We start from the raw sequence: 71,853 nt of genomic DNA, 5'->3' as shown, positions 1-71,853 counted from the left end.
TGCAAACAACATCAATAATAAAAATTCACGATTTTACTTTGCTAACATTTAAACACATGATATATTTAATACAAGAAATAAGCAACTATATTATTTTTATTATTCAAGATAATCAATTTATAAATACAAATATGAAATGCAAACATTTTTAAATAAAGTGATTTTTACAAAAGTACATGGTGTTATTTATTTATTAAAAAAGCATTACGAGGTGTTTGAAGGATATGTTTATTCTTTATAACACAATTATAGGGTGATATAAAATAACTGCAACAAAGAAAACGCCATAATTTTTACATTTTTTTTAAATTTTATTTAATGAAAGCAAGAAATGTCGGAAATAGCATCGAATTTTAGAATAAGTTTAGGTTTGTACGAATTGGTCACCTTTGGCACGAATTATGGCCTTCAAACTGCCAATGAAACCGTCACGCGCTGCCCGAATGTTGCTCTGCTTTATTTTGGTCCATTCCCGGCGAAGCACTTGCTGGAGGTAATTGACAGTTTGGTATTTTTTCAAAATATTCCAGACACAATAATGGAATACTGGAAATGATGAGAGATACCTCATTTTGTAACCATTCTTGGGTGGCGCGAGCTGAGTGCGATGGTGCTGAGTCCTGTTGGAATGTCCAAGATCTGCGGCAAAAATGTTTGCGTGCCCAAGGCTTTAATACACCCCAGAATATTTTCGCGATAATATTCGTCATTTATTCTGATGCCACGATCAATTAGTATGAGCGGAGAGCGACCATCGGCTGGTATGGCGGCCCACACCATCGCCATGGTCGGCGCTTGAGTTCTGGTGGCCAACCGAAGGTGCACATTTTCAGCTAGCCTCTTTGGCAAGTAAACACGATCATCGGAGGAAACCAAATTCGGCAGTTCACCACTTTCGGCCAAGCGATGCAACTCTTTAGCTCTTTTGAGTCTATTTTCTTGTAGTTGCTGTGTAAGTTCCTACACTTTTTGGAATTTCAATGGCTTCACCCCGAGCTCATTGTTCAATATTTGCCGAACGGAATATTGCGATTTGTTCATCTCATGTGCCACTTTTCGGCCACTGCCACGCGGGTTTCGATTAAGTCGGTTCTTTACTTTTCGAACTTTATTATATTTAAAGATTTATTCACATTTAAATGCTGGATTGCTCTAACGATAGCCACTTGTGGTTTCCACCCAAATATAAAGAAATCACACTATTCCATCACGAACAATTTTTTTCTGGAAAATTCTCACCAAAATGCTTTTGTACGCGTGTATACAATATAATAAACTGTCACGGGAATAATTTTATTACTTTTTAAGGAATAATATCAAATAAATTAAAACAACTTGTTGCATATAATTTAGAATAATTCTAAGAGGAAGCGCGCCTAGTCTCAGGGCTGTATTTCTAAAAACTTACGAACTGTTCTACTTCCTTATTGAACTATGGTTGTTACATGAATGTGCATTCATTCTGCCGTTTTATTAATAAATAAATGAATTAAATGATAACTGACAGCGCGAAAAATTCATGAAATGGCTGGATTTTCTTTCAAAAATTACATGGCAAAACTGGCGAGTAGCTCCAATGCGCGCCCGCAATGTATTCGTCTTCCAATCATTGATTTTGAAAATATTTTGTTTTTATTTTTCAAAACAATAAATACATTCACAAAATTGGCAGAAGTCGGGCACACTTAAAAAAAATTGTAATCAGCTGGTAGCTCTAACTTATCTTTTTATTGTACCCTGGGTCTTGCCTTAATTATACCCTACAACACTATGTGTTGGGGGTATTATAAGTTTGATTGGGCCAGAATTTATGTAACACCTCGAAATATTGGTTTCCCATATAGGAAAGTATATATGGATCTTCCTAGCTCGCCGAGCTGAGTGTATGTCCGTCCGTCCGTCTGTCCGTCTATCCATGTTAATTTGTAATCACGCTACAGGTCGCAATTATGGCCCGATCTTAACGAAATTTTGCACGAAGGTGGGGTTAGGGTCAGAATAGAAGCCTATTTCTTTTGGAGATGATCGCCAAATGTTTAGGGGTTGAAATGGACCAAATACTGAAAAAATGTCGGATTTTGCAGTAGCTATACAGGTCGCAATTATAGACCAATCGACGCGGAATTTCGCATGTACCTAGAGTTTAGAGCGGGGAAGAAGCCTACTAAATTGGGTGGTCATCGGATAATATTTAGCGGGTAAAATAGACCATATATTTTGTGTTGAAAAAATTATATGTCGAGAACGGCTGAACTGATTTCGACAGTTCTCATTAATTCAGAATGGCCTCCTGGCAGGAAAGAAAAAACGTCTAAAAAAATCGCATAAAAATATCTCTCTAAAGATGAAAATATTGATTTTGTAACATTTTATCATATTTTTTTTCAATTTTGGCATATTTTCATTTTGAATTAAACATTTGGTAATATTTCTACAGCTAACAAAACTAAGTAGTTAGGATATCAGCATATCATATACAGATCGCATTTATGGCCCGATTCTTACGAAATTTTGCATGGGTATAAGATGAGGGTCAGAATAGAATCCTACTCTTTTTGGAGATAATCGCCATATATTTAGGGATTGAAATGGACCAAAAAGTGCAGAATTGTCAGAAGGTCGTAATTATCGTCCGATCCTCACGCACATTTGAATGGGGGTTACCGGACATTGCAAAAGCCAAGCAGTTTTGGATGGCCATCCAAAAATATTCAATCTTTGAATAGCTTGCCAACTTTTGTAGACAAATTACGAAAATGTCCATTACAGTGACTTTTTGGAGAATTCACAAATACAGGAAAGACGCACTTCTGACTATTTCGTTAACGCTGATTTCGTTGAAGAATATAGTCAAATGTCTATATCTCATATAGATGCGTTTCAGTCAAAAACCAATAATAAATGCTAATATTTTGCTACTTCTGAGAGATTATAGGTCTTTGGGAAATATTGGTTCCAGATCTAGGAAGACCATTTACGTACAACATATTCCAATAAATTGGAAATGAGCAAATTAGTTTAAGTTGCTATTATTCGAAAATTAGAGAACGAAACCTGATGGTTTTCTTTTAATATTTGTCACAATATCTTGTGGAATTCTTTCAAGTATCTCGCCTATATAAACAGTATCGTTTATTATAGTGTTGTAGGGTATTCAACGGTCGGCCCCGCTCGACTGTAGCCTTTGCTTACTTGTTTATTTTATGTTTAATCAAAGAAATTACAATCTAAATAACTCATCTTCTGAAAACAGTTTCGGGTTAAATAAAGCCATAGCCCAAGTGAATTTCACGAAATTTTAACGTTACGACGACCAATAATTGGACTATTTTCTTTATATTCACCACATCTGGTCGGAATGTAACACTGGCGAGTGTTGAAATTGCAACTCACCGATTGCAATGCAGCCCTGTGCTGTGTTGTTGTTTTTGTTTCAACATTCAATTTTCCAACGTCTATCGCATTTTCCATTTGTTTTTGGTAACAACATTATTATATATTTTTTAAAGAACATAGCTTTTCTTTATTGTGTGTGTGGATAGTGGTTGATGTGAAACAAATGAAAATTTATGCTAAAATATGTGTGTAATTAATATTTGTTTGTGTTAATGGTTTGAGAGAAGAAAACGCAGTAAATCGAAGAAAAAAAGTGCAACCCATCTTTTTCAAAGCAATCACAAAGTGCGCGCGGTTAAAAAATGGAGGACATTGAATCCCATGTGATGGGACTGGAAAGATTTGAAAGTAAATTGGAGAACTATTCAGACTCTGTATTGGACAAGGATGATATTGAAAATGTTTCCCATAATAATCATCATCCGAGTGATTATAAAACACCAAAGAAATCAACGTTTTTGATCGATGGTGAGAAGCTGCTGGACAAAATTAACATACTGACAACAAAGCCGGAAAATACATCGACCAGTGCAAAGGTAACGAAAAATCATTAGAAAATTGTTTTGGAAAAATCCTCCACGCGAAAAAATTGATATTTCCATAAAATGCGCGTTTGAATTGTATTTGAACTGCTGGGTTATGTTAATATTTTGTAATACAGTTGTGTTTGTTTGAGCAGCGACACACAAACATCTTGCTACCGGTCGGTCTGTCCTGTTATGTTTTGACGAACATTAGTTATATTGTTGTTGTTGCTCGCTGTTGTAATGTTATGATCAATGCTTAGCTGCAACAACAAGAGCAGCGTAATATATGGACGTTCCAGTAAGTGGTTGTTTTTGTTGTCTCCTAATAATCGCCGTGTGCCGTGTTATGGTTGTATCGTTGTTGTTATACCATCTTCCAATCCACACGAAAACAACCGTTCATTACAGGGTGACATTGTATAGATTTATTATAAATAAATTATAGATTTCGGTCATGTGCATAATGACAGAGAATTTTTCCAAGCATATATTGTACCCTCAGCCATGTAGCATCTAGGCCTAGACTCTAGGCCTCTTTAGACGAAATCTGGTTCAGAACATTTGGAGGCTATCTGTGTCCGCCGGTTCGACTGTCTGCCTGGCAGTTTTTTCTTGGAGAAATCACACTTCCCGAGTTTTTCGAATTTTTTTACCTTCCACCATTCTATAGAGGGTATATTGGCTTTGTCATTCCGTTTGTAACTCCTCGAAATATTCATAATAGACCCTACAAAGTATATATATTCCGGATGAGCGTAAAATTCTAAGACGATCTAGCGATGCCCGTCTGTCTGTTATAATCACGCTATCTTTCGATCGAATTGAGATAGAAGGCTAAAAATTTGCATACACGCATAGTTTACCAGTAGGCAGGTTAAGTTCGTAAATGGGCCATGTCGGTCCAAGTTTTCGTATAGTCCCCATATAACGGTACCCCCGATATTCGGTATTTTCATGATTTTAGCGAAATTATTTATCGGAATTATTTCAAATTTCGTATTGGAAAATTTTAATGGGTACTACAACCTACGCAAAAAATTTCGTATGCAGGTCCACGTCTTCGTATAGCCATATAACGGGAACCTCCCGACAGTCGATATTTTGTTGATTTCAGCAACATTATTTACGGGAATCGTTTCAAATTTCGCATTGGAAGATCTTAATGGGTACTACGACCTAGGGCAAAAAGTTTCGTATGCAGGTCCACGTCTTCGTATAGCCCCTATATCATATATACCTCCAATTGGTACTACAGCATGTGATAAAAAGGTTGACGTCTTCGCATAGTCCCCATACAATATAGGTATCGTTGCTTATGAAAATACCTATCCGAAAGTGATCACATGATAGGGTTATTTATAAGCGGTTTGAAAGTTATAGTCAAATTTTCGATTTTTATATGAAGATAGGCTTGAGTTGCGGAGCCGGTCTAGGAATCTGTCCATAGGCGAGTCTTTAGAAACACTTTGGGACACACCCAGAGAAGATTATGCCAAGCTACGACCGGAAGCTAGATGTTTTAAAAAGTATCAAATTTGGAAAGGCGTGGGTTGTGCGGGTGATTTGGTTGGTATTGCAGACACTGAAATATACCAGGTCTCAATGGAAATGTAGAGGCCAAAGAATAAAATAAAAAATCATCTTACTCAGGACTCGGAGGGCTATCTGTCCAAATGATCGGCGAGGGGCCCTAAACCCCACATGATTCGAAATTTCTGCCAAAGGTTGGTATTTTTTCTGTTTTGTTTTCTATGTAAACTTGATGCAGGTTAGAGCTGGCCCTAACCCTAATTTAGAAAAAACTCATAGGTTTTTTAAAGTTTTCTCAGGTGATAACTTTCTAGTTTTGTAAAAATTCTTAGATTTATGTGTATATTTTTTTCAGTAGAGATTTTAATCCTGGTAAAATTGTCAGGAAAAAAAGATTTTACACGAGCAAAGCAAAGCAAAGATTTCGTAAAACAGACGTGTAATCATACTTAGTTTACAACCTGGGGGTCAATTCTGGTTCTATGAAAACGTAAAATGAAAAGTTTTTTCACCGTTTCATACAAATACTGATTCGAGTTCTATGAAAACATAAAAACATATGTTTTAATGTTTTCATATGAAAGGAACGATAGAAAGTGAAACTAGTGTTTTCACATTTTCACAAAGTAAGCTATTCCGATTCTATGCAATCATGAAAATTGAATCAAAAAAGTTTTCAGTTGAAAAATATTTTTTCATACAAATTTTCTTTATGAAAATGGAAAAATCGGTCCGTGGTAAAAGAGCCTCAGAAGAACAAAAGGAATTTTTAATAAATTTCCTTGAGGAAAACGTCGATTTGGCGAATGACAAGTAAGACAATTTAAAATTTTACAAAAAAATCATGTTTCTTTACAAAATAAAAATATACGTATATTGAAGATTTTGTACTGTTGATGGTGCAAAATATAGAGAAGAAAAATGGAAGGAATTGGCGGAATGCTTGAATGCTATTGGAGGGACTATGAAGGATGGTGCCAAGTGGAGAAAATATTGGAGTGATTTGAGGTATGACTTATTTTAATTGTAGAATATTAAAAATAGTAGTAAGATTTTTTGGAAGAATGTTATAAGTATTATTATTTGTAGAGGAGCAAAATTGGGAGAATGGATCTAACGATCCGGAGAATGGAAATGGAATCGCTCGATATGCTTTTACGTATTTAAATACCAACCAATGTTTGTCATTGTACATGCGTTTATCTATGCAATTTTTTCCATTCGTATAGGCAACATACACGCTCCAAATACCTTTTGATGAAAAGAGACGAACAAAAAAGTGGAATTAATGGACCAAAAAAAATCAAGCAACTATCTGAAGTAGAACAGAGGATTATAAATATTACCAAAATAGAAGCGGTTGATGGGGATAAAACTCAGGAGATGGGGTTCCTATGTAGTCCCGGAGTACATGTGGAAAATAACTCATCAGATATTTGCTATCAGGAAGATATGGTGGAGATACTTGATGACCAAATTGTAGAGTTGGATGAAGATCTTGAAACTGGAGAAAATTCCACATTTACAATTAAATTGGGAGGAAAAAGACCAAGGAAAGAAAAACGGAAGGTTGCTTTATATCCTGATGAATCACAATTTGAAATATTGTTTAAAATAGAAGAAGAGAAAGTGGAAGCTATGAGAAAGTCTAATACTCTAAAGGAAAGGGAGATTGAAGCTATAAAGGAGCAAACAGAAGCGATTAAGGCTGATACACAAGCAAAAGTGGATTTTTTAAAAAAAATACAGGAAGTCATTCAAGTTCTACCTTGTAATAATAATGGCTACTGACATAATAATAAATAAATTCTAGCCATTACTAAAAATGATGTCGATTATTCTTAAACTGTTTTGGAAACGAGCTTGACACAAATCAGCAAGGTGTGGATAAAAGTTGGCTGTCCGTGGAAATCACCCTAGCGTCCAAACGAATTGAAGTAGATTGATACAATTTTATTCAAATGTGTGTTTGGTCTGCAGGACTTTTGATATTGAATATTTGTTATGTAGGCCCACGTATAGGTAAAGCCCACACTTCGTTATAGGTACAGACAGAATTTTAGATCCAAGTCTTCGTATAGTATTTTTAAGATTTTAAAAAATTTTGTAACGGATTTTTCCTTTTTATTTAGTTTTTTGTTTTTTTTTTTTTTTTTTTTTGAGAATTTTCCAAATGGTGGACGGTATTCAACTGCTTTTTCACTTGTTTTTTTAATGATTGTATTGATTTTTCAATCTATTCTTATCTATTGAGCAAATACGTTTTCAACTATCTCGGAACGTTGCCTTTTTGCAATACTTGATATATTTCGGCATGAAATATCCGCAGTTGCATTTGTTTGTTCCCCATTGTCATTCATTTCCTCTGATATTATTTCCGGATGCGGTATCTTTTTCCGAACTAAAAAATTATGCAGGACCAAACAGGCGTTTATTATCAGACCTGCTTTTGGTGGACTATAGTAAAGTGTCCTTTCTTTTGATAAGCATCGAAATCTTGATTTTAGTATACCAATACATCTTTCTACTAAAGCTCGTGTCGATTTGTGCGCGATGTTATAGCGCTCTTCGGATGTATTGCACGTTGAAAGTATAGGAGTCATCAACCACGGCTATTTGGTAAATTAAACGAAAACACTTTATTATCTCTACACATAATACGTTCGTATATTTTACCTGCAATGGGTAACCACTATCTCCTAAAAGCCAATAATTACGTTCTCCTCCAGTATATAAATCTTCCAGTCTTCTGCAAGCTTGGGAACTTCTCCAAACATAAGAATCATGTGCTGTACCACCAAATCGTGCGTTAGCTGCCAAAATAATATAATTTGAATCGCATATAATCATCACATTCTTTGAATGTCCTCCTTTTCGACAGTAATATATATGCTCAATTTCACGCCTTGGAGCAGATATTTTAATATGAGTGCCGTCAATTACTCCTATAATCCCTGGAAATTGATATTTCTCCATAAACTTTATTTTAAGTCCTGGGAAATCTTCTTGTTTGGGAAATATTATATAATTGTGTGAAATATTGTTCAAAGCTTTAGCAACCATAGTTACACATCTGCTTACGGATGTTTGAGATAAAGCGGATAAATTATCTTGTCCTACACTTCGTTGAAAGCTACCAGTAGCAAAAAAACGTAATGAACTTAGTACTATTAGATAGCATGGAATTGCATGGACTCTTCTTGATTTCGGCAAAAATGGCTTCAATTCTTCGATGAGTTCCAAACACAAATGCTTCGGCATCCTATATAACTCAAAAAAGCTCTCCTCTGTGGCTATTTCAAATGGATTGTGGTGATCCCGAAGACTGCGTCTAAGAATTCGAAGCGAGTTCCTAAACAATTTTATATTTATTTCATGTTAACTTTTTTAGATAATTGTACTAACCTTTGTTCTATTCTATGTCTTTGCGATATATAATATAATATAATGGAACTTGACATTTTTTATCGTATATTGTTTGATTTTACGACAATATTATTTTTTTTTTGTGAACATATGAACGTCAACTTTACAATTATTTCAATAACATAGTTACAAAAGTTTCATTGCGACACGGAATTGAAACATTGTTTTCACAAAATGAATCAGAATCGGAAAATATGTTTTTATGAAAACGAATTATGAAAAGTTGTTATGAAAACGAAATTCAAAATAATTTTTTCATTTCATATTTTCATAGAACCAGAATTGACCCCCTGATTTCAACTGACAACAGACTAATACCTTTGAGGCCAGAAAATATATGTTAACACATTGGATGGCACTATTTTGAAAATTTTGGCTTATAGGAAAGGTTTTATAGAGTTATTATAAAAAATTCGGGCCTATAACACTAGTTTTTCTACAAATGCCGAAGCGTTTAAAATAGCCCCATCATACGGTGAGTAAAATCAATAATCATGGCAAAATACCTTTGTGTGGAAAATTAAACCAGAATTGTTTTAAACAATATTTTTTTTCCTTTCAACAAATTTTAGTCTTATCCTCTATTTAGTCTACCTTAAGTTTCAGAGTACCCACGATTTATTAAATATCGGCAAATAAAGAACCTGCCATATGGAATTTTATAGGCATAAGAGAGACTACATACTTATAGGAAGAAGTTAGCAGGAGATGAAACTTGTAAACCTCTTGCAAGAAATTTAAGACGTTAGTAGGGTTTTTAATGGAGTTATAATAAGGGCTTTTGTAGATCATCTGTCATCTCTAATGAATTATCAAGTTTATAGTAGTTGTTCTCCGAAGATACCACCACATGAACTTCGCCAAAAAATTTCTTGGCCTTGTCTTCTTGCGAAATATATCTGATACGACGTTTAGATTTTGGATATTAGACACTTGGTTTTTCTTTAACGGACTTCTTGATTTCTAGTTACAAGAAGAAGTCTTGGCTTGACTAAGCAACTTAGTCTTAAAGAAACGACTTTTCGATCTCTTATATAAAACCTTTTTGACGTCACATATCTCGATATTTGAAGATCTACGGTTTTTGGTTTCTTCGACTTTTTCTTTATAAATATTTCCGAATTCTTTTTGATGGAAATGTTTGGTTCTTACTTCATGACTTTGGGCTTCGTATTCTGTCGAGATTTTTATTTTTGTCAACCGAAAAAAGCATTACCTTTATTTATCTCATATCATTTCCTTTATATGGCTAAATATAATTACCATTTTCTAATTTGCATGCCTTTTTCTTTACAGCTTCCAACAATTAAGGATTTCGTCATTATCAAACCCATCAGTCGGGGAGCTTTTGGCAAGGTATTCTTGGGCTATAAGAATAATGATCACAATAAATTGTATGCCATCAAAGTGATGCGTAAATCTGAAATGATTAACAAAAATATGGTTTCTCAAGTGATAACGGAACGAAATGCCTTGGCATTATCGCGCAGTCCGTTCTGTGTAAATTTATTCTATTCGTTACAATCGGTGTCCTATGTGTATTTAGTTATGGAATATATGGTGGGTGGGGATTTAAAATCATTGTTGACAATGTACGGTTATTTGGATGAAGCTGCTGCACGTTTCTATGTTGCCGAAGTGGCTCTGGCTTTGCAATATTTACACGAACATGGGATAATTCATCGAGATATAAAACCAGATAATATGTTAATTTCGGCAACGGGCCATGTAAAGCTAACAGATTTCGGTTTAAGTAAAATTGAAATGAGAAAAGGTGAAAGAGGTATGTTGGGAATGTGTTGACATTTGTAAAACTATTTTTGGGTACGGGAAAATAATTAATTTTCTATTTTAGATTTGGAAATTTCCGATCTTATTAACTGTTCGCCAAATTTAAATGCTCGAACACCTGGACAATTGCTTTCATTGACATCGCATTTATCCTTTGGATCTGAAAAGAAAATGGAATGTGGGACGGGAACTTCACATTTTATTAATACCATAAATAAACACAGTAAGTATTTTCTACATTTTTTTAATCTTGTATAAGTCAGTCAAAGTAAAAATATATCAATTCATTTTGGAACGAGCTAAGATTCTCTATAAAGATGCCGTATGTAACAAAAGCCCTAAACTTGATGATAACATTATCTGATACATATTTTGGAAACTATCTTAAAAATAGCTCAAGTTGTACTGTTTAGTATTTTCTAATATGAAAATTTTACCAAAAAAAAAAAAAGGATACATATTCCAGTATTTATCAATGGCTACTTCGGGGATATGCTGAATATAAGCGATGGACCCAATATACGTTAGGTTAAAGGATGCGCGGTTGTATAAACATTCGGTTTTATAAAGAAGATAGCAGAATAGAATAGAGAGAAGAGAAGGAAATGAATAGCGGGTAGTGAAGAAGTGATAATCTGAATAAAGAGTAGAGAAGTTAGTAGGTTTGCATCCACGGTGTATCAACGTGTCGTCCTTAGACATTTTAGTCTTCTGGCTAACTGAAGAATGACTGCTGGCTCGATGTCGGAGAGGGAGGACAAGTCTGGCAGAATTTGCTTACCCAGTAGCCTCTGTCTCACTCCTATAAGAGTTGGGCAGTGTCAGAGTAAGTGCTCCACCGTCTCAGTTTCTTCCTCGCCCTGACAAAGCCTGCAGTGTTCAGTGTCGTCACCTTCCATTTGGATGTCATGGCCTTTACGTTGCAGTGTCCTGTAATTAGGCCCACAACAAGCTTCAAGCCCAGCTTCGTCATGGATATGAGTATCCTTGATCTCCTTTCGGAGTTCACAGGCCAAATCTTTTTGGAGACATTACATCCCCTTCCAGTTAGCCAGTTCTGTTGAAATTTCCCAAGATAATGCTTATGCAGTACTTGGAAGATGTGACATAAGGGTGGCTTCACTGAGCTCTCTCTCTAGATCTACTGACTCAGATCCGCGTCTGGCCAATTCATCGGCCGATTCATTGCCAGATATGTCGCAGTGTTCAGGGACCCAACAGAGTTTGGCAAACGATTTAATCTTTTTCAGAGCATTCCTGTTCTGAGCATAGTCACCGGTCCGTCCAGTTCATTGATTCTATTTGCCAGCAGCTCTATGGCCTTCCGTAGGGGTTCGCGGCCGATTAAGCTTTTACAGTACCTCACTAACCGTTTGTAACCCCTCTATGCTTTAACCTCTTTCGATGAGGAGTCGTCGCGGTTAATAGGGACACTAGTGTCACCTCCCACGACGCCTTCCTTGACCCGGAGGTTGGTAGCATCGGTATGCTCCGATGAAACTCCTTCATCGAGGGTTGGCCTCACCTGAGCGGCAATTTGAGCAACCTTTTCAGCTTTCTGGACTGATTCATCTCTCTTAGATGAGGGTATGACGTGACGTCGAGCTCCTTATCAGAGATAGGTATTTAGTCCGAGTCTCTCCCCCCTGAAACCGCTGATCTGTCCGCGATTGCCTATTTAATTCGCAGCTGCCGAATATATCAATCGGGTGTCCCACTATCCACAACCTCTGTGCGCGTCCGGTAGCACTCAGCTATGCTTCCGCGAACGGCGGATTGACCCAATATAAGTCGAAACGTAAATAGTGAAGTGGTTGGAATACCCGAATCTACAACACCACGTCCAAAAAAAATTAACGCAATAGAAACACAATATAGTCAGAAATTGTCTTTGATGTAGTCCAACGAAGAAAATTTTACAATCGTCTTATGTTTTTGGAAACATAGGGTAAGTGTGCCTAAGTTCGGCATGTCCCAGTAGTCGGCACTTTTTATTTTTAAGCCCAAATAAATGAAACTATTATATTTAAATGTATTTTGTTTACTTCAAATTTATTGCCAGCTATCTTTGTGTACAATTTCGCTAAGAAAAGATGATTTATTCTAATAAAAATTAAATTTTTGTCTGTGAAGGTCCTCAACAATCCATATTCTTGAGAAAAGAATATTATATTTTAATGAATTAATTTATTATTATTATTAATTATTTTTACAAAAAATTTGGTTTGCCGACTGTTGGCAAGTGGTGCCGACTACTGGCAAAAAGCATTGTTTTAATAAAACTACAAATTTATGAAATTTAATAAAAAGATATTAAAACTTATTATTATATATTATTATTATTATTATTATTGCAAAAACTATACAAAATTTCGAATCTGAATAAATTAACTTTGTAATAATTGAAAAGTTCCACTCAGAATGGTGAGCGATTAAAAACGCGAAAATCCTAAAAGTGCCGACTACTGGTACCCTTACCCTATACAGTCCACTCTATGCATTTTTCTAATTTATGTGTTTTATAGTTCTATATTTAAATTCTTTTTTTTTATAATTTTTTATTTCTTTTCCTTTTTTCATGTAGATAATATTATGGAATCTTCGGACAGTGAAGCTGACACATCATTAAATGATGCCGAGAAAACAGACGATAGTAAAATATCTGGAGTATCACCTTTCTTTTCAGCCGAAGAGATAAATGTTTCGATAGCGGGAACGCATACATGTAACAATAATAATGTATGTAAATCCATTTTTTTATTGCGAATAATTAATTGAAAGCAAATATTGCTCTTTTATAATTTCAGTTAATGGATAGTAGCTCATCATATCACACCTGCATTTCTGTAGATATAACAAAAATATCACCGCCAATGGATAATCAAGTTTTTAGTAGTTGTAGTTCGATGATACCAACACAAAAACGTGTCGAATTTGTCGACAACAACAATGCAACAAAGGCATATTGCAATGTAAGTTTTGAGTAGTGGCTACACCCCAAACTATTTAATCAATAATTTGCTTTTCTTATACAATTTTCAAAGGGCTGCAAATATGAAATAACTAAAGCCTATGAAAAAGACAACATCTGTAATAAGAACTTAGCAAAAGTGGAAAACGCTGACGATACATCGTTCGAATTTTCTATGATGCGTCGACGTTCCATAGATGAGGTGCGTTGTTATTGCTATTTTGAGAAATGTTTCGTTCTTCCTTCTGTCAATATGTGCCTGTCATTTAAATATCTCCTTTGTGTGTTGCTCTAAACATATCATGTGAAGTTTCGGTGTTTGGGGATAAATTACTCTGGCATCATTTTTCTTAAATGTTTAATTTTCCACAGTATCTACTAAACGTCCCTAAACCTCTCTAAAGTTTATTGTTTCTTTATATAGAAAATTTTATATATTTTTATATGTATTTGTATTTCTTTACTTAATTTGAATATTACTTTTAGGTACATTCCATTTACTCAAATTGGTTGGTTCCTGTCGGTGTTTTATACATGTTTATGATAGACAATAGCCAATTAAATTGATTATTTCATAAGTTCGTAAATTGAATTTGAATTATTTGTGACCCTTCATTTTGAACAGTTTAAAATTTAAAATGTAGTGGTGCACTGTTGCTATATATGTTTTGGGCCTTCATTATACAAGCGCGATCAGATACAAGCCATTTTTTAGAACACATTGTCCAAAACAGGATACTATTTCGTTTAACAATTTGATACGTGCGTGTTACACTAAAATCATATTCTAAGTACTTGGGCTTGTAAAAATTTGAAAATTTAAATCGGAAGAGCTGTCCGTCGAAATGAACCTCCAGTGGTATCTTTTCCCAAATATTGGTTCTGGGACAGGGAAGCCCAATAGATATAATAGGTAGCTACAAATTAAGTGAAAGCCAATGGAGTCTCGTTTTAAATTTCCGAGTGCCTATGTTCCGTAGGGTGACGACTCAATGTTCTGGTGACCCTAAAATGGCAAACCTTGGTGGGGTGGGGTATTTGGCGACCCTGACTGTTAATCTGTAACACTGATAGGTAGTGTTACAGATTAACAGTCAGAGTACTTTCTGTGCTCGAATAAAGCTGGATGGAACACCATCAGACTTTCATATCACAATTAGCACAATTCGGTTAGAAACTACAGCTGACTCCTAATGACATTCGATTCGGGATCGGTCCATTCATCAAAACATAGAAACACAGTACGATGGACATGGTTTACGTACGATTGCGTTTCCAGATGAATCTCCTCACTCCTCCAAAATGATTTTTGAACTACTTATTTTTAAATTTTACATCAAAAAGTTAATTTTTTGCTAAAACAAACAAAATGGTGTCGACATCCATTGCCTTATACGTCGCTGTTCAAGTCATTTAAAGTCATGGGTGTTGTCGGCGGTAGACGTTAGGTATGCTAGTCTTCTAAAACTCGGCCAGTCAAGCGATTCTTGAATTTGCCTTAGACCTTACATCCAAATAGAAGTGAAACCTTCAAAGGTATTATAACTCAAGTCTCTGTGGTCGGTTGATATTTTTTATGGAATAAGTGTCGTTGACAGTCATTGGACGGACTTATATCACTGGGGTTTTGGGACCCCAAGTGTCTAAGCCTAAATTTGATTTTTTTACCCAAAACTATAATTAAACAATTAATAATGTTTAAATGTCGTATGAAACTAAATGTTTATCTTCAATACTAATATATTTTTTTTTACTTTAGCGTATTCGTTTGTCAAAACCTCAAGAAGATTCGGGAGTATCAAGTCGAAAAAGTGATTATTCCACTTCCAATGCCAATAGTGAAACCACGACATCTTCCATTGATAAAGCTGAAAATATGTGCAATTCTGGAGATGATTTTAGTTGCTCAGATTACTCTAAAAGGTAAGTTGAGTTTACAATTTTTAATTTGACAAAACATTAGATAATTTCCACGGGAATTATATAAAAATTTAACATGTAGATAAAAAAAGGCTTCAAATTCAAGATTAACGAATCGGAGAATTTATGACTGACACTTTTTTAAAGGTTTCAGAAACGGGTCGTCGGAAATAAGTATCGTTGCTACAACGCCAAAAGTTTTTAGGACAATATTTAATAGTAGTTACCAATAACACCCAATTCCAATTACTAAAAGTGATTTATTTGAAGTATTAAATAGTATATAAATACATAGAAATCGAGTCGTTAATATAAGAATTTTTTACCGATTTCTAAAGATATCTAATTATATTATCCTTCTAATACTAATACATTTTATTTTACTATTTTCTTCTTTTTTTCATTTCAACTAACCAACAATATTCATCACACTATCATTCTCTTTGCTGCTGTCATCCATCATCATCGCAAAAAATGAAATTATATGAACATAAAATACATCATCATATCTCTAACCAGCATTAATATAAATAATACCAATGAAATGAGCGGAATACGTATGCATTCGCCATTTCGAAATATATCAAGAAACTTCAAACGTCCGGAACTTCAAAGGTTAATACAAGCTAAACAAATAATTTCACACACACTTAACATCAAACCAATTTCGCTTCTATATATTTTTTATCTAACAGCTCATTTCGTGGCATGAAACGTAAAATCAATTTAATAAATCGTTCGGAAAATAATTCCAGTCTGGATATTGACGGTTGTATGGGATCGGCAAGTACGGGTTTGACGCAGGAAATTGATATCTTGGACATTGGTTCGAGTACACCAAAGAAGCGTAAAGCAAAATCACCCATTAGAGGTGTACTTAAAGTACGTTCTCTCTCGGATGATGAAATTCCCCAACCAATATCCGATAATGTGGCAAATGTTGTCTTTTCAACACCGGTGTCATCGCAAAAATTACCCCGGCGTGATGGCGGTCTATTGGGAAAATTAAAGGCAACACGTTTTGCTTTGCCACTCTCAATTGAAACGAAAAAAATAGAACAATTGTCAGAGAAAACATCGGGTGTGCAATATTTAAAGATGGCCCACGATGATCCAACAATGTCACCAATCAATCTCAATACGAACAATATACCGAAGACACCGAAAAATATCAATACACCGTTTAGAACACCAAAATCAGTGCGAAGATGTGGTCGGAATTCCAGTGAGCGAATATTGGGTACACCGGACTATTTGGCACCTGAGTTACTTTTAAAGTAGGAGGCTTCATTGATTTGCAAAATTTTACTTTAGTATTACATTTTTTATTATTGTAATTTTATATTTACAGACAAGGTCATGGTCCCGCTGTAGATTGGTGGGCATTAGGTGTTTGCTTTTATGAATTTCTAACTGGTATACCACCTTTCAATGATGAAACACCCCAAAAAGTATTTGACAACATTCTGAACAAAAGTGAGTATAATTTGGAATATTATAAAAAAAGAGTATCTGCCCGATTTTCAAACAAGGGTGTGGGAAGTAGATCAATAAAGCAGAACATCACAAGGTGTTTTCGTTCTCAGGCAACGAACTTCAGACTGCTATAATTTCTAAGCCACTCGTCCGACAGCTGTTAAAATTATTTCAGTGACAGCTCATTATATTGTTTACAAGCGTACAAAAGCATTTTGATGAGAATTTTCCAGAAAAAAAGTTATTCGTGATGGAATTTAAGCGTGATAATGTGATTTATTTATATTTGGCTGGAAAACCACAATTGGCTATCGTTAGAACACTCCAGCATTTAAATGTGAATAAATCATTTGTGTCTCGTACCATCGCTCTTTACCGTGATACTGGTAGCGTAGTCCGACGTCAAGGAAGTGGACGAAAGAAAACAGCAACATCAGCAAAAATGGTTCGAAAGTAAAGAAGCGACTTGATCGAAACCCGCGTCGCAGTGATCTAAAATGGCTCGTGAGCTGCACATATCGCAACATTACATTGAAATTCCAAAAAGTGCAAGAACTTGCACCGCAACAGAAATTAAATAGACTCAAAATAGCTAAAGAGTTGCTTCGCTTGGCCATTTGAGTTTTCGTTTATGTTGAATATCCAATTTTAACAATTAATTTTATCAATTTTGTTTCCTTTTCCCAGATATTGAATGGCCCGAAGGAGATGAAGCCCTCTCACCTGAAGCCATGGAGGCTGTTGATCTAATGCTTACCATGGATCCGTCGGAACGACCAGCCGCCAAGGAAGTTCAACAAATGGCTTTCTTCTCCTGTATCGATTGGGATAACATTGAAAACGAGGAAACACCTTTTGTGCCAAATCCAGAAAATCCCACTGACACCGGCTACTTTGAGGCTCGCAATAATTTACAACATTTAAAACTATCGAATTTTGCTCTGGAAGACTAAATGGTGCATCCGTGTTGTTCTATCCGATGATGATGATAAACGGTGCCCTTATTTATTGTTGTGATACGATTTATACAAATTTTGTAAACTCTGTTGTTATCTATTGTTTGTTTCGTAAACATTCAATTGAAGAAACCGCTGGAGCCAGGCTGCATCCTTAAAAAAACCTTTTAAAAAATTACTCTTAACATTACCCTCATAATAATCTGTCCCATATTCATTCTCTAGCTCATATGAAAGAAAACATTAATTTTATAGCCGCTTTTATTGTTTTTATATAATTTCTTATGATTATTATTATTTTTTGTTTTAGTGGTTATGCATGTTTTTATTTTTATGTTTTTTTATTAGTGTTTTTAGTTTAAGATCCTTCTATAGATTTATCTCAAGCATACATATATATTTTTTTCATTTAAAATTAGTACAGTCAGTTATGTATAACCATTTTTATTATTTAATTATTATTTTAAATCATTACACATTAATAGACATTTTTGAATGTTTAAAAGATATTCTTCCCTATTCTTCCTCTTCCTCTGCTTCACCTTTATACAGTAATAAAATGCCATTGTTTTAAGTATCATCTTTAATTTAGTTTTTAGTGAGATATAAACAAAAATTATAGTCATTTAAAAAATAAGGGAAAATTTTAAAATAACCTAAATAAATAAAAAATACAAAAAAACATTTTATATGAAATTAAAAATAAGTTATTTTGTTTCAAGTGATGAGTTTTCAAAATTTAAAAATACGATTGTAATCGTATTTGAATGTTTGTAATAATGCCATTTTATAGCAACCTCCAACACAATACAAAAGAAAACAATTCAATCCACATTTTCTGGTTTGTTAAGTTTTCAAATTTTTTGGCTTAATTTCAATATCAATATGAAACAAAATGCCGTTACAAGTGTGTGTACATGCATGTAAGAGGACAGTCCTTTGTTGGTCATCATCTTACATTTTGGCAAATACTTTCAAAAACACAGCAAACGATGCCAAAATATCAGTTCGCCAGGATACTAAATGTTAATGTGGGCTAGCAGTGTGGTTAAGCCTTCTAAAACTTTATATTTAAAATTTAATGTTCTTGCAATTGAATGACATTTAGATGAAAATTTTATGGTAGAGAGTTTGGAACAGACTTCGTGGAGGCGGAATGTCGCAAAAAGGTGACGTAAAAGAGAAGTTGGCTTTCTTTTGTCTCTCGGACAATGTATTGTGCCTAAATAATATTTGTAAAACCTTTGTATATTTTTTTGGAAATCTTAAAAATTTCTATCTAAAGACGACATTTCAAATATCTCCTATCTTAAGATATGTGAAAAGTATGTCTATGGAAGACTACAAAATACCTGTGAATGCCTTCTGTGCACCAAATGATTATTATCTGACAAAATATGATACATATCACGGAATTTTTTGTTGCTTCTTAGAAGTCGAAAACAGACAAGACATACTGTAGATACGAAAAATGAATTAACGATGTGTGAATTAAGATACTCTGGGGCCAAATCACCGCAGTTGAAATCGAGTACTTCAGCATCGTAATGTAGTTTACGCGGATCACCGCAGTCGTCAACGAATTGTTTTTACTCCAAGTTGTACACGATCGAAAACAAAGTATGTAGAGATTTTTGTGCGGAAAAAAGGCAAACAAAAAGAAACAAGAAGTTTGTGAAAGTGTAAATTTTATTCTATTTAAATAGAATCACTTACACCACTTCAGGCAATGCTAAAGGAATGAATTTGTCACGAATATTTTTCCTTATTAATGCCACTTTGTACTCATGCTCTGAGTTCGAGATGGGGAAAACAAAACAACACTTGCATTCATAATATATTTGTACACATGTATTTAAACACACAGAAACAAAATAAAATTTCAGAAATAATTATTTCTATACCCTCCACCATACTAAGGAGGGTATGTTGACTTTGGCATTCCGTTTGTAATTCCTCGAAATACTCATGCCAGAACCAACAAAGTATATACAGGGCAAGATGAAAAAACTGCAATCAACTTCAGCCACTCGTCCGACAGCTCTTAAAATTATTCCGGTGACAGCTCATTATATTGTTTACAAGCGTACAAAAGGATTTTGGTGAGAATTTTTCAAAAAAAAGTTATTCGTGATGGAATTCAAGCGTGATAGTGTGATTTATTTATATTTTGCTGGAAAACCACAAGTGATAATCGTTAGAGCACTCCAGCATTTAAATGTGAATATATCTTTTGTGTCACGTACCATCGCTCGTTACCGTGATACACTGGTAGCGTAGCCCGACGTCGAGGAAGTGGACGGAAGAAAACAGCAACATCAGCAGAAATGGTTCGAAAAGTAAAGAAGCGACTTCATCGAAGCCCGCGTCGCAGTGGCCGAAAAATGGGTCGTGAGCTGAACATATCGCAATATTCCACTCGGCAAATATTGAAAAATGAGCTCGGAGTAAAGCCATTGAAATTTCGAAAAGTGCAAGAACTTACACCCCAACAGAAAGAAAATTGACTCAAAATAGCTAAAGAGTTGCTTCGCTTGGCCAAAAGTGGTGAACTGCCGAATTTGGTTTTCTGTGATGAGAAAACATTCGTTGTCCAGCAGTTTGTAAACAAACAAAATGATCGTGTTTACCATCGATGCCAAAGAGGTCAATTGAAGATGTGAACTCAAACGTCGGCCGTGGTGATGGTGTGGGCCGTCATAGCAGTCGATGGTCGCTCTCCGCTCGTATTAATCGATCGAAGCATCAGAATAAATACCGAATATTATCGCGAAAATATTCTGGAGGGTGTACTAAAGCCTTGCCCACGCAAACATTTTGGTCGCGGACCTTGGACTTTCCAACAGGATTCAGCACCATCGCACTCAGCACGCGCCACCCAAGAATGGTTACAAAATGAGGTTCCTCGCTTCATGGGTCAAAATACCGCAGAGCAACATTCGGGCAGCGTGTGACGGTTTCATTGGCCGTTTGAAGGCCATAATTTGTGCCAAAGGTGACAAAACTTATTCTAAAATTTGATTCTATTTCCGAAATTTTTTGCTTTCATTCACTAAATTTTTAATAAAAAAGTAACAATTATGGTGTTTGAATTGGTTGCAGTTTTTTTGTCTCACCCTGTATATGCTTGATTAGCGTAAAATTCTAAGTCCATTTAGCGTTGTCCGTCTGTCTGTCCATCCGACCGTCTGTTGTAATCACGCTATCTTTCGAACGAATTGAAATAGAAGGCTAATATTTTGCACACATGTGTATTTAGCCAGTAGGCAGGTCAAGTTTGTAAATAGGTCATGTAGGTGCACGTTTTCATATAGCACCCATATAACTGTACCTCCCAATATTCGGTATTTTGATGACCTTAGCGACATTTTTTACCAGAATTATTTCAAATTTCGTATTTAAAGTTCGCAAATGTTCGCAAATTTTTGCGACGTTATTCCCCTGTATTGTTTCAAATTTCGTATTTGAAGTTCTTAATGGGTACTACAGCCTATGCAGGTCCTCGTCTTCGTATAGCCCCCATGTAACGGTTTTCATTTATACCGTATTTTCCGACGAAAGTCTCTCAACTTTCTTTCAAATGGTGGAGGCTATTAAAAAATCGGCCCTGCCGAACTCAGGTGCTTTTTTACCTATTTCTATTAAATACCCGCAAAGACTCTTCTATAATATTTCTGAATTTTTAGAGGAGCTGCAATCTTATTAAATATTTGACTTTCTATTTGTAGAGGAAACTGGATTTAATTTAGTCTTGATTAAAATAGTCTTGTATCACTTGTCGGCTCTAGGACTACTTCGTCAGCGAAAAATTTCAGATTTCCATCCCTATTCCAATACCCAACGGCACATTTTCCCCTTTGGTAGGAGTTCCCAAAAACCAGCTCCTTCTCTCAACTACAGACTACCAACAATGATATCCATATAAAATGTCGGAATTTCAGTCAATACCAATTTAGTAATATTTAAACGATCGCCATATCTCAATCTCTGATACCAACATTGACATCTATACCAATTTGGAGGATTTCAGCTTTTCTTCCTCAACCAATACTCAATTTAGTACCACTTAGTAGTTTTCGAACAATTATAGGACGCATTTCCAAAACCACCTCCATATCCCAATTCCAGATGCCAACAGAGACCTCAATATCAAATTTCGGGATTCCTGTTCTATCCCTTCACCCGATACCCAATTTAGTACCGTTTAGTACTTTTTGTAAAATTATAGTACACATTTCCAAAACCGCCTCCATATCTTAACCCCTGACACCATCCGTGACATACACATCATATTTCAGGATTTCAGCTATATTCCCAATACATTAGTACCATTTAGTGCTGTTCATACAATTATAGTACACACCTTCATATCCGATACCAGATACCAACAGATACCTCAATATTAAATTTGAGGATACCAGTCCTATCCCTTCATACAATTCCAAAATAAGTACTTAACTTTCAGAAAATCAAATTATGTACTATTTAGTACTTTTCCTACAAGTATAGCAGACATTTCTAAAACCACCTCCATATATTTAACTCAGATACCAACAGTGACACATATATCAAATTTTCGGATTCCAGCTCTATTCCTTCACCCAATACCCAATATAGTACCACTTAGTACTTTTGGAATAACTATAGTACGAATTTCCAATACCAACAGTGATATCTATATCAAATTTGAGGCTTCCAGTTCTGTCCTTTCACCCAATACCAAATTTCCTATATATACATACCATCAGTAATATAAATGTCAAATTTAAGAATGTTATCTCTATCTCTTCACCCAATGCCTAATATAGTACCATTCAGTACTTTTCATACAATTGTAATACATATTTTCAAAACCACCTCCATATGAAAAGGCTACACATGAACTGCGACCCCAATAACAAATTTCAGATTTAAACCCCTTTCTGTACACCCAATTGCCAAGTGTACGAAATATAGTTCTATTTAATACTTTTCGTACACTTATAGTACATATTTCCAAAATAAACTGTTCAGCATAAAGCAACCACCAGCTTTATCAGTTTACCCAAAAACCGAATCGTTCCAAATTAAGTACCATTTAGTACACATATCCAAAACCGCCTTTCATTCTAACTTTGATTCTCATACCAAATTTTATGTTTTTAGCTCTATCCGTACACATAGTCCCAAATGGTAACACTTTAGAAGTTTAGTACCATTTTGTAACTCTTTGAAACTTTAAAGTTCTAATATCCGAAAACCCTTTGGTACATCAATCCTGCACTCCATCAGGGACCACAATACCAAATTTCATATTTCAAACACTATTTCAGAATTACAACTCCATCGGTTGATCACAATTCCAATTTGTACCAAATTTAGTACATATAAGTTAAAAATTCCAAAACTACCTACATATTCCAATCCTACACTCCGACAATAATCTTATTTCCAATTTTCAAGATACCAGCTCTATTGGTTCTCCCAGAAAAAAAATTGTACCACATTTAGTACCATTTAGTACAAATCCTCATAGCTACCTAAATACAGTCCAATAACAATCTTATTTTCAAATTTCAGGATTCCAACGCTACAGGTTCACCCAAATTTTAAATTGTACCAAATTTAGTACACATAAGTACAAATTTCTACATAACTTAGTCCTGCAATGCAATAGTAATCTTATTTCCAAATTCAATGATTCCAACTCTATTGGTTCTTCCCAAATTTGAATTGTACAAAATTTAGTACACATAGGTACGAACTTCTAAAGCTACCTGAATTCCTCAGTTCTAGAATGCAATACTAATCTTAAGCTGGAAATACATAAAGAGCATATTTGGCTGGCTTAAGTCATCGGCTGGCTTCTTCGTAGATGAACAAAGGAGTTTTAGGTTGACTTAGTTCGATTTTGGCCCTAGGCTCCTTTGTTCATTTCCGAAGAAGCCAGCCGATGACTTAAGCCAGCCAAATATGCTCTTTATGTATTTCCAGCTTTATTTTTAAATTTCAGAAGTTCAGCTCTATCGGTTCACTCAAATTAAAATTGTACCAAATAAGGTACAATTTAGTACTTTTCGTGCACATAAGTACAAATTTCGATAGCTTCCACTTTCAAAACTATCTACATGGACTCTACTCCTCAACCTTGACTTCCAATGGTACCAAATGTAGTACATTTTAGTACTTTTCGTACATTTATAGTGCGAATTTTGAAAAACCCTTTGATACATCTGTCATACACTCCATCAGTGACCCTCATTCCAAATGTAAGGGTTCTAGCTCTACTGCTTCCTCAAATAAACAGGGTACTATATTTGGAACCTTTTAATACTTTTCGTACAATTATAGTACGAATTTCAAAAAACCCAGCCTTATCTGACACCTTCGAGCCATGAGTGACCCTCAACCAAAAATTTCAAGATTCTAGCTTTAGCCGTATCGTCTAGGCATTGATGAATCCTTTAGTCAGCCAGTCAATTAAATTACTCATTTATATATTTTGGATTAAATTAAAAGAACAATCAACCTTTTTACAACTCCTCCATCAGATGGCAAAGTAATTATAGAAATGGGTTTATAAACAACATTTTTATGACATTACAACAAAACAAATTTGGGGGCCGTTAATTAATTTCCCCTTTTAATGGTATTTTTGTATTTGAATTCCAGACTTACGCTAATACGAAAACATTTCACCCTTTAGGAAGTCGCACCATTTTGTCATCAATTCTTTTAACATGTTATTAACACTTTAGGCTAAGTATAAAACGGAAGTGTAACTGGAGGATGTGTGTGCGTGGGGAGTAGTGAATGTGCGGGGCCAGCACATCCGTCAACCATCAAATGAAACAACCAACTAAAGTTGTTAAGTTGTCATTTAACTGCACTTTGAGCGACACAATTACATGTCAACAACACGCGTAGGCTCTTCATCAACAAATCGTCATGTGTGTGTGTAAATATAAAAAACACATGTCTATGTGTGTGCATGAGAGTGGGAGATTACTATGAACCAACACAATGAAGGCCAGAACAAAGAGGCACCAGAAAACCAGAATTGCATGGACACTTTATCATATAAACATGCCACAACGAGTACAACCGGAAACAACAACATTCTGTTTGTAACGGGCAGGCTAACGCGGACGACGTGTTTGAAAAGCCGCACGCATACGTGTCTACGTCGCTCACACACAACTACACATAGTCATACTCCGACCACGCGGACAAGAAATATTAAGTAAACTTACGTTTCATATCCGTGCGTTTTTTATTTGCTTTTCGTGCAATCTTTACAACGCCTTTACTGCCAACATCAACCTCACTCGTAGGTTGCAGCATCCTTTGCTCAGGGGAGCCAATTTTGTGTGGACCTCCATGGCAGACGGTAGACCTGTAGACTGGTTGGTTGGCTGGTTGATATATTAAAAACTGTGAACAAAGTGAAAAGAAGTAACCCTGTTACTTTCATCATCATGGTGGATATTAAATCCACATCGAACGCCGTATGGTGGATAAAAAACCCGTCACAACAAAGGCGACACTCCGAGTCGTTGGGCAACAAATTCGCGAAGGATATGACAGATTTATTTCGCAATATATCTTTGCATGCTTACAATAAATTTGTCGATTCGGGATTACTTTCATGCGAGAAGTAAGTATGGGAAAATGTTTGTCTGATCCTGTTATGAATATGCATATGTATGTGTGAGTTAATGTATGCATATAGGATGGTATGGGGAGTTCCATGGTTAACCAGTAAGGAAAGGTCAAAAGTCGGGCGGGGTCGAATATATGATACCCTACACCACTATGTTAAATACATGTAGAGCTCACGCTACAAAAACGTTTATATTGGGAATTTATGTGAAGTAGATTATACCAACTATGAACCAAATAGCATTGTTGTATACTGCATGATATGACTTCGGTAAGAATTATGTACATTAAAAAATATTTATTGGAGCAATAGATATACCGCACCAAGTTTCACCAAATGGCAAAATTCGGTTGAATATAAAAAAAATTATTCAATTTGGACTGATACATATGGTCAGCAATAACCATAAAATCGGATGAAGATGTATATCGAAGCTATGTAAAAATCTGAATCGATCTCGACAAAATTTGGCAGAGGTATTTTCGAGCACTATCTGATGCCCGGTATCAAATATCATATTTGTGGAGGGCATATTACGCATGTGAGGGATTTAAAACCCCAAATCTGATGAAACATATATATGGGAGCTATAGCTATATCTGAACCACATTTTCTCCAAACTTGATGTTCTGGCTTCTAGACTGAATTCGGTCGGATGTGCCAAAATTCAGGTCATTTGGACTGATATTAACCATCTGGCGCACAATAAACGTGAAATAGCTCGAAGATATATACAGGGTGAGATAAAAAAACTGTCGTTGGGCAACTTCAGACTGCTGTCATTTATAAGCCACTCGTCCAACAACTGTTAAAATTATTCCAGTGATAGCTCTTTATATTGTTTACAAGCGTAGAAAAGTATTTTGGTGAGAATTTATCAGAAAAAAAGTTATTCGTGATGGAATTAAATCGTGATAATGTAATTTCTTTATATTTGGCTGGAAGACTAGCCCGACGTCGAGGAAGTGGACGGAAGACAGCAACATCAGCATAAATGGTTCGAAAAGTAAAGAAGCTAATTGAACGAAACCTCGCAGTGGCCGAAAAATGGCTCGTGAGCTGAACATATCGCAATATTCCATTCGGCAAATATTGAAAAATGAGCTCGGCTCGGCTTTACCCATTGATATTCCAAAAAGTGCAAGAACTTACACCACAACAGAAAGAAAATAGACTCAAAATAGCTAAAGAGTTGCTTCGCTTGGCTAAAAGTGGTGAGCTGCCGAATTTTGTTTTCTCCGATGAGAAAACATTCGTTGTCCTCAGTTTGTAAACAAACAAAGTGATCGTGTTTACCTGCCGAAGAAGAACAAGATGTATATTTAGAGGTTCCAATGAACCAAAAAAATTTAAATATTCCTGATTTTGCAGCATCTCTTCAGGTCGCAATTAAAACCAATCGGTACGAAACATTGCATAAAGTTAGAGTTCAGGATGAGGCCTTAACAGAGGCCCAGCAAACCCACAGCGATTTTGTTACGATACTTTCCTGTATTACTGTGTGCAGGTCACTTTTAAGGACCATAGTCTCACTTATCGTGGATTTTTGGGTCATCCTTCGTGGCCCTTGCTTAAAAATCGTGGTCTTTGTAAAACCATTTTTCAAATCGCGGTTTCAAGTTTTTTTTTTTCAATAACCACAAACATATTTTTTCTACAAGGACCTCATATGGTCTTTACAAAAAATCATTTTCTAGGTATTTATATCAAATATCGTGGATTTTATGAGAACATCTTATTCCCGAAACCGGTGGGTTTTCGCGGATTTTATAAGGACCTCACGTCTGCAATACTCAAAAATAGTGAATTGTAAAATACCATTTTTTAAGGACCTCATCTCCAAAAATGACCAAATCGTGGATTATACAAAAAAAAAAACTTTTTTCAAGATCATCATGGTCCTTGCTCCATTTTTCAATAGCCTCAATCGTGAGTTTTGTAAGACCATTTTCTTATGCACGAAATTTGCAGATTTTGTAAGACTTTCAAGGATTTTAAGTCTAAAACTCATTGGTTTTTCAAAAACATTTTTATACACTCCGCCATTCTATGGAGGGTATATTATCTTTGTCATTCCGTTTGTAACTCCTCGAAATATTTTTAATAGACCCTACAAAGTATATGTGCTCTGGATAAGCGTAAGCTCCAAGGCGATATAGCGAGGTCCGTCTGTCTGTTGTAATCACGCAATCTCTCGAACGAATTGAGACAGAAGGCATACATCCATAGTTTACCAGTAGACAGGTTAAGTTCGTAAATGGGCCAAGTTTTTCGTTTTCGTATAGCCCCCATATAACGATACCTCCTGATATTCAGTATTTTCATGATTTTAGCGACAGTATTTACCGGAATTATTTCAAATTTGGTATTTGAAGTTCGTAATGGGTGCTACAGCTTATGACAAACGTCTTCGTATAGCCCCCATATTACGGTAGCTCCCGATATTCGGTATTTTGATGATTTCAGCAACATTATTCACCGTAATCGTTTTAAATTTCCTATTGGGAGATCTTAACGGTTACTACAACCTATGAGAAACAATTTCGTACGCAGGTCGTGGACCTGCCCCCTATATAACGGTACCTACCGATATTCGGTATTTTTATGATTTTAGCGGCAGTATTTACCGGAATTATTTCAAATTTCGTATTTGTAGTTCGTAATGGGTGCTACAGCTTATGACAAACGTCTTCGTATAGCCCCCATATTACGGTAGCTCCCGATATTCGGTATTTTGATGATTTCAGCAACATTATTCACCGTAATCGTTTTAAATTTCCTATTGGGAGATCTTAACGGTTACTACAACCTATGAGAAACAATTTCGTACGCAGGTCGTGGACCTGCCCCCTATATAACGGTACCTACCGATATTCGGTATTTTGATGATTTTAGCGACATTATCGACCGGATTCTTTTCAAATTTGGTATTTGAAGTTCGTAATGGGTACTACAGCCTATGACAAAAACTTCGTAAGCAGGTCCACGTCTTCGTATAGTCTGCATATAACAGTTTTCGTTTTTATTCAATATTCTCATTTTCATAAATAGTGGATTTTAATTTAAACCTTGCTTAAAAATCATCGAAAGCCCTATTTCAGTGGATTTTGTAAGACCGAGTTTCTAAGTAATTCACACCCAATAATCGTGGATTTAGTTATAAATAACCTCCTGGACAATATCACGAGTCTAATGTTTCAAAAACATCCTGGAGTTATAAGCTTGGTTGGTTGGGAATCTAAGTAATATTGATTATATCCATTAGGATTCTAAATTTCTTACGAGTGTCCCATACAGAAATTAATAGATATTAGTATTTATTTATGTTGGCGTTTGTTAGTGTGATCGTCATATACATATTCAGAGATACATATTCAGAGAGAGAAAAAATGAAATTTGCCATAAATCGACAGATTTCAGATTTTCATTCAATCGTTAAACACAACAATTTTTCTTATGTGTGTGTGTATGTTGACTCGTGTGTGTGTGTGAAGAGAAAATAATGAAATGAAAATAAATGTAAAGATATAACGTTTAAATATTTTGTAATTTGTTAGACTTTTATCATCACTCTGTGCATTCAGTTGCTTCCCTTACATATTTATCTACATATATTACATCACATGTTGTCGTCCGTTTTGCATGTATGTGCGTTCTGTCTTTCAGATTCATTTGGCTGTGCGTCCATGTGACCATTCTTTGTTTTATGTCCGTTGCATTGACATACACTTGGGATCAATTTGTCCTTCAACATTTCTCCATCAATTTGTACGACCCATTGTATCCAGTACAGAATGTTCCATTTCCGGCCGTATCAATATGTTCGAATAATCGCATTTCACGTAAAGCTGCTCTCCAATATGCCCAGGAGCTGTAAGTTATTGAATTAAAAAAAAATAAATTAAAGATAAAATTGTTATTTCACATATTTTCTTGTGATTTAACTTAAAACATTAAAAACGAATGTCACAAATCATTAGAGATTGAAACCATTTTTATTTGATTTGCTTCTTGCTTCTTTTTCTCCTTCCTCTTTCAGATCTAAACTGGATCCTGCTAAGCATTCGCCGGATTATTACATGGAACGCATTCTCTACTTTAACAGTTTTAACTACAGACACGATCGATTGGAGGGACATTTGGATTTTCGAGAATTTCAGAAGTTTCTCGATCATTATGGTACCAGCGACAATGAGACATTTTACAATATGTTGAAAGTCATGGAAAGGGTAATTTTGATTAAAAAAAATTACTTAATTTATAATTAACTAGCTGCCCCAGTCCGCGTTGCCGGCCCGTAGTTTTAGTCTTTAATGCATAGTTTTTAAAGCATAATAATTCACAGATCTGGTTCACATAAGCGACACAATTTTTAGTATAAATGACGACTCGACTTAATAGAATCACAAAAATGCCAATACGGTTCAAGTACCGGGCAATAAAAATTTTTTCAAAAAACCTGATCCTATTTTTCAGCCAGAGGTTTTAATTTGAGAGTTAAAAATCGAAATAATATAGCGCATGTATTAAAATGTATACATCTAATGTGCATAATGGCCCCATGTAAGATAGTTCTCTACCAAAGTAGTCTAAACATACAGTTTAAGCTAAATCGATTCGAAAATATAATCAAAACTCTCGAAATAGGAAAAATAAGGAGGTAATTGTATATATGCGCTACTCCGAAACATTGACATTGAAAAATTTCCGCGAAGAGGTATTCTACCCCCTTTAGAAGCTAAGGTGCCAAATAAGGGCATACTCAATTGAAAAATATGACCAAGACCCTATAAATAGCTGAAAACAGTGGATTCATTCATATAAGGGCTATACCAAAGCATGGTCCTATACTTATATTTATTTCAAAGAATGTATTGTCTTTCTAAAATCTCAAATTACCAACATTTGAGGAATTTGAAAGGGGCTTTATCATTTGAGGCCCTTTGGTATTGTTAGGCTATATAAAATGGACCCTAAAAAGTTTGATCCGGGAACCCCACAGTTGGGATTTTTATCTACCAACCGAAAAATTTCCCAATTCCATGATTGTCTGCGGCGCAGTGTAATTACTGACGATTTAAGGTTACGTTTAAGGGTTCGGAAGATTTTTCCGAGGATATGAATCCTTTTCTTACTAAATTTTCAATTCGCTCCACTATTTTGTATAGTTCGCATATTACAGTGCCTCTTCATATTCGATATTTCACTGATTGCAGTCTCAATGAATTTTGCATTTTGAGTTTTCATTGGATGGATTATTTCCACATCTAGTCAATTTTTTGGAGTTTTGGACCTCAGAATCGATAGTAATTTCTAAATTGAAATCCTGGCAATATGACTTTAATTTAACTATTATAAATAAAGTTTCATCAGCTTAAAAAAGTTAGGGACCCAATAAAATATGTTAAAGAGCAGAAGTATTTGTCGATTAAATTATGGCATGTTTTTGTTACAATTTCTACCGAATGAACTGTAATTTGACATTTAATGTTTTCAGTATTGTGAAATTGTATAGCCTTAATTTAAAAGTGCGTTGAGATTTTAAATGTTTTGATGCTTTTTTAATTAAAATTGAAAATTTTGGTATGGCAACCATATAACGGCATGTATAGAAAATATGCAAAATTTCTCGATTTTTCGGATTTTTTCAATTCCAAATCGCATTCTGAAACAATTCTATACAAAATTCCATATCAATATAGAACAGTAAATTTTTTCAGTTCCTCGATTTTTCCAAATGCTTTTCTGATTTTTTTTTGCAGAAAAAGAAAATTTGATTCAAATCGGCCCAGCCGTTCTCAACTGATGTGTTACTATACTCTTTTAATTTTTTACATACATATTTAAAGAAGTAGCTGCGGCCAGTTCCTCTGACCCCAAACAGATACCTAGGGTTGGAGGAAGAGTCAAGATTGCGTCGTATACTAACTGTGGAAAAGATATCTTCATGATTTTGGCAAATATTAGGATATTAGGTAAATCGAAAAAATGGACGTGAAATTGGGCGTGGTCACTTTTTCTTTGCATTAAAACCTAACTCTGGGTAGGACGAACATTAAAAAAAATATATATCCAAATCGTTCCAGCCTCATTTGTCTCAATTGTTCAATAACCAACAAACAACAATTTGTTTATATATAGATTAAAAAGTTGGCGTGGTCAGATCCTCAGGCCCCAAATTAATAAAATTAGGGATGGAGGAAAATCAACAGTATCTCGTGTAATTTTCAAACCGATATCTTCATTGTTTGGCAAATATAAAGATTTTAGATAAATATAAATAGTGGGCGTAAAAGTAAGCGTGGTTAATATTTTTAAAACCCTTACTCGGGGTATGAAGAACGTTTGCACAAAAAATTATGCAACTCGACCCAGCCGTTCTCAACTGATCCCATTACCAACGAACAACAATTGATTTTTATACCCTACAACACTATGTGTTGGGGGTATTATAAGTTTGATTGGGCCAGAATTTATGTAACACCTTGAAATATTGGTTTCCCATATAGGAAAGTATTTATGGATCTTCCTAGCTCGCCGAGCTGAGTCGATCTAGCTTTGTCCGTCCGTCCGTCCGTCTGTACGTCTGTCCGTCTGTCCATGTTAATTTGTAATCACTCTACAGGTCGCAATTATGGCCCGATCTTCACGAAATTTAGTATGGAGGTGGGGTTAATGTCAGAATAGAACCCTATTTCTTTTGGAGATGATCGCCAAATGTTTAGGGGTTGAAATGAACCAAATACTGAAAAAATGTCGGATTTTGCAGTAGCTATACAGGTCGCATTTATAGACCAATCGACGCGGAATTTCACATGTAGCTAGAGTTTAGGGCGGGGAAAAAGCCTACCAATTTGGGTGGTCATCGGATTATATTTAGCGGGTAAAATAGACCATATCTTTTGTATTGAAAAAAATCGAAATTTTTCATTAAACTGCGAATATTTTAAATCCCGGCGAAATCACAAAGCCATTACAGGGTTACTTCTGATCTTTACATTGATGTTAACATCCAACAAATCGGATATATAGCAAAATATGTGCGATATACATGTCTATCAAAGAAGATATGCTTGAAAGATCTCTTTTATGTCGAGAACGCCTGAACTGATTTCGACAGTTCTCATTAATTCAGAATGGCCTCTTGGTAGAAAAGAAAAAACGCCTAAAAAATCGCATAAAAATATCTCTCTAAAGATGAATATATTGATTTTGTAAAATTTTCTCATATTTTTTCAATTTTGTCATATTTTTGGCATTTTTTCATTTTGAATTAAACATTTGGTAATATTTCTACGGCTAACAAAACTAATTAGTTAGGATATCAGGATATCATATACAGATCGCATTTATGGCCCGATCCTTACGAAATTTTGCATGGGGATAAGATGAGGGTCAGAATAGAAGCCTACTCTTTTTGGAGATGATCGCCATATATTTAGGGTTGAAATGGACCAAAAAACTGCAAAATTGTCAGCAGGTCGTAATTATCGCCCGATCCTGCTGCACATTTGAATGGGGGTTACCGGACATTGCAAAAGCCAAGCAGTTTTGGATGGCCATCCAAAAATATTCAATGTGTGCAATAGTTTTCCAACTTTTGTAGACAAAATACGAAAATGTCCATTCCAGTGACTTTTTGGAGAATTCACAAATACAGGAAAGACGCACTTCTGACTATTTCGTTAACGCTGATTTCGTTGAAGAATATAGTCAAATGGCTGTATCTCATATAGATGCGTTTCAGTCAAAAACCAATAATAAATGTTAATCTTTTGCCACTTCTGAGAGATTATAGGTCTTTGGGAAATATTGGTTCCAGATCTAAGAAGGCCATTTAAGTGCAACCTCTACCAATAAATTGGAAATGAGCAAATTAGTTTAAGTTGCTATTATCCGAAAATTAGACAACGAAACCTGATGATTTTCTTTTATTATTTGTCACAATATCTTGTGGAATTCTTTCGAGTATCTCGCCTATATGAACTGTATCGTTTATTATAGTGTTGTAGGGTATTCAACGGTCGGCCCCGCTCGACTGTAGCCTTTGCTTACTTGTTATATATATATAGATAATTTTTATACGATTATTACATGCTGTTACCAAACATTTTCAAGATGAATTTTAACATCTTAGCGTTTGGAAATTGAGCGGAATTTTATAAGTAGTTTGAGATTCTTGCAAAAAATCATTGGGATTTTTGAAAGTAATTTCATGACCTAACCAGCATGGATGGGACAAAAGCGGGCGGGTTGGATTGTATGATACCCTACACAAATATGCATATGATTATCATTTCGAAAGCAATGCAGAACCAGTAAAGAAAGTTTTAAAGTCGGGCGTTGCCGACTTTATGATACCCTACACCACTTTACATGTTTAGTAGAGGTGCACATATTAAATAAAAGTTTTTAGGGGGAATTTGTGAGACTTAAATCATGCCAACTATGATTATAGTTATAATTTTAAGTCCAAAGGAACTAATATATTAGAGGAATATCCTCCTCTGAATTGATTTCTACTAAATTTGCCTAGGCATTTGTGTCTCTCAATTCGGGTTTATATTACCAAGTTGGTGCATAATTAACTTGATATCGGATAAATATATATATGGGAGCTATATCCAAATCTCAATTGATCTTGATAAAATTTTCCAAAGGCATTTCTGAGCTATATTTGATATATTTCCCTGAATATCGTTGTTACAGAGTGCATATTACGGCTGTGAAGAACAAATATAACAAATCGGATGAAAAATATATGTGGGAGCTATAGCCAAATCTGAACTGATTATCATCAAATTTGATATACTTGTGTCTAGACTCAATTTGGTCGTAAATTCCATCCCATTTGGACTAATATTGCACGTTCACGTGGTGTTCAATTAAAGGCAAATCGGACGAAGACATATATCGGAGCTATATTCAAATCTGAACCTATCTCGATAAAATTTAGCAAAGGTATTTCTAAGCTTTATTTGATATCGTTGTTAAAAAGTGCATATTACGGCTGCGGAGGACAAAAATAACAAATCGGATGAACAATATATATGAGAGCTATAGCTATACCTAAGCCGATTTCGATAAAATTTCATATCATTTGGTTTGATATTACACGCTTGGTGCACAATAAGAGGGACATCGGTTGAAGATATATATGGGAGCTATATCTAAATTTTGATCGATTATCTCCAATGTAAATAGGGTTCGTCCTTGAGCCAAACAAATGATTTCTGCAAAATTTCATCCGTATCGGGCAATAAATAAAATACATAGGCGGACGGACGGACATGCATAAATCGACTCAGAATGTGATTCTATGCAGATCATCAAAATGTATATATGTGGATCTACAGGGTGAAATAAAAAACTGCAACAAAGTCAAACGCCATACTTTTTACATTTTTTAAAATTTTATTGAATGAAATCAAAAAATGTCGGAAATAGCATTAAATATCGAATTGGTCACCTTTGGCACGAATTATGGCCTTCAGACGGCCAATGAAATCGTCACACCCTGCCCGAATGTTGCTCTGCGATCAAAGCCCATTCCCGGCGAAGCGCTTGCTTGAGGTGGTCGACACTTTGGTATTTGTTAGTGCCAACCATGCTTTCCAAAATACTCCAGACACAATATCCGGAGATTTTGGTGGCCATTGTGTGCTAGAAATGAAGCGAGGAACCTCATTTTGTAACCATTCTTCGGTGGCGCGTGCTGAGTGCGATGGTGCTGAGTCCTGTTGGAATGCCCAAGGTCTGCGGCCAAAATGTTTGCGTGCCCAAGGCTTTAATACACCCTCCAGAAATATTTCGCGGAGAGCGACCCTCGGCTTTTATGGCGGCCCACACCATCACTAGCGCTTGAGTTTTGGTGACCAATCGAAGGTGCACATTTTCAGCTGACCTCTTTGGCAAGTAAACACGATCATTTTGTTTGTTTACAAACTGCTGGACAACGAATGTTTTCTCATCGGAGAAAACCATATTCGGTAGTTTACAACTCCTTAGCTCTTTTGAGTCTATTTTCTTTCTGTTGCGGTGTAAGTTCTTGCTCTTTTTGGAATTTCAATGGCTTGACCCCGAGCTCAATATTCAATATTTGCCGAATGGAATATTGCGGTATGTTCAGCTCATGAGCCATTTTCGGCCACTGCGAGGCGGGTTTCGATCAAGTTGTTTCCTTACTTTTCGAACCATTTCTGTTGATGTTGTTGTTTTCTTCCGTCCACTTCCTTGACGTCGGGCTACACTTCCAGTATCACGGTAACGAGCGATGTTACGAGACACAAAAGATTTATTCCCATTTAAATGCTGGAGTGGTTTTCCAGCCAAATATAAGGAAATCACACTATCACGCTGGAATTCCATCACGAATAACTTCTGTTCTGGAATATTCTCAGCAAGCGAGCTTAGAATTCGGTTTTAGTTTTTGCATCTCACTCTGTATATTTTTATATATTTTATATTTCTTTTTATTTTAAATGTATAAAATTGGGCTACAATTACAATTTTTAGCTAACACCGAAATGCGAAGATTTTATATTGGCCTGTATGTTGGGTGCGAAAAGGGTGAATTGTTTCGAAGAAAAGACCTTTCAGACCAAACTGACCATGTATGGACCCTGCTGCATGTTCAACTCAAATGATAGGTGGGTGAGAAGAATAAATTAGAAATAATTAATTTTTAATTTGCTCTTTCATTTCTCCTCGAACAACAAGCTATAGAGAACGTACATATCGTACCCGTTTCTCGGGCTCAGGAATGGGCCTGATTGTTGTCATGAATACCAGTCACGCCGATGATATGGCCAATTTGCTGAGCATGGATGGCTATGCTGTTATTATACATGCACCCAATCGATTTCCTGAAATATCTTCGGGCAGTAGTCTGGAGGTGTTTCCCAATATCAACGAAGAGACGTTTATTGCGTTGAAGGCGAGGGTTTTGGACGGCAGCGATAAGTTGCGGTCATTTGCTGCATCACATGTAGGTTAAGAAGAACAAATTGGGTTCCCCTTGAAACCAACTCTCTACTAATTTTCCTTCCTTTAGCGTAAATGTTACTTCGACGATGAGGTGCCGCTGGCCAATATGTTGGTGAATAATAAGTATTCAATGTCCAATTGCATAACACGTTGCCGTGCCCGTAGCGTAATGGCCCTTTGCAATTGCATACCTTTCTATACGCCACTGTCGTTGGTCGACGAATCGGATGGGGTACCCTTTTGTACCTTGGGCAATATTGAGTGTATGCAGCAGTATAAATGTAAGTACATTTTAGACGAATTTTTTAACATACATATAGAAATTGAAAACAAAGTTTGTCGTAGTATTTGTAATGCCGGGTAATAATTGTTGTATTTGTGATGCCTAGTTGAGGTATGGTGAGCGTATATGTTATAACGATAATCATACGCCTAGAGGTGCTTTGATTGGTAAGACTGTGCAACACATAAAATAATTATGGGAAAATCCAGCAGATAATGAAAGTAGCGCTAAAACTAGAAGACACATGTAACGACGTTTTGAAAGTTTACATCGAAAAGTAAACAAAATATATGGGGGATTCCCCCCTCTTCCAAACATTTGGCAATTTCCAGATTAAGATTCCTCGAAATGCATCAATTTTTAGATATATAGTGTCTTCGGCAATATTGCAGATACAAATACAAGGAATATTTTGGGTATTAATACTGAATCGAGCCATGAAAGGGATATTTTTGGTCCTTTTTTAAAAATATGATTAACAACTTCCTTTAATACGGGTGAGATAAAAAAAAAACTGAAACAAAGTCAAACGCCATAATTTTTACATTTCTTTTAATTTTATTGAATGAAAGCAAAAAATGTCGGAAATAGCATCAAATCTTAGAATAAGTTTAGATTTGTTCAAATTGGTTACCTTTGGCATGAATTATGTCGAACGGCAAATGAAACCATCACACGCTGCCCGAATGTTGCTCTGCGGTATTTTGGCCCATTCCCGGTGAAGCGCTTGCTTGAGGTGATCGTTACTTTGGTATTTTTTAGTGCCAACCTTGCTTTCCGAAATACTCCAGACACAATAGTCCAATGGATTGGTATCCAGAGATTTTGTTGACCATTGTGAGCTGTAAATGAAGCGAGGAACCTAATTTCGTAACCATTCTATGGTGGCGCGTGCTGAGTGCGATAGTGCTGAATCCTGTTGGAATGTCCAAGATCTGCGGACAAAATGTATGCGTGCCCAAGGCTTTAATACACCAAAAGTGTGGAACAGAGAGAACTTGCCCCCTCTGGTTTGGTTACTTTTCAGTGTAAACTTTCATGTCTCGTGTCTCCTCTTTTTAGGCCCACCATTATTATCGTAATTATTAAAAAAAATTCTCGCACAGTTTAATTTTATTATTAAACATTTTGGGAATCTGATTTACTTCGCATATGTAGAAAAGATGGCATTATTACGAAGATATACATGAAGTCTCTTAGAATAGACCTACAGAATACGTTGTATCTTTAGAAGAGAGAAGGTCTTAAATTTACAAAAGAGGGTTATTCATTTATCCATAGAGTATTCATAGAATACATTTTTATAAAGAAGATCATCAATATCAATAGGAGGCCCAATCTAAAAGATATGTATAAGAGAACTATCAATATAAGATTTGTATAACATTTTGAGTCCATAGAATACCTATTGAGTCTATAAAAAATTGATTGGGCCACCTATCTATATATGGTGCGCAGAAGCCAGAAAACCTTCAGAAGGCTTCCTTTCTACTGAATACTTAGTGGAGGTGTCGTTTCGTTGGAGAACTAGGGAAGGTCTACTGCCTGCAGGACTTATATACGGAAGGTCTACCTTCAATGGTAGACATGTGGAAGGTTTTCGTCTATGCCCGGAGTGGGCTTCTTTTAATAGAAACTTGGAAGGGCTTCCATTAAATCTAAGGACTAACAGAGCTCTTTTAGCTATAAAGTGTTAATTGGTAATCTTCTATCAATTTACGATTATGAGCCTCCTAAAATATTCCTCATCAACGAGTTTGGTTCCTCTAGGGCTTTGATATTTAAAATAAATAAAATATTTAAAAAAAAAAATCACGATTGAGGCCCTGACGATTTTAACGCGCCTTCTAAAAAAATTCAATGTTGTGGGTATTTAAACAATGTTATTAAAATAGCCAACCATATCATAACAATAATGGGCCTTGGTAAAATATTTTTAAAAATTCCACAGTTTTGACCCTGATGGGCATCGAAAACAATTCATAAATCCACATCCACGATAATTGCATTGATGGACCCAACAAAAAATATCCTTAAAAATCCTTCCAAAATTTGTTCTTCAAAATCCTCAAAAAATGATTATTTACTGATGAGAATATATTTGTTAAACTTTAAAAACAAAATTCCAAACCCAAAAGTTTCAAAAACTTTCACTAAAAGTAAAATATCTTACTTCTACTTGTAGTTAAATGGCGTAACGTATTAACGGAACACATTGAATTCGCCGGCTTAGAGCGTGAAAATGAGGAGGCTCTTCTCTGTCCACAATGTCTGCAATCGTGTGATGATATACACTACGATATTTCAATGATGTCCTTGCCAGCTGATCGCGTTTCGTTGCCAAAGGGTATCGAGTAAGTAGTTATGTATATTCTTACTTACTTTTTCGACATATAACACTTGATCTCCTTTGAATTCAATATTTGTGATTTCAGTGTAGATCTCAATATTTCGGAAATATCTGTTCTGAAGGTATTTTTTGGTGAAACGGCTGTTCCGTACTACAAACGTGTCGTCACAAATACTTGGGTAGAAGCTACAAGTAAGTTTAGATAATTTTGAACATCGATAGAGACATGGTACAATTACGGAAGGTAGAACAAAGCTACCTCCTACGTATAATTGTATTTGCCCTCATTCTGTCAAATATATAGCTTGCGTTGAATAAAAAAGAAAATCATTTAAAGGCAACGAAATGTATAATTTTGGGATAGAAAAATAGGGTCCTTCTATCTTGTATTCAATGGAATATATTTTGTGTTTTTTTTTTTTTCAGGATAATAATTTTGTGAAAAAAAATGTAATATAAACAAAACCCTTTGTGGCATGTTTAAAAGTCTGTTTGACACAATAATACTCCAGTACAGAGCTGCGTTTTTTCTAGCCATAGAATAGATACACAATTTTTCAACACAACAGGATTTATTTATTTTCGTAGAAAAAAATCAATTGGAAAGGTTTTCTGAAGGAATATATATAAAATGCTGAAATTTGATAGTGCTGAAATTGTTCCAAAAATACTAAATTTGTGGTTAAGTTATTTTGGAAATGTGTTCGATAATTGTTCGAAAAGTACTAAGTGGGACAAAATTTGGTATTGAGGGAAGGAATGTAGCTGGAATCCTAAATTTTGAAATTGAGGTCTCTGGGATTGAGATATTGTGGTGGGAAAGGCGTTCTATAATTGTTCTGAAAGAACTAAATGGTACTAAAGGTAAAGGATAGAGCTGAAATCCTAGAGTTGATAGGTACACTGGTGACCAAAACTAAAGCAACTGAAATTACAAGGAGAATGAATGCCCTGTAACTTTTTCAAAAATTAAGAAAATGAGAAAGTTTTTCTTGTTTTGAATTAGGTACTTTATTCACTTTTTAAAAACCTAAAACATAAAACCAAAATTCATTTTTATATAAAAAATAATGTTTGGTAAAGTCAATTAATTTTTTTAAGTACTGCCCAAAAAAAAATTAAAAAATGGCTAGAAGCAAATACAGTACCTGAATAAAACAGCAAATTATCAGTGACTATCAAAACAACATATCACAGAAAATGATTTCCGAGAAATATTTCATAAATATTTATGTGATTTCATAATTATTTCTGTATACTAAGTCGGTTTTTTGAAACTGGATCAGTAGTAACCGTCTATAACGGATGAAGGTCGTGAAAAACTTCAGCCCATACTGATCCACAAATTGTAAGAGAAATAAAAAAACAACCATTTAAGAGTTCAACTGGATTGGTGAGAGAGCAATCATTGGATATAAGCTCGAGATCAGTGCGTAGACGAGTAGTGGCAGCTGGCATGCCCGTAAGACATCAAAAAAGCCATTTATATCTGAAAAAATCATAAAGGCTTTCGGAAACAATAATATTAAGTGGAATCAAGCTCAATGGAAAAACATTATTTATGGGATGAGTCTACGTTTAATATTAAAGGCTCAGACGTGAAAAAATTTTATGCTGAGTAGACCAAAAAATGAAGGACTCAAGCCGCAGTGTTGCAAAGGTACAGTGAAGCATGAGGGAAGGTCAAAAATGACGTGGCGCTGTTTTTCTTTCTATGGACTTGGGTCTATCCATGAAATAAAGGAAGTTATGGATCGGTTTGTTTCCAAAGATGTGTTAGACATCACGATGTTCCCTTGCGCTGAGTAAAACATTCGGCTCATTTGGGTGTTTCAGCATGAAAATGATCCCAAACTTGCATAAAAACTTGTCAAATATTGGTTGCTGGAGTCAAAAATCGATGTTTTGTCATGGCCGGCACAATCACCTGACCTAAACTCCATAGAAAACCTTTGGAGTATCGTAGATAGGAAAATCAAGCGAGATTTGGAAACAAATAGCAAAACATTTTCTAAAGAATTCGGGATGCCTGGGAAAGCATACCCAAGGATCAAATTGAGCGTGTTATAGATTCAATGCCTCGTAGGTATGCAGGTGCTATCAAAAATAATGGATCCTATGACTACTAGCCAAAATTTAATTATTTTAAAATAAAAAATCAAAAAGTTGCTTTAGTTTTGACCAAGCAAAAATTGGGTCATTTTAGTTTTCCATATATTATTTTTCGTTCAAAATTATTTTTGTATTTTTATTTCTAGTCTCTTAAAAGTGAATTAAAGACCTCATTTAAAACTGGAAAAATAATTACGATTTGTTTATTTTTGTAAAAGTTATAGGACATCTATTGTCTTTACGATTTTAGTTGCTTTAGTTTTGGCCATCAGTGTATGTCACTATTTTTGTCTGGTTGAGGGAAGAAGCTGGTTTCGTATATGCGTACGATAATTGTACTAAATAGTACTAAACATGGTAATGAGTGAAATTACAGAACTGAAATTCTCAAATTGATGTGTATGTTGGTATCTGGAATTGAGATATGGAGGTGATCTTGGAAATGTTTACCATTATTATTCGAAAAGTACTAAGTGGTATTAAAGTCGGTATTGGGTGAGAGAATAGAGCTGAAATTTGGTATTTAAATAACAGTAGGTATCTGAGGTTGAGATTGGGAGGTGGGTGGTGTTGGGAGATGCGTACTATATTTGCTCGAACTAAATTTGGAATTACTAAACTGAACTAAAACTGGGATTGAGATATCGAAAGGTTTTTCAAATAAGTACTAAAATTGTACCAAATGTACTAAATTTGGTATTGAGTGAATGTATAGTGCTGGAATCCCGACATTTGATATTGAGGTCTCTGTTGGTATCTGTATTGTAAATGAGTTTTATAATTGTTCGAAAAGTACTGAATGGTATTAATTATGGATCAATGTTGGTGTCGAGGGTGGAGATAGATTGTTTGAATACTAAATGTTTGATTTTGATGTCACTGTTGATTGCTAGGGCTTACATGTGGAGACGTTGGAATAGTTTTGGATAGAAAAATTGTATATGTGTAATGGTCTAGTCAACTATAAATAATATTGAACACCTTGAAAGTCTGAAAATTTAGTACGATTTATGAAGTTATGATTGGGAAATTTTGTCAAAAAGAAAAATTGAACTTTGTGTACTAAAAATGCCTTAGACGAACTATTGGAGCGAATCTAAATTTTTAATATGGACTTTTCGTTGACGAAGTAGTGGGCACTTGCAAGTAAATTGATAAAGTTTTGATTTATTTCATATAAACAGTATTCAATATTACCCCCTGAAAAGTAACATGTTTTAAAATATTACCCGCTTTTAGGGTCTGCTGAAATCTCTCAAAATATTTCGCAAGATTTTATTCACTGAGAAATCAAATAATAAGTTTGTTGGGGAACTGCGTCAGAAACCTTTATACCTAAGCATGGATCGATATGTCCCATTTTCACTACCAAGCATCCAAGGGGTTATATCAATGTCTGAACAAAATGTCAAAACGACAGAATGCTTTCCTGAATTTATATTCATTTTATATCCTCCACCATAGTACGGAGGGTATATTAATTTTGTCATTCCATTTGTATCACTTCGAAAAATACATTTTAGACCCCACAAAGTATATATATTCTTGATCAGCATAAAATTCTATGTCGATTTAGCGATGTCCGTCCGTCTGTGGAAATCAATTTAGCTTCGGAACGAAATGAAGTAGATTGATAAAATTTTACTCAAATGTATATTATATCTGCACGACTTTTGGTATTGAAAATGGGCCATGTAGGTCCACGTTTTGGTATAACCCCCATATAACGGTACTTCCCGATATTCGGTATTTTGATGATTTTAGCGACATTATTCACCGGAATTGTTTTATATTTGGTATTTGAAGTACGAAATGGATACTACAGTCTAAGACAGAAAAATTTTTGTGCAGGTTCACGTCTTTGTATAGCCCCCATATAAGGGTGCCTCCCGATATTCGGTATTTTTATATTTTTAGCAACATTATTCACCGATTTTTTTTTAAGTTTCGCATTTGAATATTGTAATGGCTTATGACAAAAGTTGCCTATGCATATTCTCGTCATCGTATAGACCCTAATTTAACGGCTACATTAAGTATTTTTAAGATTTTAACAGAATTTTTAACGGATTTTATTTTTTTTTAAATAAACAAATTCGTTACAAATTTTACAAAGGACTTACAGCTATTTTACTTGCTTTGTTTAAGGTTCTCAACCACTATGCGCTGTTTTCACGTGTTGTTGGTATTTATTGAATGTCACATTTATGAAAGGATGCGTATAATTGTTATAACAAGCATTGCAACATACATATCGCTTACATTAAAACAACAACATTTACTAAAAGGTGTTACCCGACAAGCTTTGTGTATTAATTAAATATTCAAATATTGGCCAATAAAATATTATGAACTGTGTGTGTGTGTCATGCGGAACATAATCATTTGAAAATTCAAACATACGCATCACCATATCCTCCAATAATCCCAATTCAAAACAAGAAGAACAACAACAAATGTTGTCATTGAAAATCATTTCTGTTTCTAGTCAAATGGCGTAACGTGCTCACCGAACGAACCCAGATCGATGGGTTAGAACGGGAACGTGAGGAAGCTCTATATTGCACCGAATGCCTGCCCTCGTGTAAAGATGTACGCTACAGCGTTTCAGCTATGGCATTACCCATAGATAGTTATACCTTCCAAAAGGGTCTCATGTAAGTATTTTTTTGTGGGGGTGGGGGAGGAGGAAGACAATTTTAATGTGCCTGCATCACAGATGTTCGCAGGACATGTTATGAATAGAATTACCATCAAATAATACCATGTGTTTCAATAAATATGACCTTTGGATTTTTTGTGTTTGTTTTACATTTCCGTTTCTGGTTTGTTGTCATTAATAATTTTTTTTTTCAAATCGATATCTGACCCAGTGACCGTGGCTTTCAAAAAAACCATACAGAACTATCGGTGGTGCGTGTATTTTTTGACGAAACGACCTCGCCGTATTACATGCGGATCATCACAAATTCATGGGTGGAGTCATTGAGTAAGTCTGCAATAAAATATTTGAAAAATGAGAAAAGAAATGAGAGAAAGCAGTTATGAATTTAAATTGCTTTTCAAATCGTGTATTATTTAGTAGAAGTTTTCGTTTTTTTGTATGTTTTAATAACCAATTATCATAATATTAAATATTTACCTTTTACACCACAAAGTCTTCAAAACCTTACATTTTGTAATTCGGTGAGAAGAATATCAGTAACACCATTGTACAATGGACCCATACCAAATTTTTCTGTCCAAAACTATTTGAACGTTTCCAAATTTAAGAACTTCAGCTCTATCCCGTCATCGAATACCAAATTAAGTAACATTTAGTAGGCATATCCAAAACAATCTGCATCGCTCCAACCTAGACACCAACAGGAATCCAAAAAAGTACCATTCACTACTTTTCCTACACATTTCGAAACCCACCTCTATATCTCAATCCCAGATACCTACAGAGACCACATTATCAAATTTGAGGATTCCAGCTCAATCCCTTCCCTCAATATCCAATTTAGTACCATTTAATACTTTTCGAACAATTATGGTACACATTTCCAAAACCACCTCTATACCTTAAGCACATACACAGATCAAATTTCGGGATTCCAGCTCTATCCCTTCATCCAATACCAAATTTAGTTCTATTTAGTACTATTCGTACAATTATGGTACACATTTTCAAAACAATATCCCTATCTCAACATCAGACACCAACAGTAACGTTAATATCAAATTTTAGGATTAAACCTCTGCAATTTCCCGTGTTTCAAAATGTAGTACCATTTAGTACAATTATAGCATTTATTTCCAATACTAACTCTATAGCTTAACCACAGAATTTAAGCTCTATTTCTTTACCCAGTACTCAATTTAGTACCACTTAATACTATCTGAACAATTGTAGTACACATTTTCAAAACCTCCTTCATATCTCAATCCTAAATACCAACAGAGACCTCAATATCAAATTTCAACACTATTCCTGCACCCAATACCAAATGTGTTACTTTAGTACAATCTGCAATCTCAACCTCAGATAACAATATATACCTCAATATCAAATTTCGGAATTCCAGTTCTATACTTTCACCTAAATTTAATACCATTTAGTACAATTATAGTACGCATGTCCAAAACAAGCTCCTTCTCTCAACGACTGGCACCAACAGTGACATCAAATCTAATTTGAGGATTCCAGCTCTATCCCTTCATCCAATACCAAATATAGTACCTTTCAATATTTTTCGTACAATTAAAGTATCATTTCTGCAATAAGTTCCATATGTCCAGGCTACACATGATCAGTGACCCTAAAGTCTAATTTCAGAATCCAAACACATTCTGTTCACTCAATACCAAACTGTATTAAATATAGTACTATTTAGTACATTTCGTACATTTGCAGTACCCATTTCCAAAACCATCTCTTCATTAGAATACGAACATCAACAGGGACCCCAATACAAAATTTCAGCTGCATTCATTCACCCTAAACCAAACTATTCCAAATTCGGTACCATTTAGTGAAGTTCTCTCACTTAGTACACATTTCCAACGTTTCAACCCTAATTCTCATACAAAATTTGTAGCTTTATCCGTTCACATAATACCAAATTGTACCATTTTAGAAGTTTAGAAACATTTTAGTACATTTCCTAAATTTAAAGTTCGAGTTTCCAATAAACCTTTGGTGCATCTATCCTGCACTCCTTTAGACACTCTCATTCCAAAATGAAGAATTCCAGCTCCATCGGTTGATCGCAATTGTAATTTGTACCAAATTTACCAATTTGTACCAAATTACCATATAGTACACAAAAGTACGAATTTCCTAAGCTTCCTAAATAACCAAGTCCTACAGTAATGTTAATTCCAAATTTCAGGATTCCAGCTTTATCGGTTCACTTAAATCTAAATTATACCAAATTTAGTACATTTTATTACATATAAGTACAAATTTCCAAAACAACCTACATGCCCACAAACTACATCCCACACTCTGACAGTAATCTTATTTCCAGTTTTCAGGATACCAGCTCTATTGGTTTACCCAAATCCAAATTGTACCAAATATTGTACAATTTAGTACACTTACGTACTAATTTTCATAACTACCTACATCATACAGTCCAATAGAAATCTTTTTTCTAATTTTCCGGTTCTCCCAAAATTTAAATTGTACCAAATTTAGTATCATTTGGTACACATAAGTACGAATTTCCAAATTTTTTACCTCAGTCCAATATTGCAATAGTAATACTTTTTTTTTCCAAATTTCAGGATTCCAACTCTATTGGTTCGTCCAAAATTTAATTTGTACCAAATATGTTACCATTTAGTACACATAAATACGAATTTCCAAAACTACCTACATTTCTTAGTCCTAGAATGCAAAAGTAATCTTATTTCTAAATTTCAGAATTCGAGCTCTATCGGTTCACTCAAATCGAAATTGTACCAAATTGAGTACTTTTCGTCCACATAAGTACACATTTTGGAAACTTCAGCCATATCCCAACTCTACACACCCCTTAGTAATATTAATCCATTTGTTCCTCCAAATTCAAATTGTACTAAATTTAGTACCGTTTAGTACTTTTGGTATTCATGAGTACACATTTCCCAAACTACCTCCTTACATCGACTCTACTCCTCAATCTTGATTCAAATTCAAATTTCTAGGTTTTAGCTTTTACCGTTCACTTCAAAAGAAATGGTACCAATTTCAGTCATTTTCTTACACTTACAGTGCGACCCTTTTGATACATCTATCATACATTCTATTAGTGACCCACATTCAAAATTTAAGAATTATAGCTCACTTCGTTTGTCCTGTATTCAATTTTTAGTACATTTTAGTACTCCTTGTACCCTTTTAGTACGAATTTCCAAAACCCAACCAAGACTAAACCTCGTGGAAAATTTCAAGATTCTAGGTTTGGGCATTCTAGGTCTGTGCACTCATTCTAGATCAGTGGAAATAAATAATTTTGTGCTGCCAAAATGTTAATCATTTCCTTGAACGAAATCCGTTTCACGACGTTTGGGGTCAACGTGAACAATATTGCACCAATCCAGGCTGCTATCTTTTCTATATAGATTAAAAAAATATATATCTAACTCTCCTAAAATCCTCAATACTTCCATAGTATTACTCCCATTACCAAAATTAGACCTTATGTGGAAATTGAATATATTTAATACCTTCCCCAGAAATGGTCAGAATTTTGAAAACTTCTACATCTCTATATACAGGATGAGATGAAAAACTGCAACCAACTTCAGACTGCTATCGTTTATAAGCCAATCCGATAGCTGCTAAATTTATTCCAGTGACAGCTCATTATATTGTTTACAAGCGTACAAAGGCATTTGGTGAGAATTTTCCAGAATGAAAATTCAAGCGCGATAGTGTGCTTTCTTTGTGTTTGGCTGGAAAACCGCAAGTGGCTATCGTTAGAGCACTCCAGCATTTAAATGTGAAACAATGTGCAACAACTTGCACCGCAACGGAAAGAAAATAGACTCAAAAGAGCTAAAGAGTTGCTTCGCTTGTCCGAAAGCTGTCGAATTTGATTTTCTCCTATTAGAAAACATTCGTTGCCCAGCAGTTTGTAAACAAACACAATGATCGTGTTTACTTGCCAAAGAGGTCAGCTGAAAATGTGCACCTTCGGTTGGCCACCGGAACTCAAGCGCCGGCCATGGGGATGGTGTGGGCCGCCATAACAGCCGATGGTCGCTCTCCGCTCGTATTAATCGACCGTGGCATCAGAATAAATGGCCGCAGACCTTGGACATTTCAACAGGATTGTTGGTCAGCACGTGTCAACCAAGAATGGTTACAAAATGAAGTTCCTCCACCAAAATCTCCGGATACCAATCCGTTGGACTATTGTGTCTGGAGTATTTTGGAAAGCAAGGTTGGCACTAAAAATACCAAAGTGTCAAGCAAGCGTATCGCCGGGAATAGACCACAATACCGCAGAGCAACATTCAGGCAGCGCCTGACTGTTTCATTGGCCGTTTGAATGCCATAATTCGTGCCAAAGGTTATTTCCGAACTTTTTTTGCTTTCATTCAATAAAATTTAAAAAAGAATGTAAAAATTATAAGATTGTAAAGAATATAATGAGCTGTCACTGGAATAATTTTAAGAACTTTCGGGCGAATGACTTGAAAGCAGCAGTCTGAAGTTGGTTGCAGTTTAGTATATATAAAGATGTAGAAGTTTTCAAAATTCTGACCATTTCTGGGGAAGGTATTAGGTATATTAAATTTTCACATAAGATCTAATTTTGGTACAAATATAGAAGTGATGGGAGTAATACTATGGACGTATTGAGGATTTTAGGAGAGTTAGAAATATATATTTTTTTAATCTGTATTGAAAAGATAGCTGCCTGGAGTGGTGCTGTTTTCAGGCTTCTATTATACATAAACAAGTAAGCAAAGGCTATAGTCGTGCGGGGCCGACCATTTGATACCCTACAACACTACAATATGTTAGAAGCCCCCTTATGTCCGAATACATTTTGGAATATTTCGCTTTTGAAATTACATCATGGAGAACCGCCCAGATATTACCCTTAGCGTTTTGACCAGGGACATTTTCCCAATATTTACGCACTCCGACGTTCTATTAGTTGTTGTGGTCCATTTATACCAATGGTTATCCAAAATGCTAGAATTCTTCCCTGTTCTTAACTCTCTTCAATTGTGTGAGCAGATTTTTTTTTGTTTTTGGTTCATTTGAACCCCTAAATATTTTGCGATCAACTCCAAAAGCAAGAGGTCCCTCTGTATCACCAAATTTAAACTCATCTATATGATTTGCTTGTCTACGATATTTGTCTTTATTCATCAAATTTCGGATATCGCCTGTATGTAATGTTGGCATTTTTACACACAAAAGTAGTGGTCCATTCTACTCGCTGTCCTAAACTCTATCTTAATGCGAGATTTCCTTTGGATTCACTTTGTTAACTTTATAACTGCTGCAAAATCAGGATCATTTTTAGTTGTTGGTCCATTTCAACCCGTAATAGATTGCGGACATCTTTGAAAACAATTCTACCCTTGTGAAAATTTTCGTGAGGATCGGACGATAATTGCAATCTGTATATAATATCCCCACCTGTGTTGTAAGGTGAAAAAATGTTACAAAATTTATACTTCAATATTATAAGTCAAATTGAAAAAATCGCATGCGATAAAAAATATGAAAAAATAAAAAAATCGCAAAATACCAAAAAAAAAACTATATTAACATCATTACTGATACCTTTTTATGCGATTTTTTTAGATTTTATACTTTTATGTCAAGAAGGCATCCTAAATTGACAAAATTTGTCAAAATCGGCCCAGCCATTCTTGAGATATAAGCATTCTAACTAACACCCCCTTCCCTTGTATATACACATTGTATATATTTCGCTATATATAACCGATACATTTACTATCGGCATCTACGTAACGGTCGGAATTGACCTGTTCGTCTATTTGTGATTTCGCCGGGGTTAAGAATATTCGCGGTTTAATGGAAAATTTGACTTTTATTTAACACAAATGTTGTGGCCTATTTCACCTACTAAATATTACCCGATGACCATCAAAATTGGAAGGCTTCTGCCCAGCCCTAAGCTCTAGCCCAATGCTAACTTTCGCTTTGAGTGGTCTATAATTGTAGGTAGAGCAACTGCAAAATCAGGAATTTTTTCAGTATTTGGTCCATTTCAACCTCTAAATATTATGTGATCATCTCCAAAAGAAATAGGGTTCTATTTTGACCCTAGCCCCATCTCCATTCTAAATTTCGTGAAGATCGGGCCATAATTGCGACCTGTAGAGTAATTACAAATTAACATGGACAGACGGACAGACGTACGGACGGACGGACGGACATACATAGCTAGATCGACTCAGCTCGGCGAGCTAGGAATATCCATTTATACTTTCCTATGTGGTGTTACATAATTTTTGGCCCAATCAAACTTATAATACCCCCAACATATAGTGTTGTAGGGTATAAAATTTCCGGGTCTTTAATTAAGACTTCACTCATTCGAATGCATAATAATCTCCCAATAACAATTTAGGATTAACTATTCTTATTTCTCTTTATATATATCTTTAATATTACTCAAAATTGTTTTGTTTCCTTCCATTTTTTTAACAGGCACTGTTGGCAACATTGTATCGATCTGCATGGGATTTTCCATGGTGGCACTATTGGAAATATTCTATTTCGTTGTTAAGTATTTATTCATAGCTCTGAAGAGATATGTCACACAAAATGCAAAGCCATCGAAATGGAGGAGGAGATTATCACGCTTGAGCAATGGAAATGAGCCATTGTATATTTGTCCTTGAATGTGTTACATCAAAAATTATGTGTATTTATTAAAAAATAAGTTATATAAATCAACTGCACTTATTCACTTTAAAAAATAAAAATGTTATTGTTTGCACAACACCTTGATAATCTTGTTAATAAAATACTATCGTCCCAATTTGGAATTTCCCAGCCCGATAAATTTACTTCGAGAATGAAAAGAAGTTTAATCATTTGGTGCCTCCAAGAAAAATATATATTCATAACATATATCTATATATATAAAAATCAATTGTTGTTTGTTGGTAACGGAATCAGTTGAAAACGGCTGGACCGACTTGCATAATTTTTTGTACAAACGTTCGTCATACCCCGAGTTAGGTTTTTAAAGAAAAAAATATTGACCACGCCTCCTTTTATGCCCACTATTACGATTTTTCTAAAATCTTTATATTTGCCAAATAAACAAGATATTGGTTTAAAAATTATTACACGAGATACTGTTGACCTTCCCTCCAAACCTAAGTACTTATTTAGGGGCTGAGGAACGCGCCTACTTTTAAATCTATCTCTCTATATGTAAAAGAAAGTTGTGTTAGTTACTACTCTTATAACATAAAGACCGCCGGCCTGATTTTAACGATTTAGACAAATTCGGAATTGTCTCTTGGCAGAAAAGAATAAAATCCAAAAAAAAAACGCCTAAAAATGTGAAATTTGAACATTTTCATTTTGACTTTTAAAATGTACAATAGTAATGTTTTATATTGCATATTTTTTTCCATTTTGACTTACTATTTTCGAATGTACATTTGTAGTGTTTTTTTTTTTTTTTTTTTTTGAATTGTAATATGATGTGTAGGTTTTTTTTGGGTAATATAAAGCCACAACAGATAAAACTGTTATTTATAGATTTTATGTGTTTATTCGTAATACCCAACAAATACATAAAATCTATAAATAACAATTTATCCGTTGTCGCTTTATATGAAAATTCTAGAATCGGGAAAAATCGACAATTTTTCAATGGAATCGAATTTCAAAATAATAGTACATTCTACTGACAAACTTCGTAATCACCTTTAAAAATTTGCCGCAAATAATCAGCGAACCAGTTGAAGATTATTTTTCTTTTTTCTATATTGAAGTGTACATTTTTTTATTGGTTTGATTTCTGAATGAATAATATTAAAAATGACATACGTCGTGCTTCAGCTGGAAGATGCGAACACATTTAAACAAACATTTCAAGTATATTCTACATTTTAACCATATTTTTCGTACTAATTTTAGCTTATGTTGATAATTTAAGAAGAAACCATCTTTGCAAAAAATTATCACTTTTTGGTATCACCATCATATGATTTAAGGTATTTTCGGGGTCTTGGCCACTTTTTTCATTTTTTGGCCCATCTTTGTTTCTAAGAGGGAAGAAACCTTCTTCTTATAAATTTTTATTTTTCGGAAAAGTGCGCATCTTACTCTTGAGGCTACCTGGGGTAAAAAACCCTGGGGTAAAAAATCATCTTACAGATAATTATCCTCATAGGAATTTATTTAACCAACTTCCCAACCAATGTGTGGTCAGAAAAGAAAATTTGGTATTCTATTGAATTTGTAACCCCCATGAGAATATTGGTTGGGAACGTAGATTTGGGATGTACGTCTATATGAAATAAACTCCGAAATGTCAATCTGGGACTCATTCAGTCGGAAATTGTGGCAGAAACATGAAAAAAATACGAAATTATAAAGTAACTTTATTGGATCTACGCCACACAATTTAAATGACAAACAATTAATGCCCATCTTACGGTAATCGGAGAAAAAGAGTAATTTTGTTGGCTATTCTGACAACATTCTGCCTTCAAGTATGAAGTGAACAAAACTGAATACCACGCAGTACGGGATTTTAAACGTTGGAAATACAAATTTCAAATTATAGCTCATTTGAATGCTTTTTACAATATCAAAAATTGAGCTGAATTTTCACATGGGGCTATTATAGATGTTCTTTATCATATAGGTATTTAACACTCAAATTAAAGCCTATAGCTGAAAAATAAGATCAGGCTATTCAAAATATCTAAAACCGACGGTAATTATAATTTTTGCCATGAATATTAATTTATATTTAGTCATTGATTCATTACTCATAATCAAGTCATTACATATAATCAAAATTGGAGTAATTATAATGGCGTCATTACTTATAATCAAAATTGTGCCGCCTACATAAGTCAGATCTGTGATTTATTATGCTTTAAAGACTAAAAGTACGGGCCGGCAACGTGGACCGGGCCAGCTAGTGTATTTATATATTTATTTTCTTAAAAAAAGCTATGCGTTATGGTTTTTGATCCATGGTAAGTGATGGGCTTTCCTACAATTTTATGTAAGTATGTTTATTCCAATGATTTCCAATTTTGAAAAACTATTGCTTTGACGATTCATCTCACAAATATTTTAAGGTAAGATTAGTAGGGGATTCGTAGCCTTTCGCCTACGGTTCTTCCTTTCTTCCGTGTATGCATCACTACGTAGTGCCATAATAAGTTGTTGCACGACAAAGAAAATCACCTCCCCGATGCCAATTAATGAAAATCCAGCTATAACGCCACAAATGCTACCAATGTAACCTGTAAATGAAGGAACATTTTTTAAATTAAATTTAAAAAAAATAACCTTCCTAATTGGTGGTAGGTGTAAATAAAATATCAAATGAATTACTCACTGAATTTTTCAAACCAGGAATTCAACAAGAATCGGCGATAAAACACTCCATTGGTGACACCGAAATAAACATGAAGCACAGCTAAATCGGAATAGTTTTCTTTATGCCTTCTGCAAGGGAAAGAAAGAAAAAAGGTTTTTGATAGGGTGGAGCATAACATTTATTATGTGTTGGGGGTATTATTGGCCAAAAATTATGTAACACCTCGAAATATTGGTTTCCCACACAGGAAAGTATATATGGATCTTCCTATCACGGTGAGCAGAGTCGTTCTAGCTATGTATGTCCGTCTGTCCATGTCAATTTGTAATCAAGCTACACGTCGCAATTATGGCCCGATCCTCACGAAATTTTGCTTGGAGATGGGGTTATGGCCAGAATAGAAGCTAATTACTTTTGTAGAGGATCGGGGTTGAAATGGACCAAAAACTTAAAGTTTTCCTGACATTGCAGTTGCTCTACAGGTCGCAATTATGGACCAATCGATGAGGAAGTTAGCATGGGACTAGAGCTTAGGGCTGGGCAGAAGCCTTCCTATTTGGAAGGTCATCAGGTAATATTAAGTAGGTGAAATAGACCATAACATTTGGACCAATCGATGAGGAAGTTAGCATGGACTAGAGCTTAGGGCTGGGCAGAAGCCTTCCTATTTGGAAGGTCATCAGGTAATATTAAGTAGGTGAAATAGACCATAACATTTGTGTTACATAAAAGTCAAAATTTCCATTAAACCGCGAATATATTTAATTCCGGTGAAATCACGAATAGACGAAAAGGTCAATTCTGTCTAGGTCTGAATATCGGATATATATAGCGAAAAATATACAATGTGTATATACAAAGGAAGGGGAATGGCTGGACCGATTTTGACAAATTTTGTCAATTCAGAATTTCCTCTTGGCATAAAATAATAAAATCTAAAAAATCTCATAAAAATGTGCCAATAATGATGCTAATAAAGACTTTGTAGTATTTTGTGATTTTTTTAAATTTTTTTCAAAATTTTTTTATAGCGTGCGATTTTTTCAATTTGACCTATAACATTGAATTAATATAATTTGTAATATTTTTTCACCTTACAACAAAGGTTGGGGTTATTATATGAAGATTGCAATTATCGTCCGATCATCACGAAAATTTTCATAAGGGCTAGGCCAATTGTTTTCAAAGATGTCCGGGGGTTGAAATGGACCGACAACTAAAAATGTTTCTGATTTTGCAGCCGTTATAAAGGTCAGAAATAGGAACCATAGGACAAGAAATCTCGCATGAAGTTAGAGTTCAGGACAGCGGGTAGAATGGAGCACTACTTTTGTGTGAAAAAAATACCAACATTTCCATTTTACCGAAACCTCGAAAATAACTTACAGGTGAAATCCAAAATACACAATAGGCGACCTTCTGTCTTTTTATACCCTACAGGGTAAAGGAAACGAGATAGACCCATAGTTTCTGATGACGATCTGCATAGATTCACATTCTGAGTCGATTTATGCATGTCCGTCTGTCCGTTCGTCTGTCCATGTATTTTTGTAAACAAAGTACAGGTCGCATTTATTGCCCTAACCGGATGAAATTTTGCGCAAATCATTTATTTGACCCAAGGACGAAGATAATCGGTCAAAATTTAGATATAGCTCCCATATATGTCTTCGTCCGATTTTGTGCACCAAACGTGTAATATCAGAACAAATAGTATGGAATTTTGCACATACTGCCAATTTAGGCCTGAAAATATCGAAAACGGTTCAAATATAGCTATAGCTCCCGTACATACTGTTCATCCGATTTGTTGTTTTTGTCCTCCGCAACCGTAAAATGCACTCTGTTACAACGATATTTGGGGACATATATCAAATATAGCTCAGAAATATCCTTGTTAAATTTTATCGAAATCGGTTCAGATTTGGATATAGCTTCCATATATATCTTCGTCCGATTTGTCTTTTATTTTGCATCAAATGTGTAATATTAGCCCAAATGGGATGGAATTGGGCAGTTACAACCACAATGAGTCAAGAAACAAGTTTGTCAAATTTGGTGAAAATCGGTTCAGATATGGTTATAGCTCTAATATGTAATGTTCATCCGATAAGTTATATGTGTTCTCCACAGCCTTAAGTTATAGTTATATGTGTTTTCCACATTCTGTAACAACGATATTTGGGAAAATATATCAAATACAGCTCAGAAATAGCCTTGCCAAATTTTATCGAAATCGGTTCAGATTTGGATATAGCTTCTATATATATCTTCATCCGATTTGTGTTTTATTGTGGACCAAACATGTAAAATTAGCCCAAAAATTAAAATTAGAATGGAATTTGGCACTTACGACCACAATGAGCCAAGAAACAAGTTTGTCAAATTTGGGGAAAATCGGTTCAGATATAGCTATAGCTCTCATATACAATGTTGATCCGATTTGTTATATGTGTTCTCCACAGTCGTATTATGCACTCCATAACAACGAATATATCAAATACAGCTCAGAAATATATTTGCCAAATTTTATCGAGATCGGTTCGAATTTGGATATAGCTCCCGCATATATCTTTGTCCGATTTCAAGTTAACTGTGCATCAAATGGGTAATACAAGCCCGAATCAAAAAGTCAAAAATGCCTCGTAAAATTCAGAGGAGGACATTCATCTCATATATTAGTTCTTTTGAACTTTAAAGAATAACTATAATTAAAGCTGGTATGATTTAATTCTCACAAATTCCCCATAAAAACATTTATTTGTCATGTGAAGTTCTACTAATTATGCAAAGTGGTGTAGGGTATCATAACTTTAAGTCATTCTTTACTGGTTTATGTTGATTGCGTTGACGAATATGAGAAGAGAGTTTGGGACAGGATGACCATTGTATTATATTTAACTTTAAAATGGACAACAACAACTAGCAGCACGAGGGAGTGCTTCAATATTGGGCAAATGTCCCTTGTCAAATGACCCCTAGGGTACATCTAGGCAGTGCTATATGACATAATTTCAAAAAGCGAAATCTTCCAAAATGATTTGGTCATAAGGGGGCTTCTGACATATTGTAGGGTTGTAGGGTGTCACATGGTCGGCCCCGCACGGCTATAGCCTTTGCTTACTTGTTTTCTTATATAATATCTTCTGTAGAAATCTTCCCTTTTAAATGAAATTTTATTTACGTGTCTTTTGTCACATCTCCACTCCACCACTCTCTCAACCCGCCACCATACTTACGGAAATGATTTCATATTAAATTTATTCAATGGTAAATCCATTACTGTGACCGTGTATTGTGTTTCACTACAGGTGGGTAGACAATATGGACAATACAATGAGTCCTCCATTTCGCGATCCAGGCCAACGGTGTTTGGGCGCTGAGTCATAACATTATACCATTTAACTGGAAAGCAAGAGAAAAAAACCAAACAGAAGAGTATGTCAGCAAGATATAAGATCTCCTCTTAAGATGCCATTAAGGATGTTATTATTCTCAATGTTCAGACGACAACAACAACAACAACAACGATATTGTATAGTTTCACTCACAATCATAACGCATCAGACACCCACGATGCTGCAGGGTGCAGAAAGCGGTAGATGATGAAATATTCAAACTGTTCGCCATAAAGGGTAGACATTCACACAACACCACCTGACTGCGTGTCCGACAATAGGAGATGCAATTACTGTAGGTATATGATTTTCCGAATACATCGGGTAGTTCATCGTTGAACATGCAATTGCGCTGCAGGGAAAATCAAAGAGATTTGGGTGAATATCTGTCAGTTAACAAATTAGAAAAAATACACCCACCACTTTAGGTTTGTAATAGCGAACTTCATCGATCGTTTGAAAAATTCGCGGCTTTAAGGCCAGAAAAGTGTTTTTTCCTCCTTCCACAATTCGGACTTCTACACTACCGGAAGAGGGATCAGGGGCGGTGTGGGAACTGTGGATGAAAACCTAATGGAAATAGTGGTTATTATATTTTTTATGAATATGTGGAAGTGGCCTATTGTCAATCTCTTCCATAAATGTATGTTCGTATGCGTGTCATACCCACCTCAAATCTCTCCGATGTAACGGACGGTATAAAATCATCCTTTTGCGATGCATTCAGTAGAACTACCAATCCCATATCTGGTCCAAGAAAACGATGACGAAATTTACGTTTCGCTGAGTATCTAAATCGGTAGAAGAGGCAAGTGGACATTTGTAAGTATTGTTACTTTGCATTACAAGTTTTTATTATGGTATGTAGGTTTGTGTATGACAAACACAATATTGTGACAAGTAGTTTTTGGAAAATAGTACTGAGAGGAAAGAGAAGTACTTAATACTGATATTCGGGGAAGGGCTGGGTTCTGTAATTTGAAATATTTTAAAGGGTAATTTTTAATCCCTACACCACTTAGTGGTAAGGGTATTATGTCTTTGAGCATTTGTTTGTAACAGGTAGAAAGTAGCGAGATAGACCCATAGCTACTTTTGCGGATCTTCATAGAATCACTTTTTGAGTCGATTTCTGCATGTCAGTCTGTCTGACCGTCCGTCCATGTATTCTTGCAGGTCGCATTTATTATGCCATTGAGATGAAATTTTGCAACCAATATTTGTTTGGACCAAGGACGAACCCTATTAGTGATGATCCGATATATCTTCAACCGCTTTCGGGTAAATTGCGCACCTAATGGCTAATATAAGTCTAAATGACCTGTATTTTGGTACATCCCACCGAATTCAGTCTAGAAGCAAATAAATCAAATTTGGAGACAATCGGTTCAGATATAGCTTTAGCTCCCAAATATATGTTTCATCCGATTTGGGGTTTTAAGTCCCTCACATGCGTGGCCTGCACTCCAGAAGAATGATATTTGGTACCAGATATCAGATACAGCTCCGAAATAAGTGTATCAAATTTTGTCAAAATCGGTTCAGATATAGCTATAGCCCCCATATATATACAATTCATCTGATTTGGTGTTTAAGTCCTTCACATTCGTAATCCCCATCCTGCACTCCGCTAGAAATGTTAATTTAAAATTTCATGATTTCAGTTTCATCCGTTCCTCCAAATTCAAGTTTTACTAAATTTAGTACCGTCTAGTACTTTTCGTATACATGAGTACACACTTCCAAAACTACATCCTAACATCGACTCTACTCCTCTTTAGCTCTTACCGTTCACATGATACAAAATGGTACCAAATTTAGTATATTTAAGTTGTTTTTTCGTACACTTATGGTGCGAATTTCAAAAAATCCTTGGGTACAACTATCATGTACTCCATCATTGACCCTCACTCTAAATTTGAGAGTTCTAGCTTTACTGCTTCCTCAAATACAAAGAGTACAATATTTAGTACCTTTTAATACTTTTCGTACTGTTCTATTACGAATTTTCAATAACCCAACCATATCTGACCCCTTCGGACCAAGAGTGACATTCACCCAAAATTTTAAGATTCTAGCTTCAACCGTTTCGTGTGGTTTCGTTAATTTTCCAAGTCGATTTAGTGATGCTCGCCTATTTGAGTGTGCGTGTGTCTGCCATACCATACTATGGAGGGTATATTAACTTTGTCATTCCGTTTGTAACTCCTCGAAATACTCATGTCAGACCCAACAAAGTATATACATTCTTGATCAGCGTAAAATTCTAAGTCGATTTAGCGATGTCCATCTGTCTGTCTGTCTGTCCGTCTGTCTGTCTGTCTGTCTGTCTGTCCGTCTGTCTGTTGTAATCACGCTATCTTTCGAATAAATTGAGATAGATGGCTAAAATTTTGCACACATGTTTATTTTTCCAGTAGGCAGGTTAAGTTCGTAAATGGGCCATGTAGGTCCACGTTTTCATATAGCTCCCATATAACGGTACCTCCGGATTTTCGGTATTTTGATGATTTTAGCGACGTTATTCACCGGAATTGATTCAAATTTGGTATTTGAAGTTCCAAATGGATACTACACCCTAAGATAGAAAATTGTCTGTGCAAGTCTATGTCTTCGTATAGCCCCCATATAACGGTACCTCCCGATATTCGGTATTTCGATGATTTTAGCGACATTATTCACGGGAATTGTTTCAAATCTGGTATTTGAAGTTCCAAATGGATACTACACCCTAAGACAGAAAATTGTCTTTGCAGGTCCACGTCCTCGTATAGCCCCAATATAACAGTACCTCCCTATATTCGGTATTTTGATGATTTTAGCGACATTATTCACTGGAATTGTTTCAAATTTGGTATTTTAAGTTCCAAATGGATTCTACACCCTAAGACTGAAAATTGTCTGTGCAGGTCCACGTCTTCGTATAGCCCCCATATAACGTCACCTCGCTATGTTCGGTATTTTGATGATTTTAGCGACATTATTAACCGGAATTGTTTAAAATTTGATATTTGAAGTTCGTTATGGGAACTACAGTCTGTGACAGAAAATTGTCGGTGCGGGTCCAGTTTCGAATTTGAATATGGTAATGGTTTATGACAAACAATGCATATGTATGTCCACGTCGTATAGACCCCAACATAACGGCTATATTCGGTATTTTTAAAATTTTAACAGAATTTTTTAAGGATTTTATTTTTTGAAAATTTCCAAATTCGTTGTAAATGGTGGAGGGTATTAAAAGTTCGGCCCGGCCGAACTTACTGCTTTTTAACTTGTTTAACTTTCATATATCTCTTAAAAAATCACCCTTTATATGGGAGATTTTCAAAATCTCCTGTTTTTTGATAATTGTTAGAGTCTACTCACTTTCTATTCCGATTAAATGTACAGCATAGACCTCGTGCGGTAAATGTTTCAGTGAATTCACGAAGACAGTCGGCGTCTTCACCACCCAAGCGGCATACTTTCAAAATGCTACTGCAATTTGGAGTCAGCTGCAAAGAAGGTTGTAATAAGAAATTTCTACCTTTTTTAGCCAATACCCAACTTATACCATGGCCATTCGTCGCCTTGTATTAAAGAACAGCTCATCGTCCTTCCGGTCATAGATATCGAGAAAACGTTGAAATTTCAATGCCTTCTCATAATCGGGCATTTCACCAGGTTCATAGTAATTGTATTGCAAATATTTAATTTGCCCGTAGAAATATTCCGCGCTGCGTTTTCGGGGATCTTTGCGTTGGCTGTTGATTAAATTTGGATGAACAAAAGAATTTCATTGGGCAGGGGAAAACAAAAGCCGCCACCCCACCCAAAAAAACGGTTGGCAAAAACTTACAGTTCTCGGGCATACAGCTTGGCCGATTCATTCGATATGCGATTCATTGAACAAATCGATACAGCCGGAAATGAGACTTCACTTATGGGATATATGGGATTGTAAATGGAGGTGGTCAGCAGTCGTTGGTCAGTATTGTGGTAATTCGTAAGGAAAATAATTAGTGCCGACATTGCCAGGATATGAAAAGCAAGCCAAAATAGTCTGCATTCATGTAGATAAATACATATGTAGATGTATTTTCATGTGGACGTTGGGTGTGGGGAGAAACAGAAATGTTGATTTGAGTCACTGTTCAATGGAGTGCGGAGATTTATTTTAGAAAGGTCAGCTAATAGCGGTGTTGTATTGACATTCCAGCTAATTACGCAGCTTTTTTGGGGTGGATCATTGAGTGGGAGAGCATGAGTATGACATCCTATTGTTCACATGCTAAACAGTGGATATGTTTAAAAGCAATCAAATTCCGTACTGCAAATTGGAAAATGTAGCTCTCTTTCATCTTAACATAATGGAGATATATTCCCTCTCAGAATGTCTACACCAAGACAGATTCCATTCTATTGTATTCGTCATTCATTGGAATCGAGCTGAATTGGCTCGCCGTTCTATATCGATAGAAACTTCCTTTAGGTCGTCTATAGAAAGATTCTCTTCAACTCCCCATATCGAGAGAGACCTCCTTTAAGCTCATAGGAATCGTGGAAGACTTCCTATATTCAGAAAGCTTATTTTCAACTAGTTTATATCGCTTTAGATCGTTTATATGAAAAGAATCAATTTTTATCATTTCGTTTATATAGAGGTGGGCAATCTCTCTTAGCTCGTCAATATCGAAAATCACCTTCCCTCAACATATTTAAGTCGATCGACCATGCCGAGAGGAACTTAGACTCAGTCAATTTGAATTTCGAGAGTGAGAAAGAGATCCCGCTTAGCTCGTTTATATAGAGAGAAATATTTACTTTAAGCTGAAAACCTCTTTTTAACACATCTATATTTTCGTAGACTTTCCCTTGACTCATTCATATCGAAAAACAAGTAAGCAAAGGCTATAGTCGTGCGGGGCCGACCATGTGATACCCTACAACACTACAACATGTTAGAAGGCCCCTTATGTCCAAATCCATTTTGGAAGATTTCGCTTTTGAAATTATGTCACGGAGCACTGCCCACATATTACCCTTAGCGTTTTGACCAGGAATATTTTTCCAATATTTACGCAATTCATCGTGCTGTTAGTTGCTGTGGTCCATTTTACAGCTAAATATAATCCAGTGGTCATCCAAAATGCTAGACTTATTCCCTGTCCTTAACTCTCTTCTCAGGCGTGTTTATTGGCTTCAATTGTTTGATCAGGAAATTTTATAATTTTTGGTTCATTTGAACCCTTAAATATTTTGCGATCATTTCCAAAATTATCGGTCCTCTCTGTATTCCAAATTTACACTCATCTATATGATTTACTTGTCTACGATATATGGCTATATTCGTCAACTTCGGATATCAAACATAGTGGTCCATACCACCCACTGTCCTAAAATCTAACTTCATGCGAGATTTCGTGCTCTTTGGTTTCTATTTGTGACCTTTATAACGGCTACAAAATTAGGAACATTTTTAGTTGTTGGTCCATTTCAACGCTTAAATATATTGCGGACATATTTGAAAACAATAGACCTAGCCCTTCTGGGCCTTATAATAATAATGAGGTGTATATTTTGTAATATTTTTACACCTTACAACACAGGTTGGGTCATTATATACATATTGCAATTATCGTCCCATCCTCACGAAAATTTTCACAAGGGAATGCCCTTGCGTTTGGCCCAATCAAACTTATAATACCCCCAACACATAGGGTTGTAGGGTATAAAACCTCTTCTAGATCTTCAATGTCGATATAGAATCTCCTCTTTCTCTTTATGGGGAAAAAAACCGCGATAGATTTCCTCTCAGCTAATTTGAATCGAGAGAGATATTTCCTTTCAGGTAGTATACATCGAGAGAAGGATTATTTTTAGCTCATATACGTCGAGAGAGACTTTCTTGTCGCTCGTCTTTTTCGAGAGAGTCTCTTTTTCATTCGATTACATTGGCATATCAAAAAAGACTCTTTTCGGCACATCCATATATAGAGATATAGAGTTCCTTTATATAAATGTCGATAATCCCGTCAATATCGAGAGTGAATTCCTTTTAGTTCATTGGGAGTGAGGGAGACTCTATTACAACTCTTCTACATCGAGAAAGAGCTTGAGTATACATTGAGAGGGACTCCTTTTGTGTTCATCTACATCGAGAGAGGGATAGACTTACTTCCCGCTGGTCAGCTCCAATATAACGATCTAGGGTTTTTAACAAAATTGGGAGAGTGAATCCATGTGGATTTTCTTTTTATTAAAAAGAGTTTAAAAAAGTTTTTAATTCCGCTTGTCAATATCGGGAGAGACTTTCCTTTAATTCTTCTATATTGAGAGAAAGTGACTAATTTTCAACATCGAGAGAGACTCTCTTTCAACTCGAATTGTCGAGAGGGACTTTATCTCGTCTGTTCTTTGTTCTGTTCTCTTTTATATCTAAAGAAAACATTTTTCAGAGATCTATAGGTGAGATAAAAAACTCCAACCAACCAACGACAGCTGTTAAAATAATTCCAGTGATAGCTCATTATATTCTTTACAAGCGTACAAAAGCATTTTGGTGAGATTTTTCTTGAAAAAAAGTATTTGGCTGGAAAATCACAAGTAGCTGTCGTTAGAGCACTCCAAAAGACCTAAAGAGTTGCTTCGCTTGGCCGAAAGTGGTGAACTGCCGAATTTGGTTTTCTCCGATTAGAAAACATCCGTTGTCCATCAGTTTGTAAACAAACAAAATGATCGTGTTTACTTGTCAAAGAGATCAGCTGAAAATGTGCACCTTCGTTTGAAACTTATTAGAACTTAAGCGCCGGCTATGGTGATGGTGTGGGCCGCCATAACATCCGATGGTCGCTCTCCGCTCGTATTAATCGACCGTGGCATAAAAATAAATTCCGAATTTTATCGTAATATTATCGTATGCAAGCTTTGGGCACCCAAACATTTTGGCCGCAGGTCTTGGGCATTCAAACAATATTCAGCACCAGCGCACAATGGCCACCAAAATCTCCGGATACCAAAAAATACCAAAATGTCGATCACCTCAAGCAAACGCTTCGCCGGGAATGGGCCAAAATACCGCAGAGCAACATTCGGGCAACGTGTGACGGTTTTATTGGCCGTTTAAAGGCCATAATTCATGCCAAATGTGACCAATTCGAACAAATCTAAATTTATTCTAAAATTTGATGCTACTTCCAACATTTCTTGCTTTCATTCAATAACATTAAAAAAAATAAAATTATGGCGTTTGACTTTGTTGCAGTTTTTTTTATCTCACCCTGTATATTCTTGATCAGCGTAAAATTCTAAGACGATTCCGTCCGTCTGTTGCAATCACGATACAGTCGAAGCTAACATTTTGCTAACTAACATTTGCACAGATCTGTCTGTTGTCTGCAGGCAAGTCAAGTTCGAAGATGGGCTATATCGGTCCACGATATCGTATAGCCCCCCATATAACGGTACCCTCGATATTCTGTATTTTAATGATTTTAGCCACATTTTTCAATGGAATTATCTGAAATTCTGCACAAGGAGTTCTTTATGAGTTCTTTACCCCCTGAAAGTGAAGATGGGCTATATATTTCCATGATATCGTATAGTCCCCATATAACGGCACCTCCCGATATTCGGTTATTTTTATGATTTTTTCACAATTTTCAACGGAATTGTCTGAAAATCAAAAAGAGGAGTTCCGATTTTGCGATTTTTGCGATGTTATTCACCGGAATTGTTTCAAATGTCGTATGACACAAATTACTTATGCTGGACCACTTCTTCGTATAGCCCCCATATAACGGTTTTCATTTGAGCGGTATTTTCCCACGGAATTTTTTTTGGAAATTTTTCAAGTTTCTTCCAAATGGTGGAGGGTCGGCCCGGTCCCGGCCAAACCTTACTGCTTTTTTATTTGTTGCCGTATTAAATGACATATACCCTCTGTAGCCATATGGCTGAAGGTATAAAAATAACATCCATGATATAATTCCCATAATACAACACCGCCTTGCACCCACTTTGCACACTGCTTTCAGTTTGTACTTGAATTCCCCACCATCATGGCCACCTACTTTTCTTGGCAAGGTCTACCCGGCTCAACTAATTTCCCGTAACTGTGAAATGAGAAATTCTGCAAAAATACTTTCAATGCTTCGGCGAATGTAAAATTTCGCGTTTGGCTGCCCGCCATTGTTGCGGCGACTGGTGATGGTATCCACCATGGAGCACGACCCATCACAAGTGTAACATCCGTTTCCTTTGGCGGGCATTGCTGCTCTTCGGTCTGCTGCTGCTGCTGTTGTTGTTGTTGTTTTGGTGGCAGTGATGGTTTGATACGACTCTTGGTTCGATTGAACGGATGATGGCCATGTTGGTTTTGGCTTACCAAAGGATATGTTTTCATGTTTATTAAGTCGTCGTGGTAGTTGTAGTGGTGGTCTTGTCGATGTGTTGTTGTTCACTTGCCCTCCAAACTCTTTTTTTGGCCTATTGGGATCAGCAATAATAACTGCTTCTGCTGGCTGTGTTGTTATTGCTGTTGGTTGATATTGTTTTGATACTGAAATTGATTCGTGAAGGCAAACAGTATCGATGCTTGAATTTATCTATCCGCGAGTAACAATAACTTGCAACTGACGTTGACTTTGTAGCAAACAATTGGCTTTTATAGTCAGGGTAAATGTGAGTGAGTGTGTGTTCGGATGGGGGGTAACATTTACATACACTTGTGTGGTACATGTATTAGAATGGGTCGTCGATACGTTTAGTTTGTCCTAACCTTGCAAGAAAAAAGGCAAATTTTAGCTCAGGAGGCTTTAAATGCCTTCCGAGATAAAAATATGGTTTAACATTAAAAAATGTTAACCAACGAAGGACATGTTTGAATAAATACTTTTAATGCTCGTTACAGGACTCCGATGATGAAATAATACCACAAAATAAGAGCAACTTAAAGATATGTTCTCTGCCAAAGTCTCTTTATTTGTAGTAAAGGTTATACTCATTAATAGCAGACCCCCTGTGGTAGTCAGCCTTCCTCCCTTCTCAGAATTTCAAACTGACGACATTTTTTATTACAGTTCCCGTAAAAAAGAACCACAAATAATTTTCTGTAATACAAATCATTAATTTAATTTTCTGATTTTTCTTATCCCTCCGTCGACCCACATTACTGTCCTGATGCGTAGATAATTGTTAATGCCTTAAACACAGAAAATTCATGTAAGTCAATTTACATACTTGCTGGGTATATCTGCATTTCATCGAGCAGTTTTACTTTGGGCAAGGGGTTGCTGTATTCATACTCATTACTGTAATGGGTTGTGAGAGTTTCAATTATTGAATATTTTAAAGAAGCATACTTTTAGGTAAACAGGTGAGAGTAACAGGAAATGGGGAGTATTTAAGGTTTACTCATTGAAACGGACTTTTGTGGATGCTACAATTACAATAGCAGTTTTCCCACAAATATGTAACGTCTTTTGGATATATGGAAATTTAATTCTTTGTATTGGACAAACGGAATAAGATAGAATTCTGAAATTTGAAAAAAGAGTTACTGATGCAGGTTCAGAATGAATGTGCCAAAGGGTTTTGTGCAAATTCAAACTTTAAGGATACGAAAACTTCTAAAATGGTACTAAACTTATAAAATATCACCATTTGGCATTATTTGAATGGGAAGAGCTAAAAACTTGACATTTGGTATAAGAACCAGGGTTGGAAAGTAAGTTTGGTATATGAAAGTGGCTTGGAAATGTAACAAGTAAAAAAGCTGTAAGTGCGACCGGGCCGAACTTTGAATACCCTTCACCATTTTGAACGAATTTAGCAATTCTCAAAAACTTTCTATTAAAATCTTAAAAATACCGAACGTATCTTGGTCTATGCGACGACATGGACCTCCATAGGTAACTAATAAGACGAAATAAGCCATTACAATATTCAAATGCGAAACTTAAAAAAACGGTGAATAATGTAGCCAAAATCATTAAAATTACGAATATAGGGAGTTTCCGTTATATGGGGGCTATACGAAGACGTAGACCTGCACTGATGATTTTCTGTCTTAGGCTGTGGTATTCATTACGAACTTCAAATACCAAATTTGAAAGAATTCCGGCGAATAATGTTGCTAAAATCATCCAAATGCCGAATATCGGGAGGTATCGTTATATGGGGCTATATAAAGACGTAGACCTGCACAGAAAATTTTCTGTAATAGACTGTAGTATTCATTACAAACTTCAAATACCAAATTTGAAAAAAAAAAAATTCGTTGAATAATGTCGCTAAATCATAAAAATACCGAATATCGGGAGGTACCGTTGTATGGGGGATATACCAAAACTTTGACCTACATTTGCAATATTCCAAAAATCCTGCAGACATATTATACATTAGAATAAAATTTTATGAATCTACTTCATTTCGTTCGGAAGCTAGAGTGATTTCCACAGACGGATAGACGGACGGCCATCGCTAAATCGACATAGAATTTTATGCTGATCAAGAATATAAATACTTTCTGGGGTCTAAAAAAAATAAAACTTGATATACCCTCTATACCATGGTGGAATGTAGAAAAAGGGTACTAAATGGTACGAAATTTGGGCAGGTTGGTTTGGGGTGAACGGATGAAGCTGGAATTTTGAAATTTTGTATCAGTGTACCAGTTGGTGGTTGGTTTGTGATAACAGGATATTTTGGAAATGGGTACTACAAGTGTACGGAAAGTACTAAATAGTACTATATTTGGTACAATTTGGTATTGAGCGGACAGACAGTGCTTAAAATATAAACAAAATCTGAAATTTGTTATTAGGGTCGCTGTTTATGTGTGTAGCCTGGACATATGGAGATGGTTTAACAAATATGTACCATAATTGTACCAAAAGTACTAAACATTTGGAACCGTTGGTTAAACGGATGAAGCTGGAATTTTGAAATTTTGGTGGTCCAATTGGTGGTTGGTTTGTGATAAAAGGATATTTTGAAAATAAGTACTACAAGTGCACGACAAATACTAAATATTACTATGTTTGGTACAATTTGGTATTGGGTGGTATCTGTGCTTAAAATCTAAAATTTAGCATTAAGGTGTTGTGTAACCTGCACATGTGTACTATAATTGTACGAAAAGTACTAAGTGGCTAGTTGGTGAAGGGATAGAATTGGAATTCCGAAACTTGATATTGACATCTCCGTTGGTATCAGGGATTGTGGTGTTGAAAATGTGTACCCTGCAATCCTCAAATTTCATATTGAGGTCTCTAACTGAGATTTTGAGTGGAGTAGAGCTGGAATATCGGAATTTGACATTGAGGTCTCTTCTCGTATCTGGGATTGAGATATAGAGGTGGTTTTGGAAATGTACTATAATTGTACGAAAGGTACTAAATTTGGTATAAGATGAAAGAATAGAGCTGAAATCCTGAAGTTTGATATAGATGTCACTGTTGGTGTATGTGGTTGAGATATGGAAGTGGTTTGGAAAATGTGTACTATAATTGTAGGAAATGTACTAAATAGTACTAAAGTTGGCATGAGGGGAAGGAATTAAGCTGAAATGTGATATAAATGTCTCTGTTGATATCTGTGGTTAAGATATGGAGGTGATTGTGAAAATGCGTACTATAATTGTATGGAAAGTACTAAGTGGTACTAAGTTGGGTATTTGGTGAAGGGATAGAGCTGGAATCCCGAAATTTGATATTGAGGTCTCTGTTAGAATCTGGTTTTGGAAATGTGTAATAATTGTACGGAAAGTACTAAAATGTACTAAATTTAGTGTTAGATGAAGAATAGAACTGAAATCCGGAAATTTGATATAGATGTCTCTGTTGGTGTTGGTTGGAAATGGGTGCAGATTGTAATTCTTGTTTTCGGGGCATAGAAAGTGTGTTTTTATTCAAATGTCTAACTTGGAAAATTGATTTTTTTTTGCCTCAAAAACATGTATTCGGTTCGTACAGAGTGAGATGAAAAAATTGCAACCAAATTTAGACTGCTGTTATTTCTAAGCCACTTGTCCGACAACTGTTAAAATTATTCAGGTGACAGCTCATTATATTGTTTACAAGGGTACAAATGCATTTTAGTAAGAATTTTCCAGAAAAAAGTTATCCGTGAAGGAATTCCGAATTCGGTTTTCTGATGATCGTGATCGTGTTTACTTGCCAAAGAGGTCAGCTGAAAATGTGCACATTCGGTTGGCCACCAGAACACAAGCGCCGGCCATGGTGATGGTGTTAGACGCCATAAATGATAATGGTCGCTCTCCGCTCGAATTAATCGACCGTGGCATCAAAATAAATGCGGAATATTATTGCAACAAAATTCTGGAGGGTGTATTAAAGCCTTGGGCACGCAAACATTTTGGCCGCAGACCTTGGACAACAGGATTCCAACAGAACTCAGCACCATCGCACTCAGCACGGGCCACCCAAGAATGGTTTCAAAATTAGGTTCCTCGCTTCATTTCCAACTCACAATGGCCACCAAAATCTTCGAATACCAATCCGTTGGACTATTGTGTCTGGAATATTTTAGAAAGCAAGGTTGGCACTAGAAAATACCAAAATATCGATCACCTCAAGCAAGCGCTTCGACGGGAATGGACCAAAATACCGCAGAGCAACATTCGGGCAGTGTGTGTCGGTTTCATTGACCGTTTGAAGGCCATAATTCGTGCCAAAGGTGACCAATTCGAACAAATCTAAACTTATTCTAAAATTTGATGCTATTTCCGAAATTTTATGCTTTCATTCAATAAAATTAAAAAAAAATGTAGTGCGATTTATGAAGTTGTGATTAGAAAATATACCAAGAAGGCCTATGACGAACTGTTTGAACGAATCTAAAATTTTAAGGTGGACTTTTCGCTGACCATTTAGCCCACCTTTTCAGCCCCCTGGCCTGTGGGACACGGTCAAAAACTGAGGATTTAATTTGGATTTTCTAGACTCCTAAAATTTCTTCTTATTTAACGGCACTTATCTACTTTTTTTAAAGAAACGTTCCACTATTTCTACTTTGCTTATTATAGGGTACAATATATTAACTAGCATTATCCTGCCTTTCCACGATAATTATTGTCAAATTGACAATCACTGATTCTGGTTTTTGATATTTCTCTTGCAATTGACTTCGTGGGGTACAATTGTTACAATTTAACTCGACAAGGTACCATATTGACGATACACACATATTAACGTGGAGGATTTGGTGGATAAATATTGGGGATACAAGGAATACCTAATTGCATTGACATACGCCAGAGGATACAAAAAACATCGTTACGTTTATTGTCATCTCATTAACGGCAACATGTCAGACATTAACTCGTACAATTAGCAATTAGCTATTGTTAAAATTCCGTACCAAAAAGGTGGGGATGGGGGGAGGCATGGAAGTAATTTAGGAAATTAGAGGTATGGGCAAACAGTATGGAGTATAAAGTTTGAACATTTTGCAGTAAGAGGCCGTCTCTCTCTCTACGGAATCTCTTCAATCTATAGAATAGATATAAAAGATCTTACTTCCACAGATGGTCTTCTATAGAGGACCTGTAGAACACATTCTATCTTTATGAGATCTATGGAAGTTCGAAAAATGAGGATCCTTTCATAATACATATTTTTAACAGTATAAAATTTATTAGGGAGACTCCTTTAAGATACTCAAAACCTTTTTTTGCGGTTGTACCCAAACCGATTTTTTTGCGAAACCCAATTTTAACCGTAAATAGCAAATTATACCCAATTCCGGATACCTGGAAAATATCCAAAGTAGACGAAACTATCTCAATAATAAGGTATTTTACAGAAAAAAAAAAAAAGCCATACCAAAATTGGGACCAATATATCCCATTTTAAATGTCATGAAGCTTGCTGACAAAATTTGATTATTTGCAAGAAATTTTCGATCTAGGTCGATGCCTCGAAAGTTAGAAAGATGACTACCGATGCACAGTGTTTTAGAATCGTTTTTTTTTCGATCAAAATTCTGTAACTTGTGAACGGTCCCATCAATTTTTATTATACCCTCCACCTCCACCTCCCTCCACCTCCACCTCCCTCCACCTCCACCTCCATGGAGGGTATAATAAGTTTGTCATTCTGTTTGTAACTCATCGAAATAATAATATTTGACCCAACAAAGTATATACAGGGCGAAATAAAAAAAACTGCAACAAAGTCAAACGCCATAATTTTTACATTTTTTTTAATTTAATTGAATGAAAGCAAAAAATGTTTGAAATAGAATAAAATTTTAGAATATGTTTAAATTTGTTCGAATTGGTCACCTTGGACACGAATTGTGGCCTTCAAACGGTCAATGAAACCGTCACACGCTGCCCGAATGTTGCCCTGCGGTTTTTTGGCCCATTCCCGGCGAAGCGCTTGCTTGAGCTGATCGACACTTTGGTATGTTTCAGTGCCATCCTTGCTTTCCAAAATACTGCAGACACAATAGTCCAACGGATTGGTATCCGGATATTTAGGTGGCCATTGTGAGTTGGAAATGAAACGAGAAACCTCATTTTGTAACCATTCTTGGGTGGCGCGTGCTGAGTGCGATGTTGCTGAGTCCTGTTGGAATGTCCAAGATCTGCGGCCAAAATGTTTGCGTGCCCAAGGTTTTAATACACCCTCCAGAATATTTTCGCTATAATATTCGGCATTTATTCTGATGCCACGGTCGACTAATACGAGCGGAGAGCGATCATCGGCTATTATGCGGCTCACACCATCACCATGGCCGGCGATTGTGTTCTGGTGGCCAACCGAAGGTGCACATTTTCAGCTGACCTCTTTGGCAAGTAAACACGATCATTTTGTTTGTTTACAAACTGCTGTACAACGATTTTTTTCTCATCAGAGAAAACCAAATTCGGCAGTTCACCACTTTCGGCCAAGCGAAGCAACTCTTTAGCTCTTCTGAGTCTATTTTCTTTCTGTTGCGGTGTAAGTTCGTGCACATTTTTTGAATTTCAATGGCTTTACCCCGAGCTCATTTTTTAATATTTGCCGAATGGAATATTGCGATATGTTCAGCTCA

The 71,853-nt window shown here is 35.6% G+C and overlaps 6 protein-coding genes across 11 annotated transcripts in view; 4 read left to right on the top strand and 2 right to left on the bottom strand.

Annotated features, from left to right (window-relative positions):
• LOC101889319 (general transcriptional corepressor trfA) overlaps positions 1–53 on the top strand; it is a 15,034-nt gene extending 14,981 nt beyond the window's left edge. For both annotated transcript variants that reach the window (XM_005187991.4, XM_020038366.2), the window contains exon 2: positions 1–53. This exon is cut by the window's left edge and continues 3,024 nt beyond it. The gene's annotated coding sequence lies outside the window, so the exon portion shown is untranslated.
• Positions 54–3,431: 3,378 nt separating this feature from the next.
• LOC101889602 (serine/threonine-protein kinase greatwall) lies at positions 3,432–18,567 on the top strand. Of its 3 annotated transcripts, XM_011296069.3 has the most exons (11): positions 3,432–3,932; positions 10,176–10,662; positions 10,735–10,893; positions 13,255–13,409; positions 13,478–13,642; positions 13,715–13,843; positions 15,401–15,564; positions 16,081–16,176; positions 16,257–16,838; positions 16,913–17,037; positions 17,725–18,567. In XM_011296069.3, the coding sequence occupies exons 1-11, from the start codon at positions 3,699–3,701 to the stop codon at positions 17,988–17,990; spliced, it is 2,562 nt and encodes an 853-aa protein (XP_011294371.1). In that variant the 5' UTR covers positions 3,432–3,698; the 3' UTR covers positions 17,991–18,567. The 3 variants fall into 3 exon arrangements, with proteins under 3 accessions (XP_011294371.1, XP_019893927.1, XP_019893926.1); XM_020038368.2 differs by lacking the exon at positions 13,715–13,843; XM_020038367.2 differs by lacking the exon at positions 16,081–16,176.
• On the top strand, positions 5,920–7,332 carry LOC131805454 (uncharacterized). Of its 2 annotated transcripts, none has more exons than XR_009343687.1 (3): positions 5,920–6,461; positions 6,543–6,612; positions 6,683–6,823. XR_009343687.1 is itself a non-coding variant. In XM_059128620.1 (3 exons), the coding sequence occupies exons 1-3, from the start codon at positions 6,031–6,033 to the stop codon at positions 7,242–7,244; spliced, it is 924 nt and encodes a 307-aa protein (XP_058984603.1). In that variant the 5' UTR covers positions 5,920–6,030; the 3' UTR covers positions 7,245–7,332. The 2 variants fall into 2 exon arrangements, 1 of the variants encoding a protein (XP_058984603.1); XM_059128620.1 differs by lacking the exon at positions 6,543–6,612 and having other exon boundaries at positions 5,920–6,266; positions 6,336–6,461; positions 6,683–7,332.
• On the bottom strand, positions 6,907–9,166 carry LOC131805453 (putative nuclease HARBI1). The gene is made up of 3 exons (XM_059128619.1): positions 8,859–9,166; positions 8,130–8,805; positions 6,907–8,065 (listed from the first exon to the last, which is right to left on the bottom strand). Exons 1-3 carry the CDS (start codon positions 8,912–8,914, stop codon positions 7,700–7,702), a joined length of 1,098 nt encoding a protein of 365 aa, XP_058984602.1. The 5' UTR covers positions 8,915–9,166; the 3' UTR covers positions 6,907–7,699.
• A 6,545-nt stretch (positions 18,568–25,112) lies between the features above and the next one.
• LOC101889771 (sodium channel protein Nach) lies at positions 25,113–50,821 on the top strand. 2 transcript variants are annotated; one of them, XM_059128628.1, is made up of 9 exons: positions 25,113–25,629; positions 29,302–29,508; positions 29,675–29,864; positions 36,151–36,284; positions 36,355–36,622; positions 36,689–36,902; positions 43,855–44,023; positions 44,240–44,355; positions 50,539–50,821. In XM_059128628.1, the coding sequence occupies exons 1-9, from the start codon at positions 25,451–25,453 to the stop codon at positions 50,730–50,732; spliced, it is 1,671 nt and encodes a 556-aa protein (XP_058984611.1). In that variant the 5' UTR covers positions 25,113–25,450; the 3' UTR covers positions 50,733–50,821. The 2 variants fall into 2 exon arrangements, with proteins under 2 accessions (XP_058984611.1, XP_058984612.1); XM_059128629.1 differs by lacking the exons at positions 43,855–44,023; positions 44,240–44,355 and adding exons at positions 39,090–39,258; positions 39,340–39,446.
• A 2,228-nt stretch (positions 50,822–53,049) lies between these two features.
• LOC101889942 (sodium channel protein Nach) lies at positions 53,050–65,411 on the bottom strand. The gene is made up of 10 exons (XM_059128644.1): positions 64,863–65,411; positions 60,650–60,853; positions 60,365–60,554; positions 60,178–60,305; positions 57,479–57,599; positions 57,229–57,378; positions 56,962–57,160; positions 56,650–56,815; positions 53,429–53,538; positions 53,050–53,333 (listed from the first exon to the last, which is right to left on the bottom strand). Exons 1-10 carry the CDS (start codon positions 65,192–65,194, stop codon positions 53,161–53,163), a joined length of 1,773 nt encoding a protein of 590 aa, XP_058984627.1. The 5' UTR covers positions 65,195–65,411; the 3' UTR covers positions 53,050–53,160.
• Between the last annotated feature and the right edge of the window lie 6,442 nt (positions 65,412–71,853).

This window comes from Musca domestica, unplaced genomic scaffold, assembly GCF_030504385.1.
Source record: "Musca domestica strain aabys unplaced genomic scaffold, Musca_domestica.polishedcontigs.V.1.1 56, whole genome shotgun sequence".
NCBI lineage: Eukaryota > Metazoa > Arthropoda > Insecta > Diptera > Muscidae > Musca > Musca domestica.
The sequence above is the reverse complement of the archived record's forward strand: the minus strand, read 5'-3'. Positions and strand labels throughout refer to the sequence as shown.

Excerpts from the sequence above, each read along its gene's own strand:
- LOC131805453 (XM_059128619.1), bottom strand. The coding sequence starts at position 8,914 with ATGTCAAGTTCCATTATATTATATTATATATCGCAAAGACATAGAATA. Across the intron at positions 8,806-8,858 it reads AGACATAGAATAGAACAAAG|GAACTCGCTTCGAATTCTTA; the intron begins GTTAGTACAATT and ends AAAATTGTTTAG. Across the intron at positions 8,066-8,129 it reads ATAGTGGTTACCCATTGCAG|CCGTGGTTGATGACTCCTAT; the intron begins GTAAAATATACG and ends TTTACCAAATAG.
- LOC101889771 (XM_059128628.1), top strand. The coding sequence starts at position 25,451 with ATGGTGGATATTAAATCCACATCGAACGCCGTATGGTGGATAAAAAAC. Across the intron at positions 36,623-36,688 it reads GGTCATTTGCTGCATCACAT|CGTAAATGTTACTTCGACGA; the intron begins GTAGGTTAAGAA and ends TCCTTCCTTTAG. Across the intron at positions 44,024-44,239 it reads ACCTTCCAAAAGGGTCTCAT|TGACCGTGGCTTTCAAAAAA; the intron begins GTAAGTATTTTT and ends TATCTGACCCAG.
- LOC101889942 (XM_059128644.1), bottom strand. The coding sequence starts at position 65,194 with ATGAAAACATATCCTTTGGTAAGCCAAAACCAACATGGCCATCATCCG. Across the intron at positions 56,816-56,961 it reads GTGTCTGATGCGTTATGATT|TTAAATGGTATAATGTTATG; the intron begins GTGAGTGAAACT and ends CTTGCTTTCCAG. Across the intron at positions 53,334-53,428 it reads TTCCTGGTTTGAAAAATTCA|GTTACATTGGTAGCATTTGT; the intron begins GTGAGTAATTCA and ends CTTCATTTACAG.
- LOC131805454 (XM_059128620.1), top strand. The coding sequence starts at position 6,031 with ATGAAAGGAACGATAGAAAGTGAAACTAGTGTTTTCACATTTTCACAA. Across the intron at positions 6,267-6,335 it reads GTCGATTTGGCGAATGACAA|ATTTTGTACTGTTGATGGTG; the intron begins GTAAGACAATTT and ends CGTATATTGAAG. Across the intron at positions 6,462-6,682 it reads AAATATTGGAGTGATTTGAG|GCAACATACACGCTCCAAAT; the intron begins GTATGACTTATT and ends CCATTCGTATAG.
- LOC101889602 (XM_011296069.3), top strand. The coding sequence starts at position 3,699 with ATGGAGGACATTGAATCCCATGTGATGGGACTGGAAAGATTTGAAAGT. Across the intron at positions 16,839-16,912 it reads GCACCTGAGTTACTTTTAAA|ACAAGGTCATGGTCCCGCTG; the intron begins GTAGGAGGCTTC and ends TTATATTTACAG. Across the intron at positions 17,038-17,724 it reads TGACAACATTCTGAACAAAA|ATATTGAATGGCCCGAAGGA; the intron begins GTGAGTATAATT and ends TCCTTTTCCCAG.